Raw genomic sequence first — 72,089 nt, 5'->3', positions numbered from 1 at the left:
ATGATATTGTAAAATAACTTTTGCAAACATTTTTGTTTTGCAAAATATTTTGTCAACACTTACCATTTTGTTTCAGTAAGTATAATTATTTAAAAAAATGAAATGTTTTTGAATTTTCTTAAATCGTATTATACCCTTTATAATATCATTGTACATGTTGTATGTTTGCTAGTTGCTTTTTGTTTTTAGGTGTTTTTTGTTTGTTTTTTTGTTTTGTTTTTTTGTTGTTGTTTTTTATTCTTTATGCTTTTGTTTTATTTTGTTCCTACTCATTATATATCTCATTTTGAAGAATATGTACAATCCAAAAACAAAAGAGCCCATCTACATAATGTAGTTCAATCCGCTTCAAGCCAAAAGGACACTCAATCGCTGGGCGACGATCGACTGAATTATAACCAATGAATTTCCCTGGGAGAGTTTCCATTACTAGTAAGTAAAGCAATCAGCGCAAATGGTTACAAAACTATCGCTGGTCGCTCAGCGACTGAGTGTCAAATCAGCTCTAGGCTAACTGTATATTTTAAAGATTGAACACGTGATACAGTCAATATGAAAGATTTTAAATTATACTCGCTATAGTTGGCTTCCGAGAATAGCCAAGGTTGTACACGAGGAGTACAATTCAACACACAATTTGTACAATAGCAAAATCTTTAAGCACTTAAAGTCATATACGATTGATTTTGGTAACTTAATTTGGTGTTGTTGTTGGGATATTTTTAGACTATGCCATAGTCTATTTTTGATAAATAAAAGCATGTTATTAATCATGATGAAAGCATTCAGTCGAACTCGAAATTATACTGATATTTATTACATCAAAATACTAGTATAAAATTGTATGAAAAAGTTATATAATTAATTAATTATATTAGTGACAGTAGAAGTAAAGTGTACGTAGGATTTATATTATTGAATGCAACATATCATAATGTCATAATTACTTTGGCACGTCAATACCGGTACTGAACAATTCTGATTTTAGAATCTGTCAGTTTATTACCGACCTAATAAAGTAATCGCGAAAGTCCGACTTAAAAATTGGGAAGCTAACAAACAGAGGGAGTACGGTGACTGAAAAGATCAGTTGTGAAATTCTATCAATTGTGCACACATTAATTAAATCAGATTTTAAGCTTAAATACAATATCCAGAATATGCACAATGGGCAAGTGGACTACAGAGTAGTCTAGGATATTTTTAGTGTTTTGTAGTTTGGGGGAAAATACGAAAGGTTAACATTTTCAAATGATGGATGGCTTCATACCCTTTATATATAGGCCTACCCCATATAACCTGACAATTAAACATTTTCTTCTGTAAAACGTTTTGTGTTTGCTGGGATATGCATATTTCAATAATGCAAACAAACATGGTTTTTACGATTAATTTGATGGTTTTAAAGTTTATAAAAACACTGATAATCATGTCACGACATCTGATCACTATGCTTTCCTTAAACAAACATGTTAAAATCATTGGAAGTAGAGAAACCCGACATTTATTTTTCTAGGATTTCTTGTTTTTACGTGTGTTTTTAATCAATTACGCAACGTCAAGAATTTAAAAATAAACAACAAAGTAGCAAATGCGACGAAATCAACGTGAAAAATCAGGAAAAACAATACTATAGGAAAAGGTGTGGCACTTAATGTACACGTGGCAACTTAAAACGTTGTACTCATTGGGTAGTCATAGTGATCAAGAGAAATGAGTCGCATGTCGCAAATATCAATCGTGAGTACTGGCAAGTTTGTTTTATTCGTAATGTTTAAGTCTGAGATACTTATCACTAATAATCTTTTTTACACAATCCTCTTTCTTCTTCTTTTCCCCTTTCTTCTTCTTCTTTTTCATCATCTTCATCTCCTTCCTCATCTTCGTATTCCCCTTCTTCTTCTTCTTTGAATTCTTCTTCGTATTCTTTTTTATGTTTTCCTTTTATATTTATATTTTTAAATTTCCTCTTCCTTTTTTCTTTTTCTTCTTCCTTTTCTTCTTTCCTTCTTCCTCTTCTTTTTTTCCGTTGTCTTCTCCTCCTCCTCTCCTCCTTCACATCCTTTCCCAGAATGAATTTATTTACGATAAAATTTGCAAAACTAGTTTAGTGAGTACACCCGTAAACAGGAAAGATAACTTTACTACCATCGTTTCCTCTTTTGTTTTCCTGTTTTTGTTTTTGCGTATGTTTCCTCCAACTTCTTAATCTTTCACTTTTCCGATATACTACAACCACGAGTTGATTCTATATTATTAAAGCTAATTTTAAACCAAAATATTTATCACATGTATCAGTAACAATCTTTTTTTTCACATTTGTTTTCCCCTTCCTCTCCTTTCTTCTTCTTTTCTTCTTTTACTTCTTCTTTTTCTTCTTGTTCTTCTTCTTCATCTTCTTTTTATTTTTTTATTTATATTTACCTTTTATATTTTCCCTTTTCTTGTCCTTTTCCTTTTTTCTGTCATCTTTTCTTCTTTTTTCTTTTTATTCTTCTTCTTTTTCTTTTCCTTCTTCTTTTTCTTCTTTTTTATTTTGTTCTTCTTCACCCTCTTCTTCTTCTTCTTTTCTTCTTCTTCTTCTTCTTCTTCTTCTTCTTCTTCATCTTCTTCTTCTTCTCCTCCTCCTCTCTTCCTCCTCTCCTTCCCACATCCTTTCCCAGAATTACTTAGTTTACAATAAAAAATTGCAAAACTAGTTTTGTGAGTAAACCCGTAAACAGGAAAGATAACTTCACTACCATATTTTCCTCTTTCGTTCTCCTGTTTTTGTTTTTGCGTATGTCTCCTCCAACTTCTTAATCTTCCCTTTTCCCGATATAGGCCTACTACAACCACGTGTTGATTCCATATTATTTATGCTAATTTTAAACCAAAATATGTATCACATGTATCAGTAACAATCTTTTTTCACATTTGTTTTCCCCTTCCTCTCCTTTCTTCTTCTCCTCTTCTTCTACTTCTTCTTTTTCTTCTTGTTCTTCTTCTTCATCTTCTTTTTATTTTTTATTTATATTTAACTTTTATATTTTCCCTTTTCTTGTCCTTTTCCGTTTTTCTTTTTACTTTCATCTTTTTCTTCTTTTTTCTTTTTCTTCTTTTTTCTTCCTCCTCCTCTTTTTCTACTTCTTCTTTTTCTTCTTGTTCTTCATCTTCATCTTCTTTTTATTTTTTATTTATATTTACCTTTTATATTTTCCCTTTTCTTGTTCTTTTCCTTTTTTTCTTCTTCATATTTTTCCTTTTTTTCTTTTTCTTCTTCTTCTTTTTCTTTTTATTCTTCTTCTTTCTCTTCTTCTTTTCTTCTTCTTCTTCTTCTGCTTCTTTTTATTTTTTATTTATATTTACCTTTTATATTTTCCCTTTTCTTGTTCTTTTCCTTTTTTCTTCATCTTTTTCCTTTTTTTTCTTTTTATTCTTCTTCTTTCTTCTTTTTCTTCTTTTTTATTTTGTTCTTCTTCTTTCTCTTCTTCTTTTTCTTCTTCTTCTTCTTTTTATTTTTTATTTATATTTACCTTTTATATTTTCCCTTTTCTTGTTCTTTTCCTTTTTCTCTTTTTTTCTTCATCTTTTTTCCTTTTTTTCTTTTTATCTTCTTCTTCTTCTTCTTCTCCTCCTCCTCCTCCTCCTCTTTTCCTCCTCTCCTTCTCACATCCTTTCACAGAATTACATACTTTACAATAAAAATTGCAAAATTAGTTTTGTGAGTAAACCCGTAAACAGGAAAGATAACTGTACATTACTACCCTATTTTCCTCTTTTATTCTCCTGTTTTGTTTCTGTGTGTCTCCTCCAACTTTATCGTTCCCTTTTCCCGATATACTACAACCACGTGTTGATTGTATATTATTTATGCTAATTTTAAACCAAAATGTTGTTGTAAGATCATGTTAAATGGCGCGTGACATATGCTCCACCCACGTTAAAAATCCTCCGTACTTAAAATTATGAATGAAAAAAATACATTAAGCTTTGCTTGCATACCGTGTCGGCTGCTAAAAAATCAGGTGAACTGTACAACAGCAAAACATTAATGAACGTCTTGTGGGGTGATTCAAAATGACTTATTTGAAAATATATTATTATAATATTTCTAATTAGTTCTTGAGCTATTAATCGAATTAGGAATATGTTTGATTTTAATGCACCCGACAGTTTGAGATTTACAGAAATAATGCACAAAATAAAGTCCATTGATATAATTGTATCACATTGTGTATCGTACTATGAAATACAAAGCAAGGTTTAATGAAGATTTCTTCTATTTGTAAAAAAAAAATGCATGTTAGCTTAAAAGAAAGGATTTTACTAGCTGGACAACATCACTTTAAGAGGTTCAAATGTCGCGAAGGTTTTCTCGCGTCCTATATTATATGCATGCACTATGCAAGAAAACATACAATATGTTTCGCATTAACGTCCAAACATGTTGAGTATCTCAGTGGTTCTTACAATGTCCATCTCAGGAGAAATATTATTTTAACTTAATTAAGGCTTCTTGACCAATCTACATTATGCCCTACGTGCATATCTCACACAGGTGTGCTCTCGCTGTCTAGAAATATCTATGGCTTATAAATTATAACGAGCAGACGGCTTGTTCGCGCGCATGCTCAATAATTAAAAACAGCTGTGGAGAGGAAGATGGCGGAGAAACATGTTTGTTCGGAAGAATCAAGAACGGCATCTCCACAAGAACAAGAAGGAGCAGGAAAAATGACAGATAATGACGCTGAGCAACAGACATTGTGTAGAAAAATGAAAGAACAAATTTTATTCGCCAACATAGTCATCCAGTGACAAAAGTGACAAAAACGAAACAAACCAAAATGCCTCGGTATCGGGCGGCAACGCAGTCGCCGCAATAATGCATGGATGCCTGCTGCCTGCAGACCGGGAATCTATATTTACATGTGTCGCTACGGACTTATTGAGATGGGCGTGATGTGATGTAAACAACTTTGCGCGAAGGGAAAACAGATGGTTATGTACGATAATTGTTGTGAAAGTGTGATTTGGAATATTGGATACTTAAAATATACAATTTGAAAACATGTCTTGTTTAACTTATTCAAGTAGAGTGAATGTGCTTTGTTGCTGTCAGATTTTTATCATCTGCAGGGGAAGCAGGAGAAGTGGGCGGCAAACATGTAAACATAACAATATTATAATTATTAAAGGTGCGCAAAGCTGTCGAATTCGTATGACATCGTCTGTTTTATAAAACAAAATATGAACATTGCAGCAACAAAATTGGCAATTGTGTGAATAAGCTATTGTTACCATCTGTTTCTGAAGTTATGAATATTGCGACGAAATCAAGCAAATATTTATTATCAACGCATGTCTTCTATTAAAAATATAAGTGCAATTTAAGTCATCTCTGGCCTCGTTCCAATTTTGTGAATATAACAACCAGTGCCGTGACGTTATTATATGAATACCGCATTATTTGAATTGTTTTTATTGAATCATTGGTGTGATGTACGTCGTCCAATACCGTCCGCTTCAAGTTAATATTTATATAAAGTATACTATATATTTTGCAATGATGTTTAACATATCAGTATAATATAATAAGGAGATACATATAAGAAGAAGAGCAGCACATATGACCATTTTTGTACACTAAAGGAAACATAACTATAATGTCACTTCAACTTAAACGGATACTTATTATGGATAACTTTAACTTGCTAAACGTAAGTATATATTCTTGTTGTATTATTTTCTAAATAAGTTGACTTACACATAATGCGGTATACGCACGCAACCCCCTAACAACCCAACATCCACCAGCTGCACCCTAATACTTGCCCAACGCACCCCCCCACACACACACCCACCCCACCCTGCACACACCCTACACCCGTCCCTCCCATGCGGGGTATAAAAATAAGAGTGGGATGCGGAAGGGGTGTGAGAGAAACGATTCTAATTCTGCTGATGCTAATAATGACGGTGTTAGGATATTAATTTATTTTATTTTATGCGGACATCCAGAGGTAGGAAAGTCTACCTTGTATGTTCTCCTTATTGATAGTATAGTTTTGAACGAGAGAGAGAGGGTGATGATGATGACGACGACGACGATGACGATGACGATGATGATGATGATGATGATGATGATGATGATGATAATGATGATGATGATGATGATGATGATGACGACGATGACGATGACGATGACGATGATGATGAGGATGGTGATGATGATGATGATGACGATGACGACGACGACGATGATGATGATGATGGTGGTGGTGGTGATGATGATGATGATGATGATGATGATGATGATGATGATGATGATGATGATGAAAACGCTTTAACACTGCATTTTAGTTTATGCGGACATCCAGAGTTCGGAAAGTCTATACCTGAATTGTTGCCATGATTGCTCAGCGGAATGCAAGAAAGCAAATAGTTTAATTCCTGTTTTGGGTTCGAGTATGTTCGCGTGTAATTGGTGATTCCTGTACTATATTAGATCCAACTGACGCTTAACAAAAAATTAGAAACATAATAAAATTTTCCTGACCATAAAGCAGTCAAAACAATAAAATGCAAAATAGATTAATTTCAATGTCATGATGCTCTTATGGACGAAAAATCCTGTATAAAGAATTTATTTAAAGTTTTCAATAACACCCGACGTGCTCTTCGTTACACAAACACATAACATGTAGGCCCCTATTTTCTATAACAAATTTATGGTGATATTATGTGTCGCCGTAAAACTCTGGACACAGGACCGCTTATTAATACATGAATGACATGTTGCATGTCTGCTGGTTTAACCGCACTATAGCCGCATGTATATTTTCAATATTCTCCAGTTCGAAATTGCTACTAATTTTGTTATTTCAACATGCATCCAATAATGTTGCATTATTTTATCTTGAATCACAATCTCAATTCAGTCCATTACTGCACCTTTTTTTTATGAATATAATACAATTATCTTACATGTATGTAAAAGGCGAAGTATGGTCTGTGTTCTGATATGAATCAGATGAGGCACTTGAAAGGAAAATACGGAGCCTTCGAGGTCTGATCCGAATAACATAATAAGATGTTACAAGGAGATATATATTTTTGCAGAGACCTCCAAGCTCTATTCAATATGAAAAATAATAATATAATAATAATTGAAGACCGAATTAAAAAGACTAGTTTGCGTCTGACGTCAGGGCAAAGGCCCGGTGTGATTGGTTACTGACCTGCGCAGTACGGCATTTTTGGTCTGGTTGACAGGCTGTCATACGAAAACTAGCCTTTTTAATTCGGTCTTCAATTATATAAGATATGAGTTAGACGAAGCACATATTAGAAGAAGTTATAGGCATTAGATTAACATCTGATCTGAATAAGATTAAAACACCATGTAGGCTATATAGAGATCTTGAGTTCTTATCTATTCAAAATTTGGAAAAATAAAAGAAAGTAAGAACCGGGGTATACCTTTTCGCTCTCATCCCAGTGTATCCCAGTGGAGTTGTTAAAGAGATCACACATTCCAGATTAAAGACAAGATACGAATTAGGCTATTCCATTTAAAATCCACACCACCCCTGTGGAAGATTTTGGAAATATCTTCTACAGTGGGAGTATAAATTTCAACTGTTATGAACACATGACATGTCATTGATGGACACGACAGCTGGTTGGTTGGACTCGGCATTTTTGTTGTCTACCAACCTGCTGCCATGTCAAATAAATGCCATATACCTGTATCAAGGGGTTACAGAGCTACAGGCCTTAGGGCCTTTACTGTAATTCCTTCACTCATCGTTGTATTATGCATTTCCATAGTTTATTATATATGTATTATTCCTGATATCTTTTATAATGTATTATTCTTATGTATTATTCTTGTATCATGTAATGAGTGAAAAGATAATAATAAATATATCTATCTATCATTAGGAAGCTCCGTTTCAATCGCATACACCCTCTGAGAAAGATTCAACCTGAATCTTCCACTGAGGGAGGGCGAGTTTCAAACGGAACTGCTAATGTGTTCATTCCCGGGGTTCATTCCATTTGAAATTCATACTCCCTCTGTGGAAGATATTTCCAAAATCTTCCACAGGGGTAGTGTGGATTTTAAATGGAATTGCCCATTAGTTTTTAAAAATATGAATTCAAAAGGGAAACTACAAAGGGTTTGACTTTGAGGTCTGATCTGAATAAGATAATATAGCATACTGGGGAGAAATTTTGTTAAGACTTTGAGCTATGTTCATGATTTTTAAAAATATAAGTATTACGATCCAGGGCTACGGAATTAGTTAGACATACCATGCAGATGAAAATACAGAAGCTTCGAAGTCTTGATCTGATAAAAAGTAATAGCATACATTAAGGGCTCGGATAGCGACGTTTTCGCCTATTTTTTGTGGGACCTGAGAACGCATATCGATTTGCATTTTGAATACGAGGAATATCCTTCTGATATCAAATAATTTTGATTTTTTGAAATTTGCGATATAATACACATTTTAAATGATAGTAGATACCCTGCAAAAACAGCAGAGCAACACTTAATATGCACTTGAACACCTTAATGGCTAAAGTTTGAACAGTGAAGGTATATGGGAGTTAATTTATTAACACTAAAACGCGTATTATTAACACAAGATATAGTGTTAAAAAGCACACTTTTAACACTATCTGTGTTAAAAAACATATCTTCATATTTTTATTTATTTTGGCCGTTAAAGTGTTCAAGTGTTTATTAAGTGTTGCTCTGCTGTTTTTGCAGTGCAGTTTATAAGCCTACAGTTAACGTCCCTTTAACGTCTTAATATAAAATGATGTACAAGCGGATATTTTACACAGACCTTGAGCTCTGCTCAAGATAAAAATACACGTATAAGAGTTCTCTCCCCTCAGTGTACTTGACAATGTATAATACACGAATAATGGCAAGACACTATGGGTGTTAATGTATTCATTATCCTAATGTTTTCTATACGTCTCTTTATTCACTTTAAGTATACAGCACCCGGGGGGCACTCACTAAAAATGGGCGACGGGGATGTGCGGCCACATTGACCCCCATTTTTCAACCCCTTTCACGCAATGACCCCCTTTTGTTTTACTGAGCTCCCTCTCACCCAATGACCCTTTTTTTGTTTTTCTGTCACCAAAAGACCCACTCTTTTCACGAATTTTAGATAAACTCTCATCAAACATAATGCTAGGTAAAGCTCCCCTCCGATTCGCCTTAACAAACCCCCAGAGATGTTTAATTCATATTGCCTAATTGTCGAATCGCTTAAATTAGTCCCAGTTTATTGCTCGAAAGACATCAAAACTACATGAAATATGAATAATTAATACTTGCTCTGCGTGCTAGCCATAGGCAACATAAAAAGTCTAAGTTCAGATATTCTCTCAAAATATCAAGAGCTAGCTAGCTCAAGAATCACTGAACCAATACCAGGCTTGTTGGTACTCATTTTAATGCATTTTTCATGCTGATTCCAAATGGTCATAAAAATTTACAAAATTTTTGAATTAAAAAAAAATTGAATTGTGGTATTTAATTCATATTTCCTAATTGTCGAATCGCTTAAATTAGTCCATGCAGTTTATTGCTCGAAAGACATCAAAACTACATGAATTATGAATAATTAATGCATGCCCTGCATGCTAGTCATATGACTATCAAGGCTTCTAAATAAAAAGTTTTAACATATTTTCTCAAAATATCAAGAGCTATCTCATGAACCACTAAACCAATACTAGGCTTGTTGGTACTCATTTTAATGCATTTTTCATGCTGAGTCCAAATATGGTCATGAAAATTTACAATTCTGAAATTTTTGGATTTTCTTTAACAAATTTGAAACTTAACGTCTGCAGTTGACAACCGCGTGGGAAGGGTTAAAAGGTAACTACGTCTAAATATCCTCTTCTACATGTATATGGGCTTAGTGCATGAACATGATTTCTTATGGCAATGCAAAGATAGATGACGTGGACATACAGTATGTGACGCAAATTATAATTAGATGAAATTCAAAGACTCTAAAATAAGATTTTTTTTTACCCGTTATATATAATTTAAAACAAGATAAATGTAATTTTATACGTTGGCTTCATCCGCCATCTCGAATATATTATGATCAATCAATATCAAGGGTTGAACCCACATCTGCAATAGCTGCCATCTGCTTAATAACTGCTTATCCACTGTACAATAATAGATTGTAGATGTGTCAAATATATATAGGGCAGCTATTTTAGTTATAGGACCTCCTTGCACAACCCCTCTATATTATGCAATTGATGATTTTACTCGTAAAAATATTGTAAAGAAGTAAAGTTACTGTCACTCGACTTCGATAAAAGTAGAATTTACTGTTTTTTGCTTAGTTAAGTGATTTTATTCGATGCATAAATGGATACGGAACTAAGTTACTCAATTAAAGGAGTGTGGTCAGATCAGCAGCCTCATCCCCCCCCCCCCCATTTTCCTCATCAAACTGAGATTTAGGTATCAGAATAAAGCTCACTGATATTTTTCTCATTACCCCAGTAAAAGTTAACGCCCATAGATATATTTCGTTGATGTGAACAAAAACGTGGGAAAAGTATACTAACAACTGCACGTTAAGTCGACTGCTCAGTGCCAAATGTGGGTAAGTGCAACAATAGCTGCCATATGTGTATAGCTGCAATGCGTAGATGAGTACAATATCCCGTGTGTACTCTCTAAATTCTAAAGAGTGAAAAAGTTAATCCTCCTCGGAGTGACTCTTCGGGTCAATCGAAAAGATTGACATTTCAATCTACCAAGAGTGAAAATCACATATTTTTCTACATACAAGTAAAATTTTCACTCTGCAAAGAGTGAAATTTCAATCTTTTTGGAGTGAAATTTTCAATCTTTTCACAGAGTGTTCCCTCAGCACAATCTCTCTCGATTGAAGTTTATTTATGTTTATTAAATTAAAGATTATAAATTTCACTCCAAAAAGATTGAAATTTCACTCTTTGTAGAGTGAAAATTTTACTCGTATGAGGAAAATATGTGATTTCACTCTTGGTAGATTAAAATGTCAATCTTTTCGATTGACCCGAAGAGTCACTCCGAGGAGGATTGACTTTTTTACTCTCTTTGGAATTTAGAGAATAAATTGCCAAATTTTCACAGGGCAGCTATTGCACGTTTACCCACTTCTGGCACTGAGCAGTCGAAGTTCGGGAACAGATTCTTTTAAATGGAACTATGCTTCAATGAAAGATTGAAACAGACGTTTGAAAAAAATCTGTCCATCCACCTTTAATGCTATTTATACGTGTTTATACTTTTAAACCAATACAGCAATATGTTTTGCGCTATTCAAGATACACGTTCTTTATTATACAATTCATTATACAGTGGTCACTATTTTATTAAATTTATATCATGCATTTCATAATAAAGACTCATAAAAATTTCTCCTTCAAACGTCAATATTGTACTATCAACTATTTCAATCTCTAAGAGAATACGTATTCTTTGATTCGGCGATATTATTATTTCAACAGTGTACTTTTTTTCTTCTTTTTTCGGCTTTCCCAGCGTACTTCTGTAATGGGCCCAACGCTCAATATGAAATTTTTGTTCAACCATGATATTTGGCATATTTGTAATGTTTCATATATCCCACTAACAAGTCCGTGTTGGACTTAGGTAGTAAGCCTTTTAGACTTATTTTTAAGTCTTTGGAATTAAGAGAGTAGTGTATTGAGGGAAATCGTACATTTTGGCTCTAAGAAATCATAGTAAAGGTGCACATGGTGCATGCACACTGCATGTTTTACATCAAATTTTCCCCATATTTAAAACAAATGAGATCTGAAATTGCATGGATATTTATATCAATTGAGGAATCAAAACTCCGATCGAGTTTCGCTGTGAATCATGGGATAGTTTTCTATCCCTGTCGCACTATGGACCACAATGGCCTCATTCCAATTGCATAGTTCAATAACCTCAATTAAACAATGATAGTGCAAAATTTGACATCAAGTTACAGGGTATGAGATTTTGTACCCAAATTTTCAGAGGTCATTCAATGAATATACAAAGGCGTTTGGGTCAAAGAATTGTGCCCTGATAGATGAGCATGTTGTGGATCCTAGTGTCGAGAGTCGCCACTGGGCTCGATATGGCTCATTACCATAGTAACGGATGAGTAAGTGAAAAAAACATGAATATTTTGAGATGATTATTGAATAAAACTGCTCAAGTTGTAGGAGAACGCTATATGGAGATATGCATGCATCATTTTCTATGTGTAATAGGCCTAATTGGTAATTGAGTAAGTTTAATTTAGTTCATTGTTTTTTAGTTTCGTTCCTTCACTCTAAATAAAAAAATATTAAATTTTGAGTACTAAGGGAAAGCTAAGTAGAATTGAGTGACATCGAACTCAAAGTTGAGTACTAATGAGTAGTACCAAGTGACTCAATCTGAGTACTAAGTGACTCGATCTGTTGAGCTTTCCCTTTAGGCCTATATACTCAATATTGAGTAATTTTTATTTACAATGTTTTTAACAAACGAAAGGAGAGAGGATTAAAAATATTGTTGGAATTTACGAAGTAACGATTTTGTCTGTAAAAAGCTTGAGCTTTGGTAAAAATTGCATAAATCATTTCATAAATAGCGAGCGTGTAGAATTCAAATATCACAGATATGGTCCTGTGGGTCTTGAGTTATGTTGTAAAGAGGATTCAAACAACAACACTTTTGTAAAACGTACATAAATATCAATTAACAACAATAAATCAAGCAAGTTTTCAAAGTATATGATTTGTAGAATGAAGTTTTGCAAAACATCAAAGTGTTATTTTTCAATAATATATTGATTTAGATAATGAAAATCGATTTCTTTTTTGGCTGCTTCGACCAACAATACCTAGTCTTCCCTTAATATAATTATTGTATTTTTTGTTTAACCGTAAAAAAAAACCCTGTCTCTGTTAGCATGGTTAGCCAGATGAAGCTTCCTATGCGTCCCCGAGTCTTAGTACATACATCATGCACTTGAACTGCAATGGGAGAGAATACATTTTAAAATCCATTCACGATGTTATGTAGGGGCCAAAGTAGTATTAAAGGTCGTCCAAATAAAACGATAAAGTGCCTCGTTTTTCTCCCGAGGCCGGGGGACACTCGCCATCGACATTGCAATTGATACTGGAAACGTTGAACTTGAAAGAAGAATTTTAAATGGGGTGTTTTAAATCGGCATCAAACCGTCTTGAACTAGGTGTGGGGGGATTGGCATTAATTTTTAAAAAGGGGGCTGAAAAGAACAAAAGTGGCACATTTTGCCAAAAAGTATGTGTAGGGGTGGGAGAACGTCCCCGTATCTCCCCCAGATTGACACCCATGTTTGGTATAGAGGCGAGATATATTTATTTTGTTTGTGTAAAGATTTTCTAAGATCTGGGTTCATCCGTGGTTGCGTCGTGCATACTAGACCCTCCCTCGGGTCCGTGGAGAACGACTGGTAATGTAGATTACATAGCATTAAAAATCAACCCAATACACGGACCCTCCCAGTCTGTAGGCAATTTGACTTCCAGCTCCCACAAACTGCTGGAAGTTCACTTTTACGGATTTGGAGTCACGCAATCTTTCTATATACCACGTCCATGTTTTCACTACATTAACGTTTGTGTAAGCGACTAAACAACGATATTGTATCCGACCAATCAACGCAGCTTGGCAGCGCGGGGATATTTGAAAAGGCTTCCCTAGCTAAATAATGTGCAAACATTTGCAAACCGCACGCGATAATGTACGCAATATGGACAATAGGCCTAAGTCCGAGTCGAGTGGTTGCCTTTTATTATTGCGCGTACCATGGGTCTATCAGACGCGTGCCACTTGAGCTCAATACCTCTCAGTTGTTGACAAGTGTCCCATCCGATCTTGCGTCACATCCGCGGCATAGCTTTGTGCTACCATATTTGAATTGAAACTGGGGCGGGCTTTCGTAATTGACATCGGAATCACCGTGCTTCGTTGAACGAATATTTGGAAGTGAGATCTCTAACAGATTGGACCAGTCTCGGAATCAGCGCTCAATGGACTTTCGCGTTCACTTATAATACGAGTATATTTCTATATTGCTGCATGGTTGACTGTGGTGGGTGTAATTAGTGGCGTCGATTTGTGGATGAAGAGGAATGGGTTTTTGGCATTGAAGAAAATAAGGGGGGAGTTGGCATTTTTTTTCATAGGGCATTACGTAATTATTTATTGTTACATTATCCAGAGATGGAACCGAACCGAGACTGGGGGCCAGTCTACGTGCATACAAATGAAATAACTATGTGGAACCGGCAAACAAACAAATATACAAACAAACAAAATACCCCTAAATAGACAATATAAAAATTAAAAAAATTACCATCGGAGTATTCAGACCAAGGGAATTAAATTAAACATTCGCACAGAAGAGGCCAAAGCACTTGGTATAGTTGGTTGAGGGGGTGCTCCAATAAATTGTTTAGCGGATCCGGGCAGTCGCATGATGGTGAATGCAAATCAGCTGAAATTAAGTACCTTTGAGTTTCAATTTCAAGACACTTGGATATTACGCTGAATATTAGCAACAATTGGAACTTTGGGGTGATATGCAACAAATAGGGCTTTTGTGCTATAGTCCGATAAAAATGGCTTATAACTACAGCAGCCATGGTAACCCGTGTGTGTTGCTATCTACCCATGATAGCACAATAATGGTACAGTGTACGTTGCTACCTGTGTAGATACGCAGCATCATAGACATACCACCTAGACCTATTACTGCCCATCCTTTAACACAGCGGGAGGTGAAGCCCCGTATCCAAGGTGATATTGACGGATTGACGGGGTTACTAGGCGCGGAGAAATATCGCATACATGTTTGACGCGCTCGTTTGCGTGATTACTGCGTCGTTATCGGCGCGTCAAATGCAACATGTTCCATAGACGCGAACATGTCTGCTTGTTTGCGTCCGGGTATGCGTCCTTGTCAAATTCGTTGCTAAGCAGTGTCGGCTTCACTACGCGAACCAAAGTCATAGGTCTAGGTTCTTGTTTGTCTGGGCGCAGCATACTGGAGCGCCCCCTCATTATAACTACCAAGTGGTTTGGTCACCACTCACCACCTACAATCTGAGAAAAATCACTTAGTATGTTCTCCTTACCATGCACGTTCAGTCACTAGAACCAAGTGTTACCTCAAATTTTGTTCTTCGAAATAACCCTCGGGAATAACCGTTCCCTTTCCCCGCCAAGTCAAACGTTGGAGAACATTAATATGACGAGCATTTTGTGCATTTCCTATATTGGACATGTTGGATGGGGTATAGAAGTGGACCATTTTCAATTTATACCTTTGAAGTATTCGAACAATATTTTCAATAATGTCTTAATAATACCCGGTTCCTACTAATTTTGTTTGTTTTTATTGTTTATTTGTTTATTTGTATCTATATTTGTTTATCAGTTCCACAGCTATTTCGTGTTTTAGATGCTAAACATGCACATAGAGAAAGAAAAAGCACAACTTTATATACTTTCTTTAAATTAAGGTTCTCGCATGCTGCTAACTGTGGGCACGTATAGCCCTGAAAACAACCGCATGGCGAACACTGGTGAATACAAATCAGCTGAAATCAACCACAAATGGCGCCATTTCCCTTTGAATTTAAGTGTCAATTTCAAGAATACCTAAAGGTACCTTTTCTAGGCATTCAAGTATGCCATTTAAGGTATTGCTAAAGGAGTTTATGAATGATTCATTACAAGTCTCAAGCAGGTTCTCGTTCAGGTTCTATATCTCTTATCTATTTTCTTTCCTCTGCTCTACCTCCCTCCTCTGTTGCCCCTCTATTTCCCCAGTAACTCCTATATATATTATATTCTATTTTCCCCTCATTCCCTCTCTGTATCGATATTTTCTTCCCCCCTCTTAATTTTTCTCTTTCCCCTCTTGCTTTCAGAGAGGTTGAGGTGGGTATTTGATTCATAACTTAGTAAGCGTGTGCCGCCAGTGCATGGGTAAAAAATCGACACATGTTAATAGCAAATTGTACAAAATATATCACCCATTCTTACATATATACTGCGCCAATAAAGTATCCTTACACTTTGAAACAATATTGGGGTAAATTTGTTTGTTTAACAGATGCACTATCTAATCCTGCACATTATGACACCACATTGAATCCAATGTGACCTCATGAAGTAAAGTTACAAGCAATTGAAGAATCGACGAAGGTCCAGTTTTAAAAGTGGCAAACTGCCCAGCAAACACAAAAACGTTTTAAAAACGTTTTAAAATAAGTTATATTTTGGCTTTTGGTTCAGGTAAAAACGTTTTAATAACATTAAAATGTCGGGTTATATAAAGGTTATGATAACGTTTTAAAACGTTTTGTATGAAAACACACTACAACAATATTTTTTAATGTTTTCAAAAAATGTTATTGTAAACTATTTTTGCAAACATTTTTGCCAAATATTGTGTCAATACTTAAATAACATTATGTTAAAATATTTGAACACAGGAAACACAGAAATGTTCTTTAAATGTTTTTTTCAAAACCTTTTAATAACATTTAAATGTCGGGTTATATAAAGGTCATGAAAATGTTTTTAAAACGTTATTGAAAATATTTTGGGCAAACATTTTTCGCAAAATATTTTTCAACCCCAAAATAACATTCTGTTTAGAATGTTTTGTATCAAGTTTTCAAGAATGTTTTTGGAATGTTATTAAAACGTTTTTATACCCGTTAACCCGACATTTAAACGTTTTCTGTAAAACATTTTTGTTTGCTGAGCATTAGATTATCAAACAATGTTTTTTAAGGTTATGGAAACGTTTTATACTCTTAATATACCCTTTATATAACCCGACATTTAAACGTTTTCTGACAACCTTTTATAACCTTTTGCGAATGATGTCGAAAACGTTTTGTGTTTGCTGGGTGTCCTATACAAGGCGCAAAAAGATTCCAATAAGCGCAACAAAGAGACAACACAGTTTCTTCAATGAAGCGTTATTTAAAGCAGTTTTTATTTCAGTTTTACTTATATCTGTACTTTTCATAACTTTCATTTTATGTGTCAGTTCTTTTGTTTCAGTTTTCTTTTGTTCCTTTTGTTTTAAATTAAAGCCAAACGCATAAATTAGCCATTCACCACTCTCAATCCACCAGATGTCTAGTCTGTGGAGTTTTGAATAGGCCAGTTTGTCACTTTTAAAACTGGACCTTCGTCTAATCAAATGCTTGTAACTTTGCTTCTGGAAGTCACGCTGGAGTCAATGTGGTATCATAATGTGCAGGATTAGATAGTGCATCTATTAAAAAACAAATTTACCACAATATTGTTCAGTTTGGAAATTGTGATTATTTTTCCAAGTGTAAGGATACTTTATTGGCGCAGTATAGTAACAACCAAACATATTATTCATAATAGTAGCCACCAAAATTGCCACTTTTGAACTTTTGCTTAAAAACGTCAAAAAACGACCCATTTGTATACAGTCAAGTTGACAAAAGCGACCCATTTACATAATAACAAAAAGTAACATCATACAAAAAGTACCCATTGTTAGGCTTAAAACAAATGAGGTATACAAATAATAATTGATATTTGTAATCTTTTACTGTGTACTTTTGAACAGTTGAAAATTACATTATAATTCAAAATTAAGTTTAAAAAAACAATCTTTAAAAAAATCTTTAAAAAACCAAAAAACGCATTCCGCATTCGTTTTTGAAACTGCCATGTGATTTGAGCCTTATCAATAGTTTGCTCAAATTCTTGAAAAAATGCGGTCTTTTGGTGGCAGTAAAACAAAAATGTGGTCATTCTATGAGTTAGGGGGCCATTCGGTGCGAGTGAGTTGAAAAATGGGGATCAATGTGGCCGCACATCCCTGTCATCAACTTTTAATTAGGGCACCCCAGCTCCATTTCTCTGTCATATAATTTTTCATCCTTTTACTAGTTGTAGCAACGAACTTTTCAAGAAACATATCAAAAGAGGAACTGAAACACACATTTCGTTGTCTTCTACAATTAAAAACATTGAAAAGGTCGAGATCGGGTCGATGTATTCGTCTGATGCTTAATAACAGAGAAATTTGTATTTTTGTTTCAAGTCGTTTCTCTCAGTAAGTGTGATGGGGTGCGTGTGGATGATTGGTGTACGGTGGAGGTGTGGATATGTCTTGGCAACAATTCAATATATCTATATTAAATCGCGTTCATAAACACAATTTGTAGGATTTTATTAGAGTAAACAATATTGTTTTTATGCGACATATGAGTAGAAGAGGAAACTGTGTTTATCAAAGAAAACTGAGAATTAGAAGGTCTTTGTTTCAATTGAGCTATGATAGGGACCGGAAGTATTATCAACCTGTTACCATCTTTCGCTTCTCAAGATAAAACTATAACCATACATTTGACCTACCACAATTGCCTTCCCGGTATGCAATTTGAAATACGGCATGTTAATCCTTTATGTCCACATTGATGTCGGCTGCAGACGACAAGTTTCAATTTTTCTTTAAAGGTTAAACAATTTCAGAATTGAACATTTTCATGACCATATTCAGAATCAGCATGAAAAATGCATGAAAATAAGTACAAACAAGCCTAGTATTGGTTCAGTGGTTCTAGAGATATCTGTTGAAATTTTGATATATACCTTAAAAACTTCGACTTTTTTTTATCTTGAAGCCTATGGCCAGAACGAAAATCATTAAGAGATATGCATTTGTAATGAAAAAGAATATGCAAGTTATGACAGAAACAAACAATAAACAATACACAAGCAAAGGAACGGGAACAGACAATAATAGTCTGAAGGTTCCAGGCGGCGAATGGCTCGGTTAATAGTTTTGTGGGGTTCATTATCGAACCCCAACGGTTTTAGCATGTATTTATATTATTTATTAACATACCGTAGGCCTATTTGTTTGTGATATTTCAAGCGTTTTAAAATTTCAAAATAATCCCATTCAATTACACGGTTGACGATAAAAAATTGTACTGTATTTAGAGAACGCAATGCGACCACCACCTGGAAGGTTCATTAGTCCGAAATAGATAATGTTTGAGGGTTTAACATATTTTATGTTAAGATTAGGGTTAGGGATAAGTTATAGGGTTAGGGTTAGTGTTGTGGATAGGGTATAGGGTCAGAGTTAGGAATAGAGTTCGAGTTATGTTAACAGTTAGGGTTAGGTTTAGCGGATTAGTATTATAGAGTTAGGGCCCGGATAAAGTTTAGTGTTCGGGTTAGGGTAAGGATTAGGGTTTAGGCCTCATGTTTAAAACTTTAGTCCAAGATTTGTTTAACCGTTATAAACGACTCGTTTTTCACTTTGCGCATTGCATTGTGGGGTTTATTCCATTACATTTCCTCTCCAACTTCCCCCACGGACCTGGTATATAGAGTTCATCCGTACTGTCACCCAATACTCAATATTTAAGATGCCAAGTTTGGATTTGGTATCCCAGTTAGTATAAGATTGAGGAGATATGAGGACCTGATCGGCTCTGGGTGACGCTATCTGTGTATGTGTGCACACTTATTCACGTGGAAGACTGAGGTAGGCATACAATCCTAGAATTCTTTTCCCCCTTTTTTGTTGCTGCATTTTGTCCCGGTATTTCAACCATGAGGTAGCTCCCCTCCCCCCGGTCGGTACACAGTACCGCCCAACCCCACTACAGTCCATCCAATATTATGAATATTGTTGAACATGTTGAAGTGGAACAATTGTAATGCCGTAGACTACACATTTTCACTTGTACATTAGCAAATAGGCGAGGTCTACTTGTTCACTATTCACAAGGGGCAGTCTTCAGTGAACGGCTCTTTTCAGAGCCATCAGTAAGGGACTCCATGTCGCATACTTATGTATTTTGTCCTGACAAATTTAGAGCTACTAGTATACTCCTGACGAAAGCTTGACAGTTATAACTTGTCCGATGGCAAACCCACTAAAAACTTACTTATTTTCACCTAGATCTAAATTCCAACATGGTATAATATATGGGGCTGGGTAAAATAATTAATGTTCGCATAATTTTATATCCATCATCTATCTGTTTCTCTTGTTTCAGTTCTTTATCGAAATCGTCTTTCTTCATGTCATCTCGGAATCCTTCAACCATGTTCTGCCAATCATCCTTGCCTTATTTGGTGATTTCTGCTTTGGTTGCCTTGACAACGCCTGTTGCTGGGGGTAAGAGATTCTTTCAATTTTGTTGTTTTTATTATTATTTGTCGCTGGACGGGGAAAACCTTATGTAAATCAAAATGTCAAATGCAAAACCCTATTATGTAACAAATGGGCCCAGTTACATCCGACATAAACCTCATTATGTAAGGATTTTGTTATTTTGAGTGAGACTTAAGGGCTGGGGTATGAACGTTTGGACAGTATTTATTTTGGGACATTAGAGCACATTAGACATATCGAATTGCATTCTGAATACGAAGAATGTCATTCTGATATCAAATAATGAATTTTTGAAATTCGCAATTTAATACACATTTTATGGCAAATCATTAAAATTGATATTTTGATATTTAACAGTACTTGAAGTAAACTTTATAAATCTGATGATTTATAGTTAAAGTGTATGTAGGTGGGTTGAAAAGCCGACGATCAATTGAAAATTTTGACCTTTCATATTGAAGATATGGATTTTTTTTCCCAAAACACTAAACAAAATTAGGTCTTTTGGGGAAAAAATCCATATCTTCAATATGAAAGGTCAAAATTTTCAATTGACCGTCGGCTTTTCCTCCCTGCTACATACACTTTAAGAATATATCATTAGATTTATATAATTTACTTCGAGGACTGTTATATATCAAAATTCGAAAAATATCAAATTTTTATATTTTGTCATAAAATTTGTATTATATTGTGATTTTCAAAAAATGAAAATTATTTGATATCAGAAAGACATGCTTCGTATTCAGAATACAATTCGATAGGTCTAAGGTGCTCTCATGTGCCACAAAAAATAGGCCTACTATCGAAACGCAATAAACGCTCATTTTAGATCCCTTAAAATTAACAAAGTTCCATAGAAAATCGTGCTGGTTATTTGGTCATCAACAGACATATGTACTTGTTAAAAGGGATGTATCGGAAGATGTGTCGGGGTATTTTCTTCAAGTTGACGTACAAAAAAGAATAGGCCCGTGATCAAAACTGCACATGTGAGGTTTATGCCCAGGGGGTTTATGTATAACTGAGGCCCACTTGTTACATGCGAAATTTTGCATTTGATCATTAGAATATGAGGTTTTCCCACCAAATGACGAATTATTATATTCTTGTTGTTTTTCATTACACAAATAGTATACACAAATTAACACAATTGCGTCAGTAATTCCGGGTCTGATTTTGATCCGGAGCAAAACGTCCATCTCTTTTGATGCTTGCCTATGTAAGCCGCCACGGCCGTGTCCTTCGGTAGGTTATTTAGTATAATAAAAAGAGAAGCTCCGAAAAAACCCGCACAAAACTTATTGAATATGAAATTGATTTATTTGCATATTAAAGGCAATTTCGAGCATGTTATATCCTTTCCTGGTGCGTTAATTTTGAATAGAAATTACGTACTGTGATAGTGGTGATGGTGGCGGCCTGGGATGGGAAGACGAACAATATGCATTTGTGTGTTTGTTTATCTGTTTTTATAGGGGTTTTTAAAGTCAAAATTTGAGTCACGAGGATATTCAATTCATAGCATAGACTGTGTATACATCACCAATATTTTATTTAAAATATGCGCCCTGTAAGTTACAGGCGTGTTATACGTGTTGCAAATCCGAATCTCTAGTATAGTATTAGACTCATTTGTGTCCCGATAGGGCATACCCAAAGTTGTGACGTATACACTTTATAGCACTCGATTTTCTTTTTCTTTTAAAATACACTTTTACTTTTAATCTTAAAAGTTTGTAAACAGGCTCCTCTGTATAACAAAATATAATAGCACTCGATTTTTTTTGTAATAATTTTATTTGAGCCAATATTTTCTACATTAACTTGTCGATCGTCGACAGTCGACACAGTCGATATTCGACACATATTTTCAGGTCGAAGCTTTTGAGCCCCGGGTTTTGAGCAGTAATACACAATATTCTGAAGACATAAGTCGCCCATTGCATCCGATTGAATTCTAACCAATGAGGTAGAGCGTTTACTGCTGCTTTGAAACCAATTGGTCAAAATGCAGTCGCTCGTCGCTCAGCGGCTGAGTTTGAATGTAGCTTTCAGTATTGCAATGACAAGTCGATCTATTAGCATTCAGAGTTTGTTTTCATCCTCAGCTTTTAGTTCCCCAAAGAGCTTACGAATGTTCTCAAACTGCGGCTAACCAAATATATTGATTACATAGTAAAAACACTGTCGGGACACTTAATGGGAAAGTAAAACACTCCACTTGACACAGTTACATATCCCTCAGTTGCAGAGCTTCTGACCAATCAAATGGATCGTTTCTTTCCCCTTTTGAAGGAACGGTGCACCTCATTGGGGAGAAATCCAGCGCAGAACGCTAGCGATTAAAGTGTATTACAACTGGGGACTACTCCAGATTCCAGAAAAATACAGTACTAAATCTTTTGGATTAAAAACATATTATCGTATTTTGTCAAATAAAACACAGCTAAATGTTATTCCTATATAAGTTATAACTGCCAATGAAAGTCAAATTGTGCCAAGTCTTAAAATTGTGTAGCTACAATTCTCGCGTTTCACAATACGATGCGCCTCCAGCGGTCGCTGGGTCGAGGCCAAAATTCGCAGTGCATCATGGGGAAATGTCGACATCCAAAGCCCTCGTAATACGAACAGGAACATACATCATTGTGGGTTTAAATGTCATTATAATGATGTAACATGCGAATTACACTAAAACAACAATTTGCAATTATAGGAGATCCATTTTCTATCTATTGATCACAGGGAATCCTTCGTGGAGCTGTTTTCAACATATTTATTATCACACTCGCGGCGCATCGTATTGTGAAACGCAAGAATTGAAAGGAAACATATTGTATGTTTTGCCCATTTTCCCGCAAATTGCTAAAATATTAAAAATCGACTTTAATTGCCATTTAGACCCAGCAAACACAAAACGCTTTCTTGTCGGGTTATTTGAATGGTATAAAGGTTTTAATAACAGTTCCAAAAACTTTTTCAAAAACTTGATGCAAAACATTTTAATATAATATTATTAAAGAGGTTTTTTTGTGTTTTTTTGTTTGGTTTTTTAAGTAGATTTTTAAAGCGCATACTTTACATGTATAGGCCCCCTATTGTTTTTTATTATTCCCTGTACTTGAGACTGGTGGGGGGGAGACACATTACAAAGATATAAGCCGCGAAAAAAACTGTGAAAAGCATGAAAATGCCCGGAGATAGAACCAAGCCAAAACAAACCCAGGAGATTTCCCGAAAACTTACATCTCTGGTACAAAGATAATAACCACCAGCCGCCTGCTCTTAATCAACTACTGTTCATACAATCAAATCACACATCATGGAAGTTATTTAAAATTAAAATACATGGAGATGATCTGTGTCCAGTAGAAAGAGAATGCACAAGGCAGAAGCACGGGCAGCCAAAGAGCTGGGAAATGACAGACACAGATCAGCCCAATAGTTGCATTGACACAATAAACAACAAAAACATGAAGAGGATTCATTATTCATAAGAAAACAATATATAATTAATTGTACACAGTAGTTGTAAAAAAAAGTGAAATCTCTAATATCAGGGAAAGAAGACAAACCAAACCCACCCACTCCAACACAAACAAGACAAAACAGGGGACACAAAAACACATACTCAAACCAAACAACAATTACAACACAACATACATGGTGTAATGATGTGGCCTAAAAAAGCAATAACAATTAAAATGTAAAATGTTTAGAATGTCATAAGGATCATTGCGTTTAAATATCAGCTCAATTGGATCATTATATTATTAAAGAGTTGACACAATATTTTGCAAAAAAAAATGTTTACCCAAAAATATACAATAACACTTTGTTGTTTTTGCATTGAAAAGTTTTAAAAACTTTTTCATGACTTGTATACAGCTCAACATTTAATTTAAATATCATGATTATTGTTAAACAGATGCGTATCATTTGTACGAAATAATGCTCTTGTACTGAGATGTTGATGCGTTTAATACACTCCCCTTCGGGGCTCATGCATTAGACGCATCAGCATCTCAGTACGCGTGTACTATTTTGTACAATTTCACTCCCAACAAGTGATCCGCATTTATTAACCTATGCTAATAACGTGTAACGCCGTTTGAAGAACATTAATTTGTGTGTTTGCTTGGCGGGAAATATTAGGATTAATCTATGTTTCATTTGGCAAAGCAAGATAATAATTTCATTGAGCATTTTAATGTATAGGCTATCAAAATTATGTGTGTGGTCATTCAAAAACAATATTAATGAGTCACTTACACTCTCAGAAATAAAAGATCTAAAGGGCGGTCAACCACTTTTGGACAGTATTTTTGTGTGACCTGAGAACACATCATCTTCTCTGATCAGACACACCAAATTGCATTCTGAATACGATGAATGTCCTTCTGACATCAAATAATTTAGATTTTTTGAAATTCGCGATAATATACAAATTTCATGGCGAATTATTAAAAACGTACATTTTTGACATTTAACAGTCCTCGAAGCAAAAATTGTATAAATCTAATGATATGTACTTAAGTGTATGTTGTTTGGATGAAAAGCCGACCATCATATGTAAATTTTGACCTTTTGTATTGAAGATATACATCCCCCCCCCAAAAAAAACCTAAAATGTTCAGGTGTTTGGGGTATTTCATATCAGAAGGACATTTCGTATTACATTTTTTTTTCAAAAAATGTTTATGTGTTTGGGGGAAAATACGAAAGTTAAAAATTTGCATATGATGGACGGTTTTTCATTCTAGCTGCATACATTTTGAGTACATATCATTATATTTATTTATACAATTTACTTCCAAAACGTTCCAAGAAGTTTATTGAAAATTTGATGCCAAACATTTTAACATAATGTTATTAAAAAGTTAGCGCAATATTTTGCAAAAATGTTTACCCAAAAATATGTTACAATAACACTTTCACAACACTTTTAAAATGTTGTTGTAGTGTTTTTTTCATTGAAAACTTTTAAAAACATTTTCACGACTTTTATACAGCCCAACATTTCGGGTAAATAAATGCGTATAACTTGTTGCTCGAGAAATTGTACAAAATAATGCACTTGTACTGAGATGTTGATGCGTCTAATACACTCCCCTCCAAGGCTCGTGCATTAGACGCATCAACAACTCAGTACGCGTAAATTATTTTGTACAATTTTACTCCCAACAAGTGATACACATTTATCAAACTATCATTCATTTGTGTGTTTGCTTGCCGGGAAGTGTAAGGATTGATCTATGTTATTTTGGCAAAGCAAGATAATAAATTGTCATTGAGCATTTTAATATATAGGCTATCGAAATTATGTCGAAACCAATTTAATTCGCATTACATCCTATTGTGTGTAATCATTTTAAAAAAATTAACGAAGAATTTATTATAAATGATTATCATGAAGCATTTATATATAAATTGCAGTCACTTACGCTTTCAGAAATAAAACCTCTAAAAGGCGGTCACCCACCTTTGGACAGTATTTTTGTTTGATCTGAGAGCACATCAGACACACCAAATTGCATTCTGAATACAAATAATATCCTTCTGATATCAAATAATTCAGATTTTTTTGAAATTTGCGATACAATACAAATTTTATGGCGAATTATTAAAAACGGAAATTTTTGACATTTAACAGTCCTTGAAGTAATATTTTGTAAATCTAATGTACTTTAAGTGTATGTTGTTGGGATGAAAAGTCGACCATCATATGAAAATGTTTACCTTTTGTATTGAAGATATACATTTTAGGTGTTTGGGAAAATTGTATATCTTCAATATAAAAGGTCAAAATGTTCATATGATGGACGGCTTTTCCTCCCGGTTTGCAGCATTCTTAAACATTGTTAAAGGGGAAGCCCCGTCAGAGCAGTTCTTCTGGTGTGAACCAAACCTGCTTGGTTATCAAATTAATCAGTGGCAAGGTTAACTCTGAATTTGACAGGTGCTAATTGATGTAATAACATTAAAACATACGCTCGTATATTAGCACCTGTCCTATTCAGAGATAACCTTGCCACTGATTAATTTGATAACCAGACAAGTTTGGTTCACCCCAGAAAAACTGCTCTAATGGGACTTTCTCTTTAACCGTTTTTAACGGTTTGTAACATTCGCAAGTAGGGTCAAATAATGCATATTAAATTGTGCTATAATTGAGTGCAAACAATTTCAATTTATTTTGATCGTCACCTTTGCTCATAGAAAAAAGAAAGTGCTGTAAACTTGAGATGACCTCATACGAAAGAGAAAAAGGTCCGCATTTGCAAAGATAACGCCATTGAGACTGTTTTGTTTATAATAATAATTTAGTTTGTGTCATTGTAGGTTTAATTCAACATCGAGAACAAAGAACCGTTTCCGTTTGATAAGTTATCAAGACGCTTTAACGACTAATATTGACACTTGTCACTGCTTGTTGGGTCTTGGAAAAGTTAGTTTTTGTTTTCGTTCATCTACTACAAAATACTTGTATGTATTCAAGTAACCCCACTTTATTTGATTCACCCCTAACGGCCTTTGTGCTTTTTTGGCAACAGCTTATGGAGGAACAGTGTCGTAGCCAAGGGAAAGCTGTCCACCTTTAACAAGCATTTGCCCTTCTCCTTTTTCCCAACCCATGTGAGATGCTGGCCGCCCGTAAGATTTTAATGCTTTTTTTTTGTACTTTTTAGCCCCCTTTTGACCATTTTCGTCAAAGTGTGCCATCCCCTTTAAAGTTGCCTTGCACACACACCCGTTGTCCCCTCTGAAAAATCCCCAGCATGTCAATGACGGAGAAGGACAAAAAATTTACTTCAGTCAGTTTTAAACCACTGATCCCTCTTGTACGGAGGATAAGACCGGGAATAGCAAGCCATGCCTGTTGTGCTGGCCGTTCGTGCTTTGTGTGCTTGGGTAATTTTGCAATCGCAGTACGTGGGATATGCTTGTGCTCGCATTTGCTGAATGCTGTGGCATTTTGTTGTATTTGTTCGTGTCACGCATTATTGAAAAATGTTTGTATATAAAATTCGATATAGACGTGATAGAATAGCTAGCAAAAAAGGATTTGGAATGTACCTAAATGGACTAGTTGGAAATCCAATATGGCCTGCACCCCCTATGAGTACGAAAGACATAGCCAAATGTCAAAAAGTAGGCAAATTACCAAACTTCTTTGTTCGCAAGGTTCATTGATTTCAAACCCAAACACGGAAATGACATAAATAATAAACAAAACAATCTGGAATTCACTTTCAATTGGCGTTTAGGGACGCACCATTAGATACTCAGGGGGTAGGAAGTTGGGGTCGGGGGAAGAAAATTTTTTTCCCCGCCGAAGGCGGCGAAGTTTGTTTTTTTTCGCCGCCAAAGGCGGCAAGTTTTTTTTTTTTAATTTCATGCATTTATACACAGTTAGGTGGGGGAAGGTTTTTTGGTTTTTTAGTGTTGGTGGGGAAAGTTTTTTTTGCTCATGTAGTGGGGAAGTTTTTTTTTGAAAAACTTCCTACTCCCCCCTGAGTATCAAATGGTGCGTCCCTATAGTGACAAATTAAGGGTCGTAAAGCTTTTCCTAAGAAACGTTCTAACCGCAATCGATGCTAGGCATGTTTGTACTTATAGCTGGTTTGATACTGTCATACCGCTTACCATTGAGCGACATGACGCACACGCGAATTGCAGACAAACAAACAACATTGAGCCTTGTGATTGGCTGATACGTACATACCGCTTTCCGCAGCGGCAAGCGGCATAAAAGTTAGGGTTATACTTTATACTATTGACAATGATTGAGGTTTCAAATAATGAATTCGATATTATAACAAAGAAATTTAGTAATAATATTATTATTGCTACTGTTGATTTTCCAATGCTGAGGTCAACTACACGTACACACGGAAATGTCATTCGTAGATGTAAACACAACTTCATAATCGTTATCTGTAAAACACAGATGTCTCTGGGGAAAAGTTTGGGGGAATCCCCCTTGTTTCATTGTTAGTCCAATCCAATGAGTTAAAACTTCTTGACCTACTGCCATGTTTCGTTTATACACTGTTTACTCAAAGAGGACAATCAGATATTTGGATAAACTGTCCCACAGTCCGCGAGATACTGAAACGATACACAATTACATACCGTAATGGTTTATAAAATATGCCCTTTAACCTCACCCCTCCAATCAATTCGGGGACTGGCCGGTAGATCTGAAGGTTGAGTCCGAAAATCAGATTCGCTAGTCCAAAAAAAGTTTCGCTGATTAATAGGGTTATGTTTAGGGCAAGGGTTCTAGTTAGGGTTAGGGCACAGAGAAGTGTAGGGTATGGTTAAGGATTAAATTAGGGTAAAAGTTAGGGTTATAGTACTAATGTACATTATTTTCTGACTAGCGAACCTGATGACTGATTTTAAAATGCCCCCTGTCCCTTCCCAAAAAACACTATTCACGAAAATGGCCGTATGCAGTGGTATGAACATGATCACAATTCATATATACCATTGCATAATTTATGGCAAATGCCCTGCTTGGCACCACCGCCCCCGCCACCACCCGCACCCCGACCACCGCCCTTTTTATTCCACCGCCATTTCAATGATCTCTTGAAATAAAACTCTTTGAAGACCTTTGTGACTAAACTGCAAAACCATGAAACATTTTCATGATCTTGATAGATTATCATTTGCGGCGACAGAGAGTGGAAAGTATGGTACCATAGGGTAGGACTATTTATAATTTTAACAGTCATCCCTTGATTGTGTTTTAAAGCGAGGAGACCTCACGTAGTAGGGCAAAGGTTGAGGCCTTTGACCTCTATGCACGCGACAAACCGCCTGCTTAAGGCAAGAGTTCGGCATTCCGTATATCTGTGCACGCGACTTACGTCAACTGTCATTAAACCTGAGAATATTATTGAGATTCAAGATTCTCTCTGGGGTCGACGGTAACATTATCACACAGTTGGAAAATTTTGGCAACATTCCCATTGAATTCATTATCCTGATGTTCATCAATTCCGTCACGAAAAATATTGACACCCCTTGGTTGACTATAAATATTTGATCTTAACTCTCCTATCAACATAATTTTTGACAAATTCTGAATTTTTCTACAAAATGAAAAGTTTCCCTTTTCATTTTGATACGAAGTGTTATTAACATAAAAATATAAGACGCTGGGAGCTGCTGAGATTTGGGGTTTCTCTACTCACAACACAATGCAATCAGGGCCGTAGCCAGACGGGGTGCGGGAGTGCGACAAAAAGCCCCCTTTTTTGACCCAAAAATCCCATTTAAAATAAATAAATAAATTTTGGATTTTATTTATGCCTTTTTGGTCCAAAAAGGTCCGCCCCAGTCCACAAAGGTCCACATACATTATTTTTTATGCAATATGCCTTCTGCATTGTGGGAAGGAATTTCGGCACAAATTAACTTCCGGTAGAGAAACCCAAAATCCGCGTGTCCATTGAGCGCCGAGATTGAGATCATGAATGCGTGTGCCACCAAATCTGGTTGGCTGATTAAATCACGTGATCTAGTAGACTTGCCTTATTTCGGCCTTGGGTTTCGCAGGGTATTTTATGACATACGTCAGGACACCCCCGTGCGTATACGCAAGAGCCCCCTTTTTTCTTCTGTTTTGGAGACCCGTAGGCCTACACGTAGTACAGGTAATAATAGGACGCACCGTTTGCCCCCTCCCCCAACTTCAAGGGGTGGCATTAAAAAGGTGTTGCAATCTATATGCAAAATTATTGTATGTACAGAACACATTGACGAAAAAAATCCAAACTTAAAAAACTGAAGCGTACTGACGCGTGGTATTCGTCATATATTTTTTTTTTAATACCATTTTCTTGTAAACATCACGTAAGAAAGTACTACTGAAAACCAACCTCTTGACTTCGGTTGCACTTGGATCCACAACATGCTCATCTATCAGAGTGCAGTTCTTTAACCCCAATACATTTGTACATTCATTGAATGACCTCAGAAAAAATTCGGTACAAAAACTCATAGTCTGCAACTTGAGGTCAAATTTTGCTCTGTGAGTGTTGCATTGAGGTTATTGAAATGATGCCATTTGGATGATGCCACAACACTGTTGTCTGGTAGCTTCTGGTGTGTTCATAAGAATACGCCCGTCCAGGTCTAGAGAACTATTATAGGATATCCATGATCGTTCTTTATTTTTTCCATTATATGTACCACAGGAGGTACCCCCCCCCCCCCTCCCCCGCCATGCGGACTGGCCTGACGCTAGCAGCTGCTAGCTAGCATACATTTAAGTTTGGAGGTTTTGTGCAAGTTTCATCCGCGAATAAACCTGGGCCATTTTTGGAGTGGGTATGTTACAAATGTTTGAAAAGATTATTAAAAATATATTTTTAACTGAATTTTCAAATCAAATAATTGAAAGATAATTGCTCTCAAGTTGAACTACATGGCTATACACACCCATCAGAAAACAGAGTTCATGTGACCGCGGGTTACCCCGTGGGACACATGACTAGGTGTTTACCACTAGTACTCCCCCTCACGTTCTGATGAAATCACGTGGATGTGGGATTCAATATTAAGTAACTTAGCGCCATCTATCTAGGCAGCCTAATCCGAGGCGCCAAAACAGAAATAAAATGACATAAGTTGTTGTTGTTGATGATGTTATTTGTTGTTTGTTTAGTCTAAAAACATTTTATTATTTTTTTCAGTCGACATCATGTTAGTCGCTAACTTCAGATCCACCCGAGACCAATCCAGCAAAGGCTCAATATACATATCAACAATCAACAATGACAACCCGCTGTCCCCAGTCCTGGAATTTCAACCCTTACCGCTAGGTGAGTTAAGATTGGGCTGAGATACGACCGCCGCTGAGGAAGGGTGATAAACCCATCAGGGCGATAAACCCATCAGGGTGTTTTCTTTTTCCTCCGCACCCGTGTTGTTGCCATGGTAACATTGCCGTTAATAGGGGATAAAGAATACGCTAGAAGGTTCTTATTGCGGCCTCCTGCACAGGTACGTCGTCGCCAAGGTACCTGATTGATGCACACAACCATAGTACCTATGCTGCTACTGGACATGACCCACCAGCAGTAGTACTGCACTGGTACTCAGCTGGTACTGCACCGTACCAGCCAAGTACCGTCTTGACGGTATGGTGTACCTGTGCAGGCGGTCCCAATAGGAATCTTGTAGTGTAATTATTAGGTCATACACCCCCAAAAAAACAGCTCAATTGGATAGTGTACAAATTGGGCTTCAGAAAAAAGGGCTTTCCTTTTAACAGGAGAAACCCAGTTACAACATGCGAAAGACATATTTGATGGTTGAAAAATGAGCCATTCTCCTGTTATGCTGACTAGAAGAAAGGTAATGTTCCCTCCGTTACATTACCTTAACATGTTTTCCTTAAACAAAGTGTGCATTTTCACCAACTTCTTCCCCCTTATACAGCACCTTTATATCTGTTCTCATTATTAGCTCCAATGAAGAACCCCATTGCAGTAGATTTTGACCCCGTGACGGAATGGTATATTGGGCAGACTATATTCTAGGAAGTATATCTCGATCTTATTTGAACGGGTCTCACCAACAGGAGATAGTGACAGGGTTACAAGGTAAGATTTTCAAGGGAACATGCTTTTCAGTAATATACCTAACAGTTATCAAAGTGCTTTACATTGTATATCACGTCAGTTGGCAGCCAATAATAACAGCACATATTACGACTACCTCCTAGTACAGTAGTAACAGCATCCCATTTATACCTTAGTGTAGTGGGACAAGCGAGATAAAGTACTTGACTATAACACAGCATGTTTGCCTTGGCGGGGTTTCTAACTCACAACCTGTGATCATCGAGGGCTCTATAACTGCAATGCTTCTGTGCCCCAAAATAGTCAGTAACTTTTGTAAAGGTATCGCCGTCATAGTTTCCTGGGAGAATTGGGAAGAGTGAATTTTAGGGGGAGGTGAAAATCTGAAAATGCACTTAAAATGTAACAACTTTTGTACAAAATAGTAAACATTAAAATAAAGTTTTGTTGTTTTGACTGGTATGGCATCTGACGTCGGAGGGTGTAAAACGCAAGTTAGGGGAATGTCAACATGCCCCTCAACACATATCGTCATCATCCCTATATCTTCGTGTCAAAAAATGCCGTGATAGTAGGCCTACGGCGAATCCTCTCGTTTTTCAATAGCTACGCATGGCGATTTTGTTCGAGATAGGCCGAGTGACTCAGGCTAAGCATACAATTTACACCATACGACTATCATATGAGATACCACCAAGTTTATATTCTATACACATTATTACGATTTGCGTATGCTCTAGTACCCCATTATGGTGTTGCTATTACACGGAAATTCGATTTGTTTTCAGGTAAAACCCAGGTTTTGTTTTTAATACACTAACTTGAAATTAAATACACTAATTAGCGACCATTGCTGTTTGCTCTGAATATATTTTTACTGCATTTTATACGTAACGATTTTGAAATCGCAAGTTGAAATTCTGATATATTTAATTTTGAGAATTACAATTATATAAAGGAACACATTTTACCCATTCACCTAAGATCCAGGTGCTTGTATAGAATATTCAATCACACACGTCTATATCACAATGCATATGTAAACTTTCTTTATCTGTGTCAATAATAGAACATTGATTTCAACAGAATTCAATCATTGTGAGTTTGTATTTTACCACTGAGCGATTTAGCGATCGATTTCTAGCCAATCAAATAGGACTCCTTTTCTTGCGTTCGGTGAAATACCACTCGCCCGTCGCTCACCAACGGAGTATGGACAGCTGAAATAAAATATTAATAATATAGGGTGTTGACACTGTGCAACATGCCCCTTTGTGGTAACGGCGCTGACCTCGACTATGCCACCTAGAAATTTAACAGTTTATCAGTGAACATGGTTAAGGGCTAAGGAGATTACACGAGGGTCATTCAAAACATTTTGCCCCAACTTAACATGCTTGAGGTCTGTAAATGGTACCTCTTAAAAACTGCTCTTCCGTGCTGATCAGAAGGGCTATTAGTATGGGGAATACCTGATTCCTATTGCTGCTGAACCAAGAGGTATACTGCTGCCCAGTTACTGAATGGTACTCTAGAGTATAACAGTAGCTGGGCAGTAGTGTACCTCTGTGGTTGCCAGCAATAGGAATCTGCAGCAGTATAGGGAACACCTTCTGATTTGATTGTGAAAATCTCTACTGCAACTAAAAATTTTTGAGTCTTTCAAATCGACAAGTATTTCATTACATTCACAGGCCCAGCAGGACTAGTTTTGGATCCATTATCACCACATCTGTATTTTACTGATGAAGGCAGCTATAGCATAGGTGTGGTCAATCGCAATGGTACAAATCAAAGCATGATTCTGGAGAATCTGGATTACAGACCAAGGCCAATTGTTTTGGATTCTAATTCCGGGTAGGTTTTGGTAAAACAATCTTAGTTTCCTATGTGATGTCACAGTGATCATGGTGATGTGATATACTTTATAGTAAATTGTTTGCAATGTAGCCTGTAATAAGCACGATAAGCGGTCGTCGGACAAGTCGACAGTATGCTTCGATTATATTTATAAATACGTATTTATAAATACGCACGTGATCACCTCCGCGCTGCCTTAACAGCTTGTAGAAATGACCTTTTGCATAGCAGGTGGTCTTCCTGTACATTTGAATGCAAAGGCGGTAAACAACACGAGACTAACTGTGCAGCAAAATTGTCTATTTTTTTTCAACTCTGTGATTATAATTTAAACGTTTCCGTCGATAAATATTTTTTCCGTTGGCAAATACTCTCAATAAATTATGTTGTTTTTGATAACCTATTACAAATTCGGAATCCCCCGTGTGAAAAGATTTTGCTATTCAATTAATACTTAAATTTGATGATATTTATCTAAAGAGTTCCTATCCTTTTCAATGACATGATGATTTGGTCACGCTTGCTGGTCTTGGTATGTCGTGTCCATGGGTCATGTGTGTATTTATAAATACATCTATAACAAATTACCGAGTTGCAAAACTTTTCGTGATAAAAACTCGAACGGTGGTGATGCAACTGCAAATTTTACTTTTGCAAACCTAATCATTCACCGAGTTACGCTGCATATTCACCTCATTTTTTTCAATCTTAGTGATTAAAGTCTGAAAATGAGCAAAAATACCTTAAGAAATATCCAGGGATCCCAAAATTGTGAGCATCGGTTACTATGTCCGCTAAACAACTAATTCGCGTCAAACAAAAAAATCTTGCGTCTTCGCGTATTAACACGCCGCGTCAAAAAACGCGTATCATTTACTTCGCGTAACCTACTTATACTGATTTAAATATTGTAGGCCTACATTTTATGTTTCACATTCACATAATAGGAAGAAGTACTAAAACCATGATAATTGGATAAGAGGCAGAACGGAGAAGAGGGATATGAGCTAAACATGCTAAAGGGGGAACAGTGGAAAGAACGGGACCACATACAAATTAATAGCCGTTATAAATTTTTTGAGCATAGGACCTACTTATACTGATTTAAAATTGTAGGCCTACATTTTATGTTTCACATTCAAACATAGGAAGAAATACTAAAACCATGATACTAGGGACAGATAAGAGGCAGAGCGGAGAAGAGGGATGTGAGCTAAAGGGGGAACAGTGGAAAAAAACGGGAGGATATGGGACAACTCAGGAGGGGGGAGGCAACAAAGAAGAAGTTGATGAAAACGAATTAAATGAAACGACTGATCAATCGGAAATAAATTAGGGAGTTGGTAAAATTGTTCGCAATAAAAACTGGGAGGGTGGTGATGCATTTGTAAAATTGCATTTATTTACGAACCGCGAAAGACGGGTGACCGCTAGTATTAATAAATACTAGCGGGATACCCGCGCTTCGCGCGGGTCCCCGCTAGATGAGTAAATGGGAGCGTTCACTATAACAGGAAAAATTACTGAACAGGCAGAATCATTGAAAAGGTACATTTATATTTATCTAAATCTGTCTCTTCTAACATTTTCTTTTTTAGTTTCCTCTGCTTAGCTTGTGATTTTCCGTTTCCATGTTATTTATTTATTTAACCCCGCTCCCATTATTTTCTAAATCTGTTCTTTCTTATATTTCCCTTTTGGCATCTTTTTTTATTTGCTGCTTGTGATTTCCCGTTTCCATGTTTTTATTTAATTCTGTTCTCATCATTTTAGCTTCTTTTTTCTTACATTTCCTGAATAGTTTCTTTTCTTCTTTGTTTCGTTCCCGTTTCATTTAGTTACTTTAACCCGTTGGTCTAATTACCCGTACCTTTTTGTCCTCGCTTTAATTTATTTTTTCTTTATAGTAGGCCTACCGCTTCATCCCGTGACCCGTCCATGTACCTTTTTGTCCTTTATTATTTTTCCTTCTTTCCGTATTATCATGTCCACTGGTCTCTGGCTCGCAAATCGTGTGGCTCTGCGCCGTTTACGCGCGCATTGGCGTAATGCGCATTACGCACGCGACGCCGACGCGCTGCCGGCCAGCTGCAGTGACGCGTAGGCTGGTAACCGATTTTCATAACAAAACCCCGTTTTTACCCATATTTTCACTGTTTTTGCAGCCAATTCTTGATCGTTTTCAACCAAATTAATAACAGGACATTCCCGTATATTCCTCGATCTCCCGTATGAATGTGGCGACATTTGGATCCAAACTGACGGAGCCTTTCGATCTTCATAGATAGATAGATAGATAGATAGATAGATAGTCACAACATTCCCCTATTTATAGTAAGATGGTCGAAGGTAGCTGTTCGAGGAGTTACAATGTAATGAAAAAATATGCTTGGATGCATCATCAATTTTAATCATACTTATTTTATTTTCCAGCTATATCTACTGGGCAGAGTGGGACTCAAGTAAAACAAACTCTCAATCTAAGATACAACGTTCTTTACTGAATGGTAGTCATGTGACTCCTATTATCCAATCGGATCTGATGTTTCCTAATGGACTTGCTATTGATGTACAAGGTATGTTAGCCTACTTTAATGGCCGGTATATATGATGTAGTTTACGAACGCATTTTTGTGTTCGTGTTGCGACAAGTAATTTCTGTTCTTCACTGACATGTTTGATTCTCTCAAGTACAGGGTATCCCTGAATGTTCTTGGACTGGGTCTGCAAAGACTAAATATTAAAAATAATCAACAATGTATTGCATATTTTGTGCAATCACATCCCTAATTAGAGTGTCAACAATCGTACACCAATAATCTCCTGTTTAAGGATTTTTTTCACCCAATGACTTCCTAATTTTTTCTGCCCGTGACTGTGTTCACTTCATTTGATTTGCCTTTTTTTCCTTCATTGTAACATAAAAATTGTCAAATTTTGATCCACTTTGGTAACCATAGTTCTTGAGCGATGTAATAATGTGGTGGCTCTGAAAAGAGCCGTTTGTTTTGAGACTGTGATGTCCTGCTCTATGCCACTGGGTTGGAAGGCGTAGGATGTTGGAAGGGGAAATATCCCCCGTGGCTTGAAATTCGTGGCAACATCTGGCAAAAGTGTAGTGTGCATCTGAGTGTTTTGAGGCCCCCTTAACAATCACTTTAGGTGATGATCAAATGCCCCCTGTCTAGATGCGGATTGATCTGTCATGGATAGGAGATCGTTTGGTGTTTTTTTGTTTGTTTTAATATGTAAAGGTCTGCCCCAAAAACGGCTGATATTACATAAAAATCACCAAAATGGAAGATCTGAGTCAGTCAGGCCTGTTTTTCATTGCCTTAATGATTATAACCAAATTGGTGTGAAACGAGCACCTTTTTGTTATTCACGTTTGTCCCACAAACCTAAAGTCAATGGGCTAATCCAGATGAATCCATACATCCCCTCTGGAAGGCATGACCTTAATCTACCACACAGTGGATGTAAACTTCTAATGGCATGAATGGAATAACCCATTTGAGAAGAAGGGCTGCAAAATTTCATTAGGAAAGTTGGACTTGTGCAGAACATTCCCATCCCTCGCAGTATATATTTTTATTAAATTTACTTAATTTTGTGATTTGAATGTCTTTTATATTTTAGGTGGCTTCTTGTACTGGTGTGATGCTAGAACTCATAAAATAGAGAAATCATCATTGAACGGTCAGAATAGAAAGGTTTTATTCATAGGAACATCTAATATAGATCCGTTTGGTGTGGCGTTGTACCAGGTAGGCAAACATTATTTGTTCTCTGTCTGTGACTCTGTTCAACTATAACCATGATAACGCTATAGTGCTGTGGGCCCTGTGGGTAGCCTAACTATGATCGTCTTGAAATTTTTCGTTAAATATACCGCTCTTTTCAAGTAAAATCAAGAACAAAATTGGTACCACTGGTACCACACAGGGGATGGAAGGGAGGGCACCCACACCGGGGGAGGGAGGGCCACAATCCTTTTGGGGCTTTTCAATGACTAGTTTCAATAAGCACCCCTTTTCAAGGATATGTGTAAATCAAGCTATGCAAGTCGGAGTTCTAACAGAAATAAATTTTCAGATTGTCTAAGTACCCTTTTTCACGAAAGATAATTCTTTCCAATAGCTCCTATTAGCTCCTATTTGTATGACTTCACAGACTGTTCTGATTAGTTGTACGTATACTCGTGCATGGTTACACATTATTCCCCACCCCCATAACTATAGCTTTAAAAATAGTCTAATAACCATGTGAGAGACTAAAATGAGCTAAAATTGTGCAGATTTGCTGGCGACCTCTCGACCTGGATCCTCCACTGGAAAAACGTTCAACTTCTATGTTTCTTCTTTAATTCATTATCTCACATTTCGTGTTTATGATCTGTCTTTCTTCTGTCTCTCTGTATGTCTTCCTATTGATATATAACCAATTATTATGTCAGGCCTTTTACATAGCGTTTCCTTTGTCTTCCCACTTTTCACAGAATGATCTTCTTGTTTATGATCTGTCTGTCTTCTGTCTCTCTGTCTGTCTTCCTATTGATATATAATCAATTATCATGTCAGACCTTTTACTAGCGTTTCCTTTGTCCTCCCACTATTTACAGAATGATCTGTACTGGAGTGATTGGAGCGTTGACCACCTTACAAGGCTGCATATCAATAACAGTGATGTGACTAGTGGGACAAGTATTGTGCCTACTGCATTCCATATGGCATCTGGGATACATATACAAGAAGGTATATATGGAAAGAAATAATCAGAAAAATGAAAGAGAGGAGGGAAATTTGTAATGGTAATGGAATAGGCTATTCCAGAGCACCCTTATGGAAGGCATGACTGTACTCTCCTTCAGAGGGGTGTAGATTTCAAATGAAGTCATCCATTCAGGTAATCCTATTGGAAATTCAGACGTCCTTTGTGAAAGACTAAAGTCATGTCTTCCATAAGGTGTGTATGGATTTCAACTGGAATAACCCAATTTTGAGCAGACGACCGTGAATGTGTGAAAATCTACACCCCCTGTGTGGCAGACTAAGGCTATGACTTCCATAGGGGGTGTATGGATTTCAACTGGAATAGCCCAATTAGAAATCACAAGGGCAAATAAAACCATGCAAAGTTTTTAATAAAAACGATACATTATTATGTAATCTACTTATTTAATTTTATTTTCTATTTGTAAACAGACATCTTGTTGTGCTTATTTGAGCCATGTCTCCATGGTGCTACATGTGTTGACGACTCATCTGGGTTCACCTGTATTTGCCCACCTGGTTACTGTGGCAAAACCTGTGAATTAGGTAGGTATGAAATTGTAAAATCCATCAACATTATAAATATTGCAGTATATCATGTATATTGATTCATTCCAAATTTTCACTTTTATCCTCCAAACAACAAATCTATGCCCGTACTGCTTAAAAACACTTGTTTTGTGCATGTTTACAATGATTACAACAAAAATGTGAAAGAATACAGTTCATGAGTGTTACATTTTTAGAATTGCATTTTTTTCTGATTTGCAGTTGACGATACACCACCTGTACCAAGTTGTCCAAATAATATCACACGCATCATTGACATTAATAGCAGCGGGAAAAATATAACCTTCCAACCTGCCACTGCAACAGATAACTCTGGCATGACCTTCCTCGTCAACCAGACTCACAGAACAGGACAGGTCTTCCCTACTGGTACAACCAGGGTCACATACACCTTCAGAGATCCTTCTGACAACACCGCCAGCTGTTCCTTTAATATTATCATTGAAGGTAAGAAATGTGGTCATTTTCTTTCAGTTATTATGTAAAAAGGCCCAGGGAGTTCTACCAGTTGCAGAGTACTAAATCTGAGATAATAAGGGATGGCTATAAACCCCAACCATCGGTAGACCGACGGTCCCCGGCCGACGGTATTCTGGTAGAATCAGTGGCTGGGTCTGGTATTGATTGTGTTGATATAACAGTTGGGCAAGACTTTACAAACTGCCGCCACCCCAAGCGAATAGGATTTAGGGTTAGCTTTGAGGGTAAAGTTTAAGATTAGGTTTAAGGTTAGGGTTAGGTTTAAGAATAAGAAAATATGGTTAGGGTTAAGATTATGGTTGGGGTTACAATCAATCAATCAATCAATCAATCAATCAAATTTATCAATCGTTATTCTATTTGCTCAAACATGCAAATAAATGCTTTAATAGTACAATTCGTGGGTATTTTAATGTGTATTTTAATAAATGCCTAATAGTACAGTTCGTGGGTATTTTAATTTTAATTAAAAAATACACTTTTGATCTGGGATTTTTTTTTTCTACTTTCAAGTTGACGATACACCACCTGTACCAAGTTGTCCAAGTGATATCACACGCGCCATTGACATAAACACCAACGGGACAAAAATAGCCTTCCAAGACGCCACTGCAACAGATAACTCTGGTATAGCCTTCCTCGTTAACCAGACTCATAGAACGGGACAGTTCTTCCCTACCGGTACAACCAAGGTCACCTACACCTTCAAAGATCCTTCTGACAACACCGCCAGCTGTTCCTTCAATATTACTATCATTGAAGGTAAGAAATATGGTAATTTTCTTTCAGTGCACAAAACTGATTTGAATCCGATCTACAAGTTATAGTATTATAGTACTAAATCTGAGATACTAAGGGATGGCTTCAAAGCCCCAAACCCTGGCAGAATGGACAGTTGGACCTTGATTGGAACAATAGAATGCGGTTCATATCTAAGAGTTCATCCGTCGATTCTGTCAGTGCGGCGTCAAACAGTGGTCAAAATCATGATTTCAAAATTCCTTTATACAAATCGAAAATTTGGGTTAATGCTACGTACCACAACCATGTTACTTTTTAAAATTACGTGTGAGGTAAGTAACATCAACCCAAGTTTTGGATTTGTAAAAAAAGAACAATTTGAAATTTAAGGTTGCTACTAGTACTACTACTACTATTTGACATTTAATAACGCGTCGAAAACCAAAACAATTTGCACTAAGGCGCATGAAAACAAAAACAATGGATGAAAACAAGAATAGTATAATACATCATGTACAACAATGTACAAAAATGTAAAATAGTACAGGTCTTTGGTGTTAAATACAGTTTTAGAAATCGGTGGCGTCGATTTGTTTTTGTGACATTGGGGGATGGGGTTGGAAAAATTTCTTGAAACATAGGTGAATCGAGCACCATTTGGCGGCCGAATAAGTTGATGGTACAAATTTTTGCCATATTGAAGCTAAACTGATTAAATTTGGTGCAAAGGTTGAATAAATTCACGCGAAGCGCGAAAAAAATTGCAATTGAATATATGAATACAAAAACCACCCAAGTCCATACTGTGGCCAAATTGAGTTAAGCATGGGAATTTGTTGCATAGGCCTGTCATATGTATGAAAAAACAACTCAAATTCATCCATTGTGTCTATTGAGCATGTGAAAAATAGCATGTATGAAAGAATAACCCAAGTCCATGATTTGAGTCTTGTAGCACATTGATTGAAATCCAGTATGTATAAAAAGTCCGCTTGTAACACATTCATTGCTGGAGAGTGACTTTTGAAAAAAAATGGGTTTAATAAAGGAAAGTGTGTGGTTTATATTACATGGCAGAATGCTTACCAGCAGTATACATACCTGTGTGCTTTATTTTGTATTATCTTACTAGTGGTAATCTCATTCAAACATTGTTGTCTTTGAATTGAATTTATCCCCCATCCCCCCCCCCCCCCGGATCTACGCCTATGTTAGAAATGCATTTATTATTTTCAGTTGATGATACACCACCTGTACCAAGCTGTCCAAATAATATCAAACGCATCATTGACATAAATACCGGTGGGACGACAATAGCCTTCCACGATGCAGCAGCAACAGATAACTCTGGCATGGCCATCCTCATCAACCAGACTCATAGAACGGGACAGTTCTTCCCTACTGGTACAACCAAGGTCACCTACACCTTCAAAGATCCTTCTGACAACAAAGCCAGTTGTTCATTCAATATTACTATCATTGAAGGTAAGAATATGTGGTCATTTTATATCAGTTACATCTAATTAAACCTTCCAAGATGCAACAGCAACAGATAACTCTGGCATGGCCATCCTTGTCAACCAGACTCAGTTCTTCCCTACTGGTACAACCAAGGTCACCTACACCTTCAGAGATCATTCTGACAATATAGCTAGCTGCTCCTTTAATATTACTGTCATTGAAGGTAGGAAATATGGTCATTTTGCTTTCAGGTAGGCCTATATCTAAGGCCCAAAACTGATTTGTAGGAGTTCTACCAGTTAATAAGGGATGGCTTCAAACCCCAATCACTGGTCGACAGACGCGACGGTGGTTGGGTTTGTTATCTATTATTTTCATCAAAAAAATAACAATGCTGTATTTTTCTGTTCTGGAATAGGGAGTAGGTTACCTCTGAAGGATACAGGTTTGAGGTTAAGGTTTAGGGTTAGGGTTACGATTAAGAGAGTATGGTTAGGGATATGGTTGGCATGGTATACAATTACTATTCTACATGTTCTATGCTAAATAGTATAGTTCAGTTCGTGGGTATCTTAATATTTCAATGTGTATTTTAATTCAAAAGTACAATTTTAATATGTACATTTGTTTCTGATTTCCAGTTGACGATACACCACCTGAACCACGCTGTCCAAATGATATCACACATGCCATTGACATAAACACCAACGGGGCAAAAATAGCATTCCAAAATGCAACAGCAACCGATAACTCTGGCATAGCCATCCTTGTCAACCAGACTCACAGAACAGGACAGTTCTTCCCTACCGGTACAACCAAGGTCACCTACACCTTCAGAGATCCTTCTGATAACAAAGCCAGCTGTTCCTTCAATATTACTGTTATTGAAGGTAAGAATCATGGTACCATTTTGTTTTTATTTATATCTGATATAGACAAAAACTGATTGATATACGCAGAAATCCTAATACTACAATTATTTCTCCGACAGGAATGCTGTTTTAACATTGTTGAAAGTGAAACTAAAGTCCCTTGCAAAATCTACAAGTTTTATCAGCCACTCCTGTAGCACCAGCCTTCTATATTTCCTACAGATATCAATTTTTTTTACTTTATATTGTTTAATTGCAGTGACCCTGGCAACAAAGCCTGGTGCCTTGGTAACCCCTGATAAGCTACCATACCAAGCTTCGGACCTTAACAATACCAAGCAACTACACACAGTAGTAACCACTGCTGTATGGGCCGTGCTGTTGGTGTCCGTGCTGATGATAATCATGGCAGTGATATACTACAAAATGTAAGTGTCACACAGAAATGAACCACTATGACGTACCAACAATTGAGATCATTCTTGAGAACTACCTGCCGATTGGGCAAAAAGAAGTTTTCATTATCAATTGGACCAATCAGCAACATTGTTAGAATAATTTCACCACGCAAAAACATTGGGGTGAATTATTTGCAAAGCTCCATTCTGATTGGTGATTAAAGTGAAGATATCATGTAATTGACCAATCAGAGGCAATGTTAGATGGTTGTGCTCAGGGGGTTAATGTGTCCAAAAATCCCATTTGCCTTAATTTAGTTGAGATCATGTATCTAAAGTCTCATTTGTATTAATGTCGAACCATAGTAGCTGTAAAGCAAAAAGCACTATACATGCCTATGGTAAGTGTCACACAAAAATGAACCACTATGACATAACTACAATTGCGTTCATTCCGCTAACTGTCATTGTAGTGTTTATGTGTCCTAAAATAAGCGGTTTATTCCAGTTTAAATGTCCAAAACTCCTATTTTTGGGTCGGTTTATGTTACTTTTCATTCAGGTGTCGCAAATTCCCATTGGCGCATGATAGCTTTTATGTGTCCGAAATTATCATTCGCAGTTATTTAAATTCACAAATTCCCATTTGCATTAATTTTTTTAACTAACGTTCAGCTATCACAAATTGCAATTTTACCAATTTGTGTAGAAACATAATTAATCAGCTCGTAATCGGCGGACCTTATAACATCGCGGATTAATATCTATTATATTTATTTTAATTCAAGAATTCATCTTGTAACATCTCGTCAGAAACAGCACGAACAGTCCTATACTTTGTCTTGATGACCTGAGGTGTCGTCATTTGACGTTTCGCTAAACGTGCATATCGTTTAATGACCATCGGTCAGTGTGCACTTGAAAGCCGTGAAGTGCGATATGCGCATTGGAGAGACGGTTTCTCAGGTTTAACCTAAAGCCAAGAATTTTCCGCGTTGCGGAAATTCCGCGAAAATCGCGGAATTCGGAGGTAAAGCGGAAAACGCATTTCAGAGAATAAAATAAAAAAATAAGCAAAAATGGCCTAGAAAAAGGAAAAAAATACAATTGAAAAGAAATAAATAAAATACTAAATGAAATGGGTCTTCAAAATTCATCAAAATCAAGTAAAATCCGTCATAGATTTGCCGTACAACGCCTGTCCTACCTCCCATTGCAGCCATGATACCCAATCACCCATCCCAACTTTGCAAATCGTAATGATCGTCACAAGATTCTTGTGAAAGTTTATTATGTCAGAAATGTGCTAAAATTACAAAGCGGAGAAAAGCGGAATTTAGCATTTGTAAAGCAGAAAATTCTTGGCTTTAGTTTAACCGTAAAGAATTATGGGATTAAGAGAAAAGGTAAATTCGCTTGGTCACAATATCACATAATCAATCAAGAAACAATGGTTTTAGATTTGTGAGGTCTATAGCGTGACCAGAAACTTTTAGGTCATTTATATAATTTTGGCTCCCTCGGCCTTAAAAACAATAATACTCCAAGTCGGAGCAGGGGCGTAGCAAGCGCATTGGGGGCCATGGACAAAGATCAGTGCGGGGCCTTTTTAACATCTCCTTTATCCGCCCAATTTTATTTTCGCATTTGCTTGGGGCCCCTGATCCCTCGGGGCTTGTGGACGTCATCCACTCGTTTACTACACCCCTGACTGCTGTAGTCGATAACATTAATGTGTTGTCTCTTTTGTACTCGCACAGTCCATGTTCGAAGAAGTTCAAGGTGCTCTACGAAACTAACCTGTTCAAATCTGAAGACACGTCCCACTTGGTCACATATCAATCTGTGTCGGAACAGAAGCCTCCCAAAGATGACTACGCTACATCTATCAAGAAGCCTAACACAGATGACTACTCTACGTATATCAAGATGACGGGTACAATGGAGAAATTCCACCATCAGGATAACCCAGGTTTGTTTGCATGATCCACATTCAAATCCACAAATTGTAGCACAGTACCACAATTAATTCACTTGTCTCAAAGGGCAGCTCTTAACAAATATTCAAATATTATTAACACCTTGATGTTTTGCAAAAGTTCATTCTACAAATCGTATACTCTGCAAACTTGCTTAATTTATTGTTGTTAATTAGTTATGTACGTTTTACAAAAGTGTTATTGTTTCAGCCCTCTTCACAACGTAACTCAAGAACCGCAGCACCTATAAAAGTATATCTGTGATATTTTAATTCTTCTACACGCGCTATGAATTGAGCAATGCAATTTTGCCAAAGCACACTACCATTCGTAAGATGCTGTGAACTACCAAATCACAACAGTTTAAAATAATTAATAACCTTAAAGGGCACTTCGTGATCCACAGCCTCATCCCCACTTTTCTCAAAAAAGTTGAGATTTTTATATCACTGGAAACCTCTGGCTACATAATGTTTATGTACAAAATATTTCTTGCAGATTAATTCGTTTTGCAAAGATATCGTGAAATTTGAATTTCGTTCTGGTGCACCAGAACGAAATTACAACGCATTGTCTATGGAGCTGTGTAATACACATAATCATGCATAACTAGCAAACGCAAAATCGGAATCAACTGAAATAGGCTTTTTTCGTGGATATGTACTGAAAAATGTCATAAAAAAGAGGATGCTAGGATCACGAAACACTCCTTTAATAAGTAAAAGAAACTGAAAACTCCACCGGGATACGAACCAGGAAAGCCCTGATCACTTTTAAAACTGGACCTTCGTCTATTCAATTGCTTGTGACTTTACTTCATGAGGTCACATTGGACTCAATGTGGTGTCATAATGTGCGGGGTTAGATAGCGCATCTATTAAAAAAACCAAATTTACCCCAATATGGTTCAGTTTTGAAATTGTGATTATTTTCCCAAGTGTAAAGATACCTTTTGGCGCAGTATACATGAAAACAAATCGAGAAACAAATAGCCCTTCTTGCCACTGTTACCTTATTATTTGTTTATCTATTTATCAGCATTCATTGTTATTATGTGTTTCCTTTTATCCTTAGGTTACATGGGCCAAGACGGTATCATAGGTTTGCAGCCCCCTTATATCAATATGCTGCCATCGGATGGAGACTGTACTGATAGAATTTTCCTGGTTCAACAACCATGCCAACCACCTCAACCACCTCAACCACCATCGATTAACAAGCTGAACACACTTGTGAAGTTGCAGAATTTGTAGACAACAATGTCATTCAGCCATGGTCGACAAGTTCAGCTATTGTAATGATCATGTCAACCACCTTAGCCATAATCAATTAACAAGCCGAATGCACTTGCACACTTGCAGAATTTGTAGCCAAACGTGTCAACCACTTCAGCCATGATCGTCAAGTTCAGCTATCGTAATGATCATGCCAAACCACCGCCAGCCACCATCAATATCAAGCTGGATACACTTTTACACGTGCAGAAGTTGATGTCAACTGCTTCAAACATGAACAATTACACAAACTTGTGAATTTGGAACAGAACAGTATGTATCCTCAAATTGGCAAATCGCTGAATATAGAATTATTGAGAAATCCGTAGGCTTGGAACCAATTGCTTGGTTATCTTAACCATTATAACCACCATGCCAATCAATGTAACCATTATTGGTTAAAAAACACATTGTTTAATGTTCTTCTCACCAGTAAGTGTGATAAATGCTGTACAATTACTGCAGAACTTAAATTACTGAAGAACTAAACTGAAGAACTGAACTTCTAACATAGATGCCAATCATCCATGTTGCCGGGCCATGTTGTACCAATTCAACTACTTCAACTACGTACACCAGTTAAGCCAACTTTTAAAGTTACAAGGAAGTTGTAACTGAACCTGAACTTGTTAATATTAGGATGTACTCCTAACCAGCAATATACTGTAATCACTATTCCATAACAATGTATATCAATAATCCATGTTCAACCACTTCAATCCCAACCAGTTAATCGGTCTTGTACAGTTGTAAAGAATTTACTGTATATCACTGAAATTTCACAATGATGTATACAGTCAGCTACCTGCACAACCGATTCTTTTGTTCGGCAAGGCTCACTCAGTCATTTAATGAGGCAATACAAACGATCGAAATTGGTGTTGAAATGAGCAAAATTTTGAGTTACACCTTTTCAGTGTAAAAATTTTTTCTCAGCCAAATGAAAAGCAATAATTTTCATTTTTTCAGTAAATGGCTGGAAAAACTATAATGCTTGATACTGATTTTTTTTTTAATCCTGGTGTTAAACTTAGGCCTGAAATTCAGTCATTTAGTGTAAGATATTCGATTTTTATAGGCTTCAGCTCGGCCCGCGAGCTTTTTCTTGGATCAACCTTTTAGCTTTTCAAAGTAATATAGTTCGCTAATGAAGGATTTTCCCCAACTTTCTAAAGCACATCACCGTGAGCTATATATCATAGTTTTGTCAGAATTTCCGTTTTGATTTCACCATCTTTCACTGTCGGCCTGAAAAAATTTCTAAATCAACACGTGAAATCTAAAGGCTAGTACTAGCATTGTGGATCGATATCCCTGGGTTTAATAGGAATACCGGCATGGCTATAGTGTTGCCAGAACTTCAATATAGCAAAGAAATTCCCAGACCTATAGCGCTCCTACTGATCATGTTTAACCAGAACACCCAATTGGGGATTTAATCGCTGGTCGGGCAATTTGCTTTCAATGAAAAATTGACCTGGATAACAACAAAGGAAATATCGACTATTTCAGCTGGTTGCTCTCGAGATAAAAGTACTCACCATTGCCTACTTTTACTTAGTTTGACATTTTCGGAGACTGAATGGAAAAAGGGTAAAACAAAAACGGAAATTCTGACAAAACTATAACATATAGACCCACACGATGTGCTTTACAGAGGTGGGAAATATCTTTCTTTAGCAAACTATGTTAGTTTGAGACGCTAAAACATGAATTCCGTAAAAAGCTCGCAGGCGAATTCAAGGCCTATAAAAATCAAAAATATCACACTAAAAGACACAATTTGATGCTTAATTTTAACACCAGGATTAAAAAAAAATTTATATCCAAGCACCAAGTTTTTAACTGACATTACTGAAGAAAAAAAAAATATTGCTTTATATTTGACCGAGAAAATTAATTTCATAGCAAAAAGGTGTATCTCTGAATTGTGCTGATTTTTACATGTATCGATCGACTTTTAGCGCGACTAAGCATTTCTAAAGAATTGGTTGTCCAGGCGGCAGACTGTATATGAATAATCCATGTTCAACCATTTCAAGTACATGTATGTTGTTAGGAAGTATAACTGGTCTCTATACGTTAACATATTCAATTATTAACTAGCAGTGAACTATAGCTCTATTAACAAAAAGCACTTTGGTCTACTACTACAGTCCAATACTCGCGCCTGGTTTATCGCATACAAAGAATAAGATGAGATGCAACCCAGCTTGTTTTAGCGAATGCGGTGCCGATGTTTCACGTGATTCAATCAGCCAATCAAAACCATGAAGTGAACGCGCTTAAGTTGCGATAAAGCAAAGTGCCGAACTTCTCTGATAGCTTGTGTATAGGTGTTTTATTTCCATATCCATCACGGTCTGTTCTAGCCCTAAATAAGCAGAACAGAATCGGGCTATTCCATTGAAATCCACACTCCCCTTTAGATGATTTTGTCTGAAGCTTTTCGCAGAGGGAGTATGGATTTCAATTATAGAATAGACAACTGGTTAACTTCCATTTGAAATACTCACTCCAGTTGTGGAAGATATAGGTAAAGCCATTATACAGTAGGTATTGTTTTCAACCCTAGCCAATTCCATTTGAAAAACATTATAACATCCTCCTCCGTTGAAAACTATTCTTAAATCTTCCAAAGGGGTACAGTAGATTTCCAATAGAATAGTAAAATGTGCAATCTGATTCAGGCAGCCACTCAACGGTGCATCACCTGAAATGACACATGCAGAAATAATGCGCCTTTGTTCTTCAGTATAATCATCTTGGCACTTCAACCACCTGAAGTCAGGGGTACACCTGAAAAAAATCATTGGAATGTTTTGGGACCAACTATGAAATCGGCATTAAAATTAGCAATGCATTGTGGGACAGGTTTGCAGTTTTGGGACACTTTGCCCTCTGACCTATCGAAAAAGTATTTTTTGTGCGTACAAAATAATATTACTTTAAAACGTTTTACTGGAATGAAAAATGTAAAAAGCATGGTTATTTCATAAATTAATTATTTAAAATAATTTTAATGATAACGTTATTATAATAATAAATGAATATAATAATAATTAAAGCAATTTTTCCGATATGTCAGAGTTCAAAGTGTTCCATAACTGATCAGCAAAAACCGGAAGTTACAATGTCGACAAGGGCTCTGTGAGATTTCATAAAAATTGCCTGGCCAATTATTTCGGTATCTAACATGGTCTCAATGTTTTTCTGTTTTACTAATCAGCATCTGAAAAAGTTAAGCTTAATTCAGCATCTTTTGTTTAAAAAAAGATGTGAAACATAATTCTCCAACCCATTTCAATAGCAGATGAGCTTAACACATTATGTCTTATTGTGTCCAAATAACTGCTAGTATTCAATCTACCAAAAATGTTTTTTGATTTAATTTTTTTTACGAAATCTCTCATAGCCCCATGAATTCGTGCACATAATCACTCGTGTTTGTATGTGTAAGCAATTATTATCATACATGTCATATCATAAAATTAATAATTCCAAGTGGACTATTCCAGTTTAAACCCATGTTCCCATACCCCCCCCCCCCCCCTTTGGAATACATGATCTTAATCTCCCACACAGGTGGTTTAGTTTCCAAATGGAGTTATCCATTTAGGTAACCCCATTTGGTTCACACTCCCTATGTGGAAAACCAATGTTATATCTTCATTAGAGAGTGTATGGATTTCAACTGGAATAACCAAGTTGCAAAACAAATTCTCAGTTAATATTTATGTGTATATTTTTATGCTATAATTTATATTTTAATATTGTTTCTGTGTTTCTTGAAGACATAAAATGTCTGACTTCTTCCAAGCTATAAAGTTTTCAATTTCAAGAACCTTTTCTCTTGAGAGTTCTACATACAGGACAGCCTAGAACCTTTTTGCTAAGAGTTTAAGAACAATATAGATATTAGGGCCAGAACAAATCTTGCTTTCCAATCATTCTATATCCAATGTCTCTAAACCAGTACATAACATGTTATTTTGAAAAACCTATATATGTGCATCTTGGGTTTCTCTACAGGAAGTCATTTGAACGAAATTTCTTCCCAGAAGTTAATAGGCGTATTGCATAACAATAGATACAGCTTGGATGATATCCGACTCCTCTGTAATATTAAATACGCCTACATGTCAGAGGTTAACCCATCTCTTATACCATACGCATTGTTTTTGCTTCTAGAATCCGAATAGAGGCCGTCAGCGTGACGTCATATGCCGCCATCTTGTGGGTACACGCTGCGATGGTCGTTCGATTTCCATGCGTGAACAGCAAAATCACTGTGTCGATGCGTAATAATAGCTGCATGGCAAGCTGCGCCTTACGCGTAGTGTCCGACGCATGAACACGCGTATAATTTGTACCCACAAGATGGCGAAAGGCTGACGGCCTCTATTGCTGGAGCAATTTAACTCAAAAATAGTAGCAAGAATGTTTGGGTGATGGGCCTCAATGTGTTAAAATCGGACCAAATCGGACCCTGTAGCTTTAATCTAAAAATCACAGTTGAGAACCGAATACATTGTTTATCCCAATGAACAATCGCACAGAAAGATTGGGACTACATACATGCTGGCAGCCTACACACATTTTTATAAATACCTGAATACAGTAGTTAACTTAGCATATCATAACATCTATGATAAAAATAAAGAAATTAGAAAGATTGCACCTCTCTGGATAAGAAACACGCTTTCTATCGAATTGTCGACAAGGACACTAAAATTTTGAAAAATTATTTTCATTTTTTATTTTATTTTGTGTACTTATTTTTTACCATATTTTTAATAACAAATAATTGTATAAATTTTGCATGTATGTGTATGTATATATTGAAATGATTAGCTTTTTTATGTAGCTTATATAATTACAATTAGTTATAACAGCCTATTATTGTACGTGTATAATTAGTTTGAAAATGTGTTAGAAAAGGTTGTGTTCAATCCCACTATTTATTCCATGTTTTGGTCGTTTATCCATATTTATTATCTACACTCTAAGAAATAAAGGTTCTAAAAAGGTTCTAAAGTTGTCCAAAATGGCCCAAAAATGTGATAGAGAACTTTGTAAGGGTTCTCCAAAATTAAAGAACAATTTTTAGAGGTTCAAGAGGGAGGGTTCTCCTGAGAGGACAAAAAAAGGTTCTATAAAGAACCTTTATTTCTTGGAGTGTAATTAGCACCCAGATATGTGCAAAATCTATTTTAAAGGACAGTGATCACGATCACTATCAACTACATAATGTTATACTTCACAATAATTATTATAATAATTTTTCCCCTTCATATTTCACTTTGACACCCCACAGAGAAAATTCCTAGTGCCGCCATTGACCTTAACTCAAATGTGGCTATTCCATTTCATCTTCCACATACGGAGTGTGGTTACCTGAATGGGTGACTCCATTTGAAATCTACTCCCTTTGTGTGAGAGATTAAGGTCATGTTTTCATATATTCAAATGTCAAAGATCATTCTAACAGTATGGTCCAAATTATAGACCTCTTGACATCCCGGGGGGCACTCAACTGAAATTTTGGTAGGGGTATGCGGCGCGGAGCGCCGAACTTTGGGAACTAAGAACTGATTTGGGGGAAAATAGGGGCTTGATGAACTGAAATTTCAACATTTTTGGTGGGTCTTGTGAACTAAAATTGGGCCAAATTATAGGCTTTGGAGTTTAAAAAATTCCTAAATTTTCCAAATTTTGGCTAAAGAGCTACAATTGCCAGAGTTTGAGGCTCAAAGAACTGGAGCATGATCCAAATGTGGGTCTTAAGGAACTGCCGGGGAGCCTGAAAAAGGGACCCTTGACCGCCGCACATACCCATACCCCATTTACATGCGAGTACCCCCTCCGGGCTTGACATGTGGCGTCATTGCCCGGCAGTATGTGCGCGAATTATAGCAATTTCCATTGTTCTTTGCACTTCAGTGTGTGTACGCATTGTTGTTTGCTCAGGGCACGTGCATTTTAAATCGCCCACCATATTTCATATAGTACAAGAAAGCCATTGAACAGTGTAGCGGTTCGTTCAAGCATATCGATAGATCAGTCTCTCGCCTTTGTTGATAAACAATGATGTCAAGTTAGCTATAGTTTTAGCATTGAAGTAACTAAGTTAGCTTAAATATTTAGCATGTAGTAATTGACACATTATTTTTATAATCAAATTTGTAAATGCCTTGTTTTTTAGTTATATCTAACAAAATACAAGGACTTCATTTGTAAATATTGTAATTATTAAAAAAGCGCAATTTGCATTTATAAATTACTGCTGTTATTGTGAAAAACCAAAAGGCTCTCCATCATACCAGAGTTATCATAATCTATTAGGTTTTTTATCATTCACAGTATTGTTGTGAAAAGTAACATGGAGATTTGAAATGTGATAGTTTCCATGCTATTTCTGAAGTTTCACTTGACCATCAACATAGTTAGGCCTTATGTTAACTATAACATTAGTCCAGGGGCGTAGCCAGCTTTCTTGGTGAGGAGGGGGGCACAGACGAAAAACATTGCAGTTGCATCATACAATACATAGAGACTGTGTGTCTTCGAGCTTCCCGAAAAGGGCCTTATTGGGATGATGTGCGCGCGTAGCGCAAAAAAATGGTATGTTACACTATTTTCGCCCATTATCCGGCTAAAAAAGGGCTTTATTGTTACAATGTGCGCGCGTAGCGAGGAAAAATTTTGTATTTTACACTATTTTGGCCCTGAATTTTGCTAGAAAAGGGCTCCTTGCCCTTTTTCTTTTCTTTTGCCCTCCTGATTTTTCTCTTTCATTTTTTTTGCCCGGGGGGCCCTTTTTTCTTTCATTTTTTGTCAGGGGCCCCCTCCCCCCCCCGCCCCCCCCCCCCCCCCCACCCCACCCCGCTGGCTACGCTACTGCATTAGTCACTCTCCAGAAGGACTCATGGTTGGTGGTCAATCACTCAAAAGAGGGCCTCATGTGAGTGGTCAATCCCTATCCATGAGGACTCATGTTGAGTGGTCAATCCCTCTCCAGACTCATGGTGAGTATTCAATCCCTCTCCAGAGGGACGCATGCCAAGTGGTCAATCTCTAGGCTCATTCTCCGATAAAGCGTCCAAGTTTGGTCTCGGTAATTGCAAAATTCCAACCACGAAGAATTCATGAAAATCATTCAGAATCGTAAACTTTAATAGTTTCAGAGCACAAAACAATGCATGGGTGATTTTTCAACAATACTTCATTTTTGAGCAATATTACTTGTACGCATTGGTGGTAACGTATCAGTGGTAACGTATCTGTGAAGCCCTTTCACACTTTTGTCTTAATCGTGCAAGTGTAAAACTTACCGACTTAATACTCATACTTGATCAGTCATCACCCAATGTACTAAAGTCTGGTATGGTATTTGGCTTCATTTATCACAGCGTTTTTTCCGAGGGGAGTAGAATTTAGGTAACGTATCTGTGACGACATGAACGTAACGTCAGGATTTTTTGCCATTAATAGACCTGATTTGTTTTACTTTTAAACCATTGTGTTATGTACCACATATATAATATAACTATGGAGCCTGCTTGATCCATCACACATGAGAACATTCATATAGCTAGTTATTTTGACAGATTGCTATCCATTAGAAATATGGTAACGTATCTGTGAACAATATTGGCGACATAGTCTCAAAGCCCTGTTGGAAAAATTTAATAACCTGCGTTGTGGTGTTTTATACTTTATAATTAGGGCATGATACCAGCTAATGAAAAGTACCTATAATCCATTATTATGCGCGCATGTATAGCGAACAGGGACACATTATACGGAACGCACCTTGGCTGGCGACATGGAGGAAAACAATGGATATGTATAATCAGCTTTATTGTTTTATACTTTCTAGGCATGTTACAACCTCTAGCCCCACACACTTTAGAAAGCAACTCATAAGTATCAGTTATATTAATAAAAGTCATTTCTTTCTGACGAAACAAGTCTGAATACGACTTGTAACTATGGGCGACAGAGATTTGGCTTTTTGGACACTTTATCGGAGAATGTGCCTCTAGCTCTTCAGAGTACTCATGGCGATTGGTCAATCTCTCGTACACAATTATGTGCAATATGGCACAAGACAATAAGCACAGTAATAGCGGCAACACACTTATTTAGAAATGGTTTATTATGTCTTTCAAGCAAATGTGGAGAGCCTAAGCCTTAACGCTGCAATATAAAGTGTATACATGATGGTATATTGATTTGCTTGTAACTCTTTTTGCAACTAAGTAATGTAATTTATTGTGAACTGACGTATGCTAATATCAAAGAATTGAAAAGTAATTAGCTAAATACAAAATGTTGTTTATTTAACATGTTAAAAGGAAACAAAGGTTTGCTAGGCTTACATGGAATCTACTATCTACAGGGTGTCCCTGAAAGAACTGCATTGTCGGAAACTTATTTTCTTTGGTATTTTAGCGAATAAACCAAACATATGACGAAATAACCGATGTGGCTGAGGATGTAATCAGCTATCACATATATTTTGAATTTTGACAATTGACCGCTCCGTTTTTGAAATAAAAGAATTTTACGAAGCTACCTCATTTTCAATCCGTTCCACGGTGTCAAATATCTATCAGTGACAATCGACACCTCATGTGCTGATGTTGTGCAGTGATTAGCACTCTGAATACAGATCATCGATTGATATTTGGATCCGTGGAACGGTTTGAAAATGAGGGAGGTTTGTAAACTTTCAAGAACGGTGTGGTCAATTGTCAAAATGCAAAAGGTATGATGTAGCTGATATATTACTCAACCACACCAACTATTTAGTTATGTTTAGTTGTGGCGTTAAAATACCTAAACAATTAAGTTTCCGAAGATAAATTTTTTTCAGGGACACCCTGTATCAGAAAGTTAAAGAATTAAAACAATAGTGAAATTAATGGAATCATGTTGTTGTAAATTGTATAGAAATTCAAAATGAGATGCAGTCAGCATAAGCGACGCCACCACTAATTAGACACTATAGACATTAGTCCAACGGGAACAGGTCATTAGCCCAAAGGGTCATTTGTCCAAAATGGTTTGAATCCCGCTTAAGCTAAATTTTCTTTCTTCCCTTCTTCTAAAACAAAGAGTTAAAATCACAGGTGTTGACAAAGGGCAATATTGGAATGAATGAAAACTTTTTTGATGAATTTGTTATTGTTGGATATATTGTACATGAATGTTTGCATAAGAATAAATAAGAAGTGAAGAGTTTTTAATGTACTTATTGTGTATTTTGAAAATAAGATTTTAACGTTTTGAACTGAAATTGATAATGATATTTGTAAGTGTATATCTGTATATTGTATTGAATGTCTAAAGGACATGTATGAAGATCTACTCTATATTCCACACTATGATATCGACATAAACTGGGCTCAAAAAGAAACTTATAATTTTTCACAAGGTCACTTCTTAAAATCCTGAGCATAAAATAAACCAAAATTGCACACAGGTTTACTTCAATACTCTACTCTAAACACTGGTCAGTAATCAAACAAATGTCCAACTGACACAACAGCAAAGTGCACTGACATGGAACAGCTGCCTGGACCACATTCACAGCTCAATAATTGGCACCCAACACAAGAAATCTGTGAGTAAGTGGAATAGTGTGGAACAAGACCTGTTTCTTGTAAACAGTGTGTGAAAAGCAGAAGCAGTCCCATTCCACACTATTCCACTTACTCTTTGGAAATGATCAGGTCTGTATTGAGGATCTTGTATGCATTCTCACAAATTTCTTTCGCTCGGTGCCAATTATTCGCCTGTGAATGTGGTCCTGTCAATTATTCGCCTGTGAATGTGGTCCTGAATATCAATGATTGGCTTGGTCAGGAATGCTCAATACAGCCTGCATCGATAGCTGTAATGCAAACTCGTTCAAGGTGTTCTTAAGATCACTGCAAGGCATGCTGCGATTCCCTCTCCTTGTTCGTGAAATTCCCCTAATGTCTTATCTGTCTTTAGGCAAAGTATTACGTTAAATAATAATAAACTCCTCAACAAAAGTTTGGAAAGTTTTTTCAAGCATCTTTATCTCAGATTGTTTGTGACATGTTCATATCGTATTGCATATCAATGGACAGCTAATGTAATCATTTAATATCCCGATGCAATCATGAGGAATATAGAGTGGATATTTCAGCGATGGTTTGGATTGATATTGTTTTGTGATATTTCTATATGTATGCTATAATATCATCTAATCTGTACAAAGAAATACAATCATGTATTAACGATATCTACCGTGAGTGGTGTTAATAACTAAGTTTCTTTGTCATTTGAACTGAAATAAGTACCAAAATAAATCTACAGTGCAAGTAGTCTCCTCAGCGCCCGGTTTGGTACACAAACCGTCTGCCAATGATAACATCACAAACCCTTTTTGATTGGTTGAACTGTTAGTCGAGCTATCTTTTCCATGACGTCATTAAGCATGACTTGAAACAAAACTTTTAGTACGTTAATCGACTACTTAAAGCAATAATGTGTGATTTGCATAAAGAATAGATTCCTATTTAAATGTTTGTTTTCACTAATCACATTATCACTTTTTAATTTTGAGCCAAACCAATCAGGTATAACGATAAAAATTGCGATTTCATTCCAGCGCCTACAATGCGTGTACTACGCTCGCCGATCGTAACATGTAATACTGCACGGAGCATCGCGCTCGACGTGTGTACACACCAGATGACATCCACGGGAGATGTTAGCAAGCACTCGATCGATGAACTATGAATAAAACCGGGTTGACCCGGTTTTAATATAAAAAGTTACATTTTACTGTTAGAAAGCACTTCAGGCTTAGTCTTTTACGTGGTATTTTAGTACACCATTGGGCATTATAATTATGCAAAAAGTAGAAATCCGAGAAAATTGAGGGCGTCGCTGTGAAGCTTATGAGTCATGACCATTTATTTTGTGACCGTAGTCACGTGAAGTGGTAGAGCCCTATCCTTGCTATTTAAGTTCCCAGAGGTACCTTTCTCATGATATATTTTCATAGCCAATCAGAAACGGTTTTACCATTAGCAGACGGTTTGCGTAGAACGAGCGAAATCAAATCGGCGGCGTAGAAGACTACAGTGTAATCTATTGTACAATTTTTCATCGTATAACCAAAACACAGCGGATTGTTGACTTTAAATTGCAGTGTGCATTAAAAGCTCTTCCAATCGTGTGAATAAATTTATGCATGTATATACACGCATATCTGTGTGAGTGATAATCAGATAATCGGCTATTCTAGTTGAAATACATACACCCCATATGGAAGACATGACTCACCTTAATAGCCTACACAGGGGGTGTAGGTTTCAAATGGAGTCACCAATTCACGTAACACTATTTGAAATTCACACACCCTGTGTGATTAAGGTCATGTCTTCAATAGGGGTGTATGGATTTGAACTGGAATAGCCCAATAATATGGTGCTGTAAAATAAATGCTTCTTCTGTGTTACCATGGTTACAGAGGGCTATTTCACTAGCTCCAGTCATGTATTTATAATCCCTTCGTATAAAGTAGGAATGGCCAAAAATAAACGTAACTGGTTGTTGCCATGGTAATAACTGTCATACACGTGATTTCTACAACTACCCTCAAATTAAAGTTACTTGGGTACATTTTCAAATAATAAGATATTTAAAACAAAAGTATACCATTTTATCATTTTGAATGCGTGCATCAAAAAAGTAGATTGTTACCACTTTCTGAGACCAACGGATGTTAAATTATGACCTCTTGAAAATCAAAGATCAGCATTTTAGCACATTTTGGCAGTTTTTGCCATTTTCATCTAAAATTTAGATTTTGTTTCCGTTGTTTTTTGTTTCATTAATTAAAAAAAACCGTTTACACTGTTGATGAGTACTACTATAATTTTAAGTTAACTGTAAAAGTCACAGGTGGGTCTGTTACCATAGCAATAACATTTTCTGCAATCTTCTAGTGAAGTTTATAGCACTCAACATTGCTCAAGAATAATGTTTTTGGGTCACATTCGGACAAAATCACCAAAATAATACATTAAATCTCAGATATTGCACCAAGCTATACTGATGCAATATTTTTGTTTATGGATAGGTATTGAAAAAGCATTTGACGTTATTGTATCCACCGCAGACTACATGAAGTCTTTAATATTGATACTTTGGAGTAATAATTGGTAAACAAAAATGCACATTTCATTAGATGCAATATACGATAGTTTGTTGTGTTTAATAACCTGTATCATATTTGCTATAATACCGTATCCTCCAATTGTATGACAAAATAATTACTTCATAAACTTACGTTCATACCTGTAATATTTCGATGCACACACAAATTCTGGAAAGTAACCCTATAACTCGACAATAAGTTGACTTTTATTCTTACTATACCAAAGCACAGCCTTTTTCATTTTCAACCGGGGGAACGAGTTTCTCTCTACCCCGCTTGAAATACTGGAACAACATCGACCAAATATGCAATATTCCTGTTTAAAATCATTTGACTTGTATCAGATCAAAATTCACCCAATTTTGATCCATGAATATTAACCTTTCATTTACAAATCTTGCTTCATGTGCATTGGTTCCAGTAACGTAATTTTGGTTAGTAGGACAAGTGGGCTATTCCAGTTGAAATCCATACACCTATGGAATATACATAACCTTAAAATTCCACACAGGGAGTGCGACTTTCAAATGAGGTTTCTCTGAATAAGTGACTCAATTTGAAATCTACAACAATGTGTATGAGATTAAGGTCATGTCTTTTATAGGGGTGCAATGTATTTGAACTGGCATATCTCAATTGTACAATTGTGTCCCCATAAAGAAATTTTGCTCCAACACTGATTAGTTTATTGTAAAGTCAACACATAAATTAATGTTTAAGGCACTCAGCAGCTTGATGCCTGCATGTTTGTTACCTGTATGTTTGTATGTATGCCTTATTTTAAAACATATCACATCTATGCCTACAATATCATTCATAAATTATTTTTAAATTTTTAAGACAGTTTGACATAATGTTTTTGACTTACAGTTAATCAAACTAATTATAGTTTAAAATTGTTGAAATGCATAAAAATCCAGTTGAATGTTGCACAGTTTTACCTAAAATTAGATAATTTTGTTTGTAATACTAGATTAATGGTCGACACCCTTTTCACTATTTATGGATAAGAATGGTTGGATCTGGACAATTTAAACTAATGACTTTGGTTGGAATTCTAAAATCGTACTCAGGGCTGTGTGGTTTTCAAATGGAATAGCCATTTAAAAGGAATTTATTGAATAAGGATTAGGGATGTCTCAAAACTGATACGCTGATCGACTACCAGTGCCTTGGCAGAAGAGCGCTCACTGTACAGGCATCGCGATCCAAGAGAACTGACACTATTATTGAAGACCGTATTAAAAAGACTAGTTTGCGTCTGACGTCAGGGCAAGGGCGCGACGTGATTGGTTGCTGACCTGCGCAGTACAGCATAATAGTCTGGTTGACAGGACGTCATACGCAACCTAATCTTTTTAATTCAGTCTTCATTTATAGGATCTCAAACATGACAATCTCTAGGACACAGTTCCTTAACCCCAATATGCTTCTATACTGAAATAATGACCTTCGACTGTATTGGGTACAAAAAGTCATGTTCCACAACTTATGGTCAAAAGTTGAGCGTTGCTTGTTTAATGGGGGTCATTGTGACAAGCCGTTGGGTATGAGATCATTATGAATTATAGTGTGAGCAAGTTCTATGGAAGAACCGACGGTTTAACAGGTTACTATTGTTCCGAACACTAGAAACTGGTTCCAAACAGCGGTCACCTGGCAGTTGGGTTTGAAGTCATCCTTTAGAAACAATTACTCTGGGCAGTTCACCGTGGTATGGTATTAATGTCTATTGTTTTGCTTTCATTATTGGAAACTTTCACTTTCGAAAGCGTTCACTTGTGTCTTTACAAATAGGGCTTTCTGTCTTAACAGTCCAGGGCAAATTTCCTCATTAGGGAACTTGACATATCTGGTAATGTATTACCTTATCTGGAAATGGGTTCTACTGCATGACTGTTTTGAATTTGTCTAATAATATGTTATATCATTCAAATCTGCTTATTTGAGCTTTTAATTATTTGCTTGAATATTAATTAGAACAATCTAGTAGTTAATGTTCTCAAATTTAATTAATTAAAGGTCATCATTCATTGTTGTTACTACAAAATTACTATTTTGCCATTCCTAGTTATTTTCTTATTATATTTACATAACCGTTCGATTTTAAGCTGGAAATGTAAATTAACTAACTCTGTGTGCAATGCATTGTGGGATCAAGATTTCCAGATCAGATCATGTACCCTGGGTAGTGTGTTGCCAGATTTGTCACATTTTCTTTTAGGGAAATTTGCTCGGACTGTTAACATGTGTTGTCCTTAAACAGTATGTTTAATCTTTTTAAAGTGTGTTAATTTCATGTGTTGTCCTTTCTGTATTTTTTCATAACGTGGGTGTAACTTACATGTCTTGCTTCAAATTGTCTGTTTTTTTTGTTTTTTTTAAATAACAGTATTTGAAATGGGTAGTGCTAAGTAAAGGGACCACACCACGTTCCAATTACAGGTAACGTAGACCATTTGAACATAGAAAGTTAAAGTGTCCTTCATCACTAATCACGATGGTGCCCTTCTTCTTTCTGATTGGATTAAAGGAAACTGAAGTAATAAAAAACAATTATTGCATGGCACCAAAGTGAATAAAGACGAAGATCAGTACCAACTTTCTCAAATGTTTATTGAGTAACTGCGACCTGGTTAAAACAACAGGTGATAATACAAATAATTTTGTGTTTAATTATCTTAGACAAAAAAGTTTATTATTTTTTGTTTTTTTTGTTTGAAAAAAAGATTGTGAATTTTAAGATATCGTGAAAGAAAATTATTTCCTATGGCTAAAACTAATTGCAAGTTTGCTATCCAAGGAATTATAAATTTGAATAAGTATTAACACAGACCGCAAATGAATTCAGGTACCAGTTATGTTCACCCCTTTATACCTTTATACCTTTAATACCTTTAACAAAATGCAAACATGTAAAATTAAAACAAGTATCCAATAACTGTACCTCACTTGTTGAAATCAGTTTAGAATTTTGAGAAACGGTGATTGAAAACCCAAGGAAGAAACGAAATCAACGAAATCAAAAGTTGCATTTTAATGCTTTATTCAATGGAAAACACAACGCTGATTCTCTTGTTCGAGAACGCTTTGTTTACAAATCACCGTGTCTTTATTTCCTGACCGATGTCAACGAATGAGGTCATTAATCCGAGCTAAATGATGTAGCTATTGGCTGCTGGTTCTAATTATGACATATCTGTCTTTGTTTATGATATACAGGGGTGAAAAGATCTGGTACTGCTTAGAATAAGTGGATATTTCTTGGATAAAAATCTAAATAACCGCAGTGATCAAAAATAACCACGATTTATTGTATAGTACACCTTAATAATTATTATTGTTTTAAATAAGGTATTGTTTATTTATTGCTTGGAAAATGTCAATAAACATGCTCTAATAAAACCAATTTATCTTCTTATTTCATTCATTACTAGTATTAGTAAGCTCTGTAAGTCAATGCTAGGTTTAGAAACTCACAGTACCTAATATCAGTACTTAATTCTGGATGGCAACAATGCTTTGATTAAAGGAAGCAAACCTGACCAGTGGTCTATCTTCAATATAGTACCAATTCCTAAGTCGTGAGATCTTAGTCAAACATGGAACTATCGATGGATAAGCTTAAGCTCAGTTGTAGCCAAAATATGCAACAAATTCAACAACTCTTCCTATACCTTTGTACAGGAGCCAACCGTTGTTAATCCGTGATGAACCAACACTTTTACTGTAGCGAATACGCGAACGCGAGCGAGACTACGCGTTACGCGAGAGCGCGTAAAATTCGTCATGCCTGGAACCTTTGTGCGTATGCCAGCTTACAAGTTGAATTCAGTATTTATCAGGAAGCGGCTAAACATTGCCGTTTTATTCTGTAGTTTTATTGCTGACATCAAAAGAGAAATCATCGAAGTTTTTGTAAGGCTGAGTGGCAATAATGAACTGACATTCCTCGTAAAATAATCGTGAATTATACTATTTTTAGCTTCTTTTCGTTGTTGAAAGGGATTCAATCATGTTTCACCGTTGTTCATCACCGATTAACAACACGCGTCCGGCGCGTCTGCGTGGTTTACTTCGCTCGGGCAGCTAAAGCTGCCCTCGCGAAGTAAACCACTCAGACGACGTGGACGCATCGTTGTTAATCGGTGATGAACAACGGTGAAACATGATTGAATCCCTAAATGATTCTCAACAGGCAGGCCCGTACGCAGGATTTATTTGGGGGGGGTGCTGATTTTGAAAAAGTGGACTTTTTTGCCAAGGGGGGCGATTTTGTGAAAAGTGGACTTTCTTCCCCAAATTTGGACTTTTTTTGACCAAAAAAGCGTAAAAAACCTGATTTTTTTGCTCGCTACGCTCGCAAATTCTGAAATTTTAGGACTTTTTGTATACTTTTGCAAATTTGGGGAGGTGCGGTCGCACCCCCCCTGCGTACGGGCCTGTCAACAGGATCAGCCCTGAAGTAGACAAAAGTTCTTAGGATCAACTGGAATGGTTTCAGGGTTGACTGAACAACAGTAAGCCACATACTGGGCCTAAGTAGGATCATTGAAGGAATGAAGGCTAAAACCTGCCTGTAATAATAACCTTCATTGACTTCAGGAAAGCATTTGATACCATTCATAGAGATAAGATGCTGCTGATTCTCAATGTCTATGGAATCCCTAATCAACTTGTGGAAGGTATAGCAAAAATGTATGAAGATACCAAGGCAAAAGTTGTTTCACCATATGGAGAAACTGAACTGTTTGATATACTTTCTGGTGTACTGCAAGGAGACACCCTTGTCCCATACCTCTTTTTGGTGGTATTAGATTATGCCTTGAGAGAGTCAGTCGGAGGCAGAGAAGAGCAGCTTGAATTCCAGCTGGTGAAGAGAAGAAATGGGCAAACCGGACTTGAAGTACTAGTGCTAACAGATTTGGACTTTGTTGACGACATAGCCCTACTAGAAACGCCGACCATCATTATGAAAACTTTGATGTCTTCAATACGAAAGGTCAAAATTTTCATATGATGGTCGGCTTTTAATCCCAGTTACATACACTTTAAGTACATAGCGTTAGAATTATTAAGTCTACCTAATTTACTTCGAGGACTGTTGAATATCATTAATAATGTCAATTTTTATAATTTGCCATAAATTTGTATTATATCGCGGACTTTAAAAAAATCAAAATTATTTGATTTCAGAAAGACATCCCTCGTATTCAGAATGCAATTTGGGGTGCCTGATGTGCTATCTGTCTTCCTGTTTCCCCAACATATGTGTGGGTACAGTTGCGACATGGAATTTCATACACACACCCTGATGTTTCACTTATCCCTTTTATCTTTAGGGTGAACTAACATGTTCCGCAATGTGGTGTGTGGCTTCACTGCTGGAGAGACACTATGTTGGGGAAACAGGAAGACAGTTTGGAACTAGAATGAATGAACATTCAAGGGTTAGTTAAACTGGAATTTCTATCCTTAGCTGGAAATGATCTTGCACATCTTGAGTCTTTCACATTTCAACATTTAGCTAGTTTACTCATTAGAATGCACTAATAACAAATTTGTCCAGGTAGATCAGTATGGATTCAGAGGCATGTTGAATTTGCAATATGTTCACCTTCAATTTAATCCTCTTGAGAAGTTAAAGCATGACTCCTTTAATGAACTTGGTAATAACACAATAATAACAGTTGATTCCGAAGCAGTTTGCAAGTGTTTCATAAATCAAGATAACGGTCCACGTTGTGCCTTCAGGGAAGATTTGTCTCCATACTTATCAAAAAACTTAATATTTGGAAAGTTTAAGACACAGAATGTTTTCATCTTCAGGGGACCTTTAATATATGAACATACATTATTACATACATGTGAAATGATATATGATGTTTCCATGGCAACGGCACACGTCTTAATATGAGCCGGAGTTGGGCCCTTCTTCCGATCAATCGATACAAATCGCCGAGGCAAAACGACGTCGCTTTTGCGAGTTGAAGAAATCTCAACCTATCAACTGGATCTATTATTTTGCTAATTTATAATACCTTTCTCGATCATTAACTTTCGGAGATGAATAATATTAATTCAAGCAACAATTATTGACAGCACTGGGTGTTCTAAAATGTATTTTGTGGCCTTTTGAATATTTTAATTGTCGTCTGCAATCGCGATCACCGTGATTAGTATAAATGCAAAAGCGGCGAATCGCAAAATTCGGCGATTGCCCATCACTGTCCAAAAGCGGTTCATCGCAATCGCTCAGCGATCGAGTATAAATTCAGCTTTAGTTTGCAGAACAAGATCATTAGAAAAAAAAACCCTGAAAATCGGGGTGCACATGGATGTGTGTCTTTTCATATGAGTTCTACCTATTTATGTGCCAGGATCATTTCCTTAGATACCTCAAAGTGATTATTGGTGTTCTTTTGAAAAAATTTTGACTTAAAAGTACCATATATAAAACTTAATTAACCATTCATATCTGAGTATAGCTAATGAAGTTGTTCTGATATCCGTTCTGTAGATCAAATTAAGGATACCATAAGTGACATATGAGACGCAAATATATGTAGCTTTCAATTTATTTGCTTGTAATTTTATATTAATGTTCAGACGGATTGTGTAGAATAGTTTGTAGTGTAAGAAAATTGTAATTCTGTGGAAAATAAGTTTCTTGTTAAATGAAGCCAAACTTTGGACAACTTCATGCTTCATGTAATAGATATTTCATAATTATGTATTTTTAACTGGTTGTATTGACCAGTTTTTCAGTGAAATTTGTGGGAAATTTTTATTGACCTAGCTAGCAGATTTGAGCTATTTCTTGTTTCTCATTGGATTAAGGGATCTGGAATGAGCGTTTTGAGAGTTTCGACAGTATTTTTTGTGGGACATGAGAGCACATCAGACATATCGAATTGCATTCTGAATACGAAGAATGTCTTTCTAATATCAAATAATTTAAAAAATTTTTTTGAAATTCACGATATAATACAAATTTTATGACAAATTATTAAAATGTGATATTTTTCACATTTTTGATATATGACAGTCCTCGAAGTAAATTTTCTAAATCTAATGACATATTCTTAAAGTGTATGTAGCTGGGAGGAAAAGCCGACGATCAATTGAAAATTTTGACCCTTCATATTGAAGATATGGATTTTTTTCCCCAAAAGACCTAATTTATTTGTGCGTTTTGGGAAAAAATCCATATCTTCAAAGCAAAAGGTCAAAATTTTCAATTGATAGTCGGCTTTTCATCCCACCTACATACACTTTAAGTATAAGTCATCAGATTTATTAAGTTTACTTCGAGTACTGTTAAATATCAAAAATATCAATATTTAGTCATTTGCCATAAAATGTGTATTACATTGCGAATGTCAAAAAATCCAAATTATTTGATATCAGAAAGACGTTCTTCGTATTCAGAATGCAATTCGATATGTCTGATGTGCTCTAACGTCCCACAATAAATACTGTCCAAACGTTCATACCCCATCCTTTAAGGAAGTTATAGAAATAAAGACCAGTTAGCTTGGGGCACCAACATGAATAAAGATGAAGATTGAAATTGACAGTGTCCTTCATCCTTATTCATGGTGGTGTCCTTCTTCTTTCTGATTGGATCAAGGAAGCTATAGAAATAAAGACTAGTTAGCGTGGGGTACCAACAAGAATAAAGATGAAGGTTGAAAGTTGACAGTGTCTTTCATCCCTATTCATGGTGGTGCCCTTCTTCTTTCTGATTGGATCAAGGAAGCTATAGAAATAAAGACTAGTTAGCGTGGGGTACCAACAAGAATAAAGATGAAGGTTGAAAGTTGACAGTGTCTTTCATCCCTATTCATGGTGGTGCCCTTCTTCTTTCTGATTGGATCAAGGAAGCTATAGAAATAAAGACCAGTTAGTGTCGGGTACCAACAAGAATAAAAATGAAGGTTGAAAGTTGACAGTGTCCTTCATCCCTATTCATGGTGGTGCCCTTCTTCTTTCTGATTGGATCAAGGAAGCTATAGAAATAAAGACCAGTTAGTGTCGGGCACCAACATGAATAAAGATGAAGGTTGAAAGTTGACAGTGTCTTTCATCCCTGTTCATGGTGGTGCCCTTCTTCTTTCTGATTGGATCAAGGAAACTATAGAAATAAAATCTAGTTAGCGTGGGGCACCAACGTGAATAAAGATGAATGTTGAAAGTTCATAGTTCATAGTGTCCTTCATTCCTACACTGCAAATGTTCCCGAACACATGACGCTTCTCAGACGCGTCCGAGGTGTTCATAATTGTCTCTTTAGAACACTAGTGTATTTGAAAATATGATAAGCCTTGCACATTAGTGTTCTTTTAGTATAATGTAGAACACACAGTATTGATCAGACGTGTCACAAGTGTTCTGAATGATTATATTGAATACTGGTGTTCAAAAATGGAACGCATGAGCAGACAGAGGTGTTGGAGAGCTGCGACGTGTCAGCGAGAAATACACGGTGCTCCTTTGAAGGAGGGATATAAGTAACAACAACAACAATGGCGATGCAACGTGGAAACGCTCCCGGGAAACGCTATTCCAAACTGCCTTTTTCAAGACAAATGGGATGATAGTGAGAGTAAATTCGAAGGATTTAGGGAATAATGATATTCGGGGCAACTTTGGGAGCGACTCGGAGCCCGTATATCTGTTGACAGCGATGAACAAGCATTGGAGAGACACAAGAGGGTGCAGATGGCCGAGCAATTAATGCGTTGCGCTGTCGTCCGGGAGATACGATCGGCGAGGGTTCGAGCCTTGGGCTTGCTTTCGGGTGAAAACTCTCTGATTTCATCGGAATTCTTCGGAACACCGCCATTATCTTGTTTATACTACCATGCATTTGTTTATTGTCGAGTAATGAGATTTTTAAAATGTATAAATAAAGGTTGAACACCAACATTCTGAAAATCAATGTTTGAACACGTGTCATGTGTTAAAAAACCGTTACATTTCTTTCATGTGTCCGAGGTGTTCATAGATAGTAATTTTGAACACCAGAGTTTAAAGGATTAGAACATGTTACACTAGTGTTCTGAGGTAATAACACCTGTGTTCTCTAGATTAACAGAATAGTGTTCTCTAAATAAGTTGAACACGTGTCATGTGTTAAAAAACTGTTACATTAATGAACGCGTTCTATGTGTTCTGGCTAATTTACAGTGTATTCATGGTGGTGACCTTCTTCTTTCTGATTGTGAAAGGAAGCTTTCGAAATAAAGACTAATTTAAATACCTTAAAGCACCTACATGAATAAAGATGAAGAGCAGTACCAAATGTATCAATAGAGAGTTTGCGAAATGAAGTTTGAAAATTTACTTTAACTGGAACGACAACTTCAGAAATATCGATTGGATTTCTTGCTCAAATTTACTCCAACGTGAACGTATGATTGGTTACTGCACCAATATCGTCTTGTCGCTTAAACTCGGGACATGTGTATCAATGTGCGTTCAAAAGAAGGGCATGTGTAAGAGCTTGTAACCGACCGCATCAAAATGTATATCTTTTGTTTAGTCAAGTGGTTATTAGTCCCACTTCAAGTCCCACTTCCCACTTCCTACCTTCTCTGTACTGGCTCTCTCAAACCTGACCCCCTCCTATAATACCCCACTCGCACTCCAGTTTCCCCCTCCCCAGTGACGTTGTCAGGTTTTTTCTGTTAGGAGGGCATGGGGGCTATTCTCAAAAGGAAACATTTTACACAAATGGGCAAAATATGGCAGAAAAAGGCCTAAAAGCGTAAAATATCACGGCGGCCAGCATCCAACAGGGGAGGGTCAAGAAGGAAGACAATATGTTCTATGGGGGAGCTTTCCCCCCTCCCTTGGCTACCGTCAAAGCACCCCCCCTGTCCACTTCCAATACCCTCCCTCTCCTCCTCCCAACCCCCTCTCTTACCAGGCACAACCTATGACTGTTATATTTAAAAATGTTATGCACCTGCTTTACTCTTCCAGAAGTATATAGTACACTGCTTGCTCACGTAAAACCAGGCCATTTTTACCGGAACTTAATCCCCTTGAAGTGAAAGTCATGACAAAACTTCGTTTCGCAAACTGATTTGCTGTACGTGATGAGCACACGCAGAACTATATACCAAGCGTGACGTTTAGAGTAAAAATTTATTTTAATCTAATTCATTCAGTAATTTTCAGCAACATGTGGCATGTTTTGTACCAAACCAAATTAGATTTCCAATAATTGGACTATTATCAGGTATTGAAAGCGACTGCTATCTGTGCAGTACCGCGTGCGGTACTGCACACTTCCGCTCACAGTCCGCATGCGGAACTGCACCTTCCGTCACGCACTTCCGCATGCGGGACTGCACATCCCGACGTGCATTCCCGCATGCGGTGATGCAGGTCGGGATGTGCAGTACCGCATGCGGTGATGCAGGTCGGGATGTGCAGTCCCGCATGGGGAACTGCAATATTTTTGGTGCATTTCCGTTAGGGGATGTGCAATATTTTTGGTGTTTATCCGCATGGGGATGTGCAATATTTCTGGTGCATTTCCGTTAGGGTATGTGCAATATTTTTGGATTTTTTCCGCATGGGGAACTGCAATATTTTTGGTGCATTTCCGTTAGGGGATGTGCAATATTTTTGGTGCATTTCCGTTAGGGTATGTGCAATATTTTTGGGTTTTTTCCGCATGGGGAACTGCAATATTTTTGGTGCATTTCCGTTAGGGTATGTGCAATATTTTTGGGTTTTTTCCGCATGGGGAACTGCAATATTTTTGGTGCATTTCCGTTAGGGGATGTGCAATATTTTTGGTGTTTATCCGCATGGGGATGTGCACTATTTTTGGTGTTTTTCCGCATGGGGAACTGCAATATTTTGGTGCATTTCCGTTAGGGGATGTGCAATATTTTGGTGTATTATCCGCATGGGGAACTGCAATATTTTTGGTGTATTTCCGCATGGGGTACTGCAACATTTTTGGTGTAGTTCCGCATAATGAACGGTTTTTGTTCGAATGTCCGCGTGCGGAAATGCAATATATTTCGTGCAGCCCTGCATGTGGGGTGAACATGTTTTTTCGCATGTCCTCATGAGAGAATCCGGGAGGGAATGCAAGACGAGTTGTATGCCCTACAGTTCGCGTGTGCGGCGGCGAAAAGGTTTTTGTTGTTGTAGTTGTTGTTGTTTGTTTTGGTTTTATTTGTTTTTTTTTTATTTGTAGGCCCTGCGGCGTAGAAAATATTATCACATGCATATATAAATTTCTTTAATATTACTATCGTTTTACTTTGACTATTGTGAGTTTTGCTTCATTTGCTGTAATTAAAAGAAAGTGTTATAAACTTTAAAGTCTATAGTATTTTATTATATTAAAAATATTATCGCACGTCGCTTAATGATAAGTGGCTATTGTGATGAATCTATTTAGTGGCCATTGTAATAAACTTGACATTGTGTGCATTTTATTCATGTTAGAAGCTGTCCAAGCGGGACATTTCTCAAGTGGATCAATTTACGCAGATATCAAACGATGCCCATGACTAATAGTAGCGGCGAGATCAGAGAAGGGTTTTTTGATGTTTACGAAAAGGACATCTAAAGCTATCTAAAACTGAGACGAAATAGGTATTTTCGTCTCGGATCTAAAATAGCTAAATTAAGATAAACCTAACAGGGGTCGTACAGGCGTCAACATTGGGGGGGGTGTATGGAACCCTGGCAAAATATTAGGGGGTTTAGCCTTAGCCCCTCATCCCCCGGGATCTACGCTTATGGCAAAAGCTGTTTTTGTTCGCATGTCCGCATGGGGAACTGCAATATATTTGGTGCAGCTTTACATGCGATATCATGATATAGTAAAAGCTATATTAAACAAATCATACACCGGAACATGGAAACATTACAAACATTTCAAATTATTAAATGATGCTTAATCGTTATTCTTTATATAATATACAGGGCAAAGAAGAATTATGCATCGCACACTAGCACATTTACAAATGGAAACATAACATGCATAGGCAGACATACCAGACTAAAAACTATAACCCCTCATTAAAGCTCTCATAAATCATAATCATATAGGCCTAAGGCCTAATGGTATAAATTATAATATGCACACATTAATAGACAAGCGGCTAGGGGACGCAGGGGTAACCTAATTGTCAATCAAATACTTCATCTATTGTGTCCAATACTTAATCCGATAAGTGATCGATGTATATCGATAAAAATAGGATCAAGATCATGGAATTAAGCTGTGGCGGCGCGCTTTAATACTTTACGAGGTGAATATTCAAAAACATTTTTGATATTACTGCAAATATTCTCAATAGGGCTAAACAATTTTTGATAACTTACTGCAAATATTCTCAAACATAGGGTGACAAAATATTTGGCAAAAAATGTTTGCAGAAAATATTTTCAATAACATTTTGAAAACATACAAAACGTTTTAAATGTTTTCACGACCTTTATTTAACCCGACATTTATGTTATTAAAACGTTTTTACCAACACCAAAACCCAAAAATATAGGCCTAACCTGTTTAAAACGTTTTGTGTTTGCCGGGATGGCCTTTCAGACCTTAAAATCTCAGTTAAAATGTAGATTACTTGGTAGCTTTATATTATAAATGGTCAATGATTTAACATAAAAGTTATTATTAAAGGAAGGGGTATGAACGTTTGGACAGTATTTATTGTGGGACATTAGATGAGAGCACATCAGACATATCGAATTGCATTCTGAATACGAAGAATGTCCTTCTGATATCAAATAATTTTGATTTTTTTTAAATTCGCAATGTAATACACATTTTATGGCAAATCATTAAAAATTGATATTTTTGATATTTAACAGTACTTGAAGTAAACTTTATAAATCTGATGATTTATACTTAAGGTGTATGTAGGTGGGATGAAAAGCCGACGATCAATTGAAAATTTTGACATTTGAAGATGTGGATTTTTTTACCAAAAACACCAAAAAAAATAGGTCTTTTTGGGAAAAAATCCATATCTTCAATATAAAAGGTCAAAATTTTCAACTGATCGTCGACTTTTCCTCCCAGCTACATACACTTTAAGAATATATCATTAGATTTATAAAATTTATTTCGAGGACTGTTATATATCAAAAATTTGAAACATATCAAATTTTAATAATTTGTCATCGTGAATTTCAAAAAATGGAAATTATTTGATATCAGAAAGACATGCTTCGTATTCAGAATGCAATTCGATACGTCCGAGGTGCTCTCATGTCCGCTTCATTATTTGTATTTAAAAGAGAGTCTTGTAAAAGTCTTGTCCGAAAGGTCGGCATAGTATAGAAACCTAGCTAATAGTTATTGTATTAAATTAATTTTATTAGAATCAATTTCACACGCCTCTTTAATGATTGACTATTATATATTCAACTTGACGTTGTGACCACTTTCTATTAAAGTTCCAACGGGGAATTTCTCAAGTGGATCGATTATCAATTTACGGAGGATAATAATTTAATTTAGCATGATGAAATGTAGGCCTATATACTATTGTATATTAAATCAACTAATAATTGTATTTAGCATGATGAAATGTATATATTTACCAGGTATT

The 72,089-nt window shown here is 36.5% G+C and overlaps 1 protein-coding gene across 1 annotated transcript; it reads left to right on the top strand.

Annotated features, from left to right (window-relative positions):
• Window positions 1–19,554: 19,554 nt before the first annotated feature.
• On the top strand, window positions 19,555–47,065 carry LOC140140684 (uncharacterized). Its single transcript, XM_072162445.1, has 16 exons — window positions 19,555–19,631; window positions 20,149–20,270; window positions 30,980–31,108; window positions 31,755–31,891; window positions 33,565–33,727; window positions 36,164–36,306; window positions 37,370–37,497; window positions 38,352–38,484; window positions 38,935–39,048; window positions 39,274–39,519; window positions 40,066–40,314; window positions 41,530–41,778; window positions 42,396–42,644; window positions 42,886–43,054; window positions 44,785–44,996; window positions 46,078–47,065. Exons 4-16 carry the CDS (start codon window positions 31,801–31,803, stop codon window positions 46,254–46,256), a joined length of 2,325 nt encoding a protein of 774 aa, XP_072018546.1. The 5' UTR covers window positions 19,555–19,631; window positions 20,149–20,270; window positions 30,980–31,108; window positions 31,755–31,800; the 3' UTR covers window positions 46,257–47,065.
• The last annotated feature ends 25,024 nt before the right edge of the window (window positions 47,066–72,089 follow it).

This window comes from Amphiura filiformis, chromosome 2 (assembly GCF_039555335.1).
Source record: "Amphiura filiformis chromosome 2, Afil_fr2py, whole genome shotgun sequence".
NCBI classification, from domain to species: Eukaryota; Metazoa; Echinodermata; class Ophiuroidea; order Amphilepidida; family Amphiuridae; genus Amphiura; species Amphiura filiformis.
Note: the sequence above shows the minus strand (reverse complement) of the source record. Positions and strands in the feature narration are given on the sequence as shown.

Coding starts and splice junctions, on each gene's coding strand:
- LOC140140684 (XM_072162445.1), top strand. CDS start 31,801: ATGGTATATTGGGCAGACTATATTCTAGGAAGTATATCTCGATCTTAT. Junction 39,520..40,065: donor CTTTAATATTATCATTGAAG/GTAAGAAATGTG, acceptor TCTACTTTCAAG/TTGACGATACACCACCTGTA. Junction 44,997..46,077: donor CCACCATCAGGATAACCCAG/GTTTGTTTGCAT, acceptor TTTTATCCTTAG/GTTACATGGGCCAAGACGGT.